The sequence below is a fragment of the Spermophilus citellus genome (genome assembly GCF_964194105.1).
Source record: "Spermophilus citellus genome assembly, chromosome: 19".
Lineage (NCBI taxonomy): Eukaryota > Metazoa > Chordata > Mammalia > Rodentia > Sciuridae > Spermophilus > Spermophilus citellus.
Genome location: NC_138201.1, coordinates 21042730 through 21112447, shown reverse-complemented (window position 1 = coordinate 21112447; position 69718 = coordinate 21042730). Strand labels below are relative to the sequence as shown.

Below are 69718 nucleotides of genomic sequence, written 5' to 3'. Positions count from 1 at the left end.
GCTGGGAACACACACATGTGCTACCACACCCGTCCCCCAAACTTTTTTTTTTTGGAGGGGGAGGGGTGTATATGAGAAAGAGAGATGGTCTTGCTCAATTGCCGAGGCTGGCCTCCAACTTGTGATCCTCCGGCCCCAGCCTCCCCACCCACCCAAAGCGTTGGTTCTGAGTTTACTGATCACAGATTCCACAGTTACCTGAAGGATAAGCAGGAAGTGGGTGGGATTAACCCCAGGTAGAGAGAACACGACAGTCACTTGGCACTGTCAGTCTCTCTGCCCGAGGTCCTCAGCTCCATCCATCCTTGCCCAAAATACCAGCTTTTGCCTGGATGGTCACAACGGGCTCTGGGTCTCTGTCCCACCAACCTTGGGGCTTCAGTGTCGTCAGCCAGAATAGAACCCTAAGCGTGTGTCCCCCAGGCCTGGTCCTCCTGATTCTAAGAGGAAGCTCTGGGGCACTCTGGGCTCCTCTGCTGCCCTCTACCTCATCTTGTGGATTCCCTCAGGTCTGAAAGCCCCAACCTGCCCCAGGGCCTTTGCACCTGCCTGGAGCCCACTATCCTTCCACCTGCATCTCCTATGGGGGTCATCGCTCCGTTAGGGAAACCTTCCCTCCCGACCCAGATGAAGTCTAGTACTTCTTGGACACCTTCCTCACAGGACAGTCACTTTGTGACTGACAACTGTCTCTACGAACCATCCCTGGCTGGGTGCAGTGGTACAGGCCTATAATCCCAGCGACTCTGGAGGCTGAGGCAGGAGGATCCCAAGGTGGAGGCCAGCCTCAGCAATTTGGTGTGTCACTAAGCAACTCAGTGAGACCCTGTCATAAATAAAAATACAAAAAGGGCTGGGGACGGGGCTGGGTGGCAGAGCACTTGCCTGCCACGCGAGGCCCTCACACCCGGGTGCTGGTGGCTGCGAACCCACCCAGCACCAGAACACCACGCCCAACCACCACTGAGAAGGCCTTTTGTTCAAAACACAAACATGTCCGGGGTTTAATAAGATTCTTTTGAAAGTTTAAAAAAAAAGAAAAAGGAGTAATTTCGGGACAGGGACAGGGGACAGCTTCTTGCAGTGCCTGAGGCAGAGCCGGCTTCTCTTCCCTGAAGACCTTTAGCAAATGACAGTTGGCGGCCTCTTCGAGGCCGGTCCTCAGCCTCCCTCCCCAGCCTCCACCCGCCAGGGCTGGGGGCAGCAGGGCTACAGGGCGTCCAGGATGTGGTCGATCTTGGTGACCAGCTCCTGACGCTTCCCTGAGATGAGCTTCTCGTTCTCGATGTAGGTGTCCTTCTTGAGTTTGCCGGCCACCAGCCGCTCGGCCTCCACGGCCGACTTGAGCACCAGCTCCTTCACCTGGGCGTCCAGCTTCTGCATCTCGCTCACCTGGGTGGGGGGGACAGCAGGGCAGGGTCACCCACCAGCTGGTGAGTGCAGCCACTCCCCCCAGGCGGGCCTGCATGTGCAAAGGCCCTGGGGCAGGCTGGGGCTTTCAGACCTGAACAGAGGGGCAGGCTGGGGAGGACGGCGGGCCTCCTTCACCTCCTCACAAAGCCCAGCAAGCACCAGGCGCCGTGGCCACGCCTGTCATCCCAGCAGCCCGGGAGGCCGAGGCAGGAGGATCCCGAGTTGGAGGCCAGCCTCAGCCACTCAGTGAGACCCCGTCTCTAAAAACAATATGCCCCTCGGGGTCCCTGACCACCCAGAACTCTCCCGGGAATCCCAGTCCTGGGATCAGCGTCCTCATGCGCCTGGGACTCTCAGAAACATGAGATCCCATGTTTATCACGTGTCACCCTCACGAGGACACCGCACCTGGCCCTGGGGCCCCCTGACACTGCTGAGTGTCAGCCGAGTGACTCCGCTTTCGACACTTGGCAGGCGATGTCCCCCCAGCCCTTGGTGGTGTCCAGCTGAACTCCTGGACCTCGCTGGGCAAGCAGCAGGGAGGAGGGACACCGAGTGGCCTTCCTCTGTGTGCCAGGGGACCTGCCAGAAGCTTCCACGGGGCTTCACCCTGGGTCCTCAGATGAGGCTTGCTGTGCATTTTGGTTCCTGGGGACGGAACTAGGGACCAGTTCCCCACAGAGCCCCATCCCCAGCCCTTTCTGTATTTAGAGACAGGGTCTCACTAAGTTGTGGAGGCCGGTCTCCAACTTGGGATCCTCCTACCTCGGCCTCCCAAGCGGCTGGGAGTGCCCTGAGCCTGGCTCACCTCTGGGTTCTCGGCCACAAGCACAGACAGCGCTAGAGAGGCCGCAGAGCGCCTCCCAGGCCCGCTCGCCACCCAGACCCGGCTTCCCACAGTCCCCAGCTGCTGCGCCATCACCCCAGATGGACGGTGGAAGGATCCCGAGGGACACTCACTCGGTCGCAGAGGTCGGAGCCCTCGGTCTTCAGGCGGGACTGCAGCAGGGCGATCTCGCTGCTCAGGGCCTTGTGCTCCGTCTCTAGGCCCTTCTTGCCGCTGTTGAGCGTGGACACGTCGCGCGACTGCTTGTACCTGTTGATGGTCTCGTCGAAGTGGCGGTAGAGGCCCAGCCTCTTGTTCACCAGGCTCAGGACCTGCTCCGTGATGCAGGCCACCTTCATCCTGGCCTCCGCAGCCGGGTCCTGCAGCAGGGGACAGGGGCTCCTGACCACCCGGACCCGAGCTCCCAGGGATGCCCACGGCCCCCGCCATTCAGGACAGAGTTGCGCACAGGACACGGACAGGGACGGGCCGGGGCTGAGTGGCAGAGCGCTGGCCTGGCTCGGGGGAGGCCCTGGGTTCCGATCTTAGCATCATGTGACAATAAATAAAAATCAAGGCCTTCAAGTCAAATCTATGACGGTAAAAGAATCTTGTTAAACACACTCAGCCGGGCCTGGTGGCCATGCCTGTGAGCCCAGCTCCTTGGGAGGCTGAGGCAGGAGGATCCCAACTTGGAGGCCAGCCTCAGCCACCAAGGAGCGGCTGGGTACCTTGGTGATGGAGAAGTCGAGGCGCACGTAGATGATGACGGTGAAGAAGAGGACGTAGAAGGCGGCCACCACCAGCAGGGGCTCCTGCAGCATCAGCACCTTGTTGAAGGTGTAGTGCACCTGGGGGGACAGGGCGCAGGGACATGGCTCAGGGCTGCGGCCAGGGGGCCCAGATGCAGGCCCGCCTGGGGGGCAGCGGCCGCACTCACCACGAGGTCCTGGATGTGCTGTTCCACCAGGTTCTTCTTGTGGGCGACGATCACGGGGCGGCCGAAGGTGTCCAGGTAGGTGTAGTGCAGCTCATCCGGGGCCCGGCTGATCTCGTAGGGACTGTCCACCTGGATGTTCCTGGGGGCAGATGGGGACACGACAGAGCCTCACACCAATGGCCCTGAGAGGGCAGGTGGCCGAGAAGTTCAAGGCCAAGGGAGCACTCAAGATCTCTGCATGGAGCCGGGGCGGTGGCCCATGCCAGGATCCCAGCGACTCAGGAGGCTGAGGCAAGAGGATGGCGAGTTGGAGGCCAGCCTCACCAACTCAGTGAGAATCTGTCTCTAAATAAAATCTAAAAAGGGCTGGGGACGGGGCTCAGGGGTGAAGCACCCCTGGGACCAAAGAGAAAGGAAATCACTACCTGTGCCCTCCCGCCCCCTGCCCGCCTTGGGACCGCTGGAAACACCCGCCACTCGGAGATGGCTGATCTGTCACCAGAAGCCTAGTCTGAGGCCACACTCATGCTGGGCCAGCAGAGGACCCTCAAGGGCTCCTGGTACCAGCCCCACCAGGTCACGCGCTCCAGCTCACAGCACATCCACCCACGAGAGCCACTCAGGGACCTGGGGGGCTACTACAGGAACCATGGCGTCTTCTTTTATTTCTTAAAATTCTCCGCAGTTGTACTTGTTTATTTTCACGGGGGGCTGAGGACGGAGCCCAGGGCCTCACCCGTGCCAGGCCAGTGCTCTGCCACCGAGCCCCGTCCCCAGCCCTTTTTATCTTTCATTTAGAGACAGGGTCTTGCTGAGTGGCTGAGGCTGGCCTCCAAATCATGATCCTCCGGCCTCAGCCTCCCAAGTTGCTGGGAGGACAGACGTGGGCCCTGGTGCCCGGCTCTCAGTTCTTGACCCTGGGTTCCCATGCCAGCTGGGTGCCAGGTGACAGTTCTAAGTGGCTGTTTCTTCCTTCGCTATGGTCCTATTCGTCTTGAAGAAACTCCCTCACAGTCAATCCTTCTGATGGTCAGACCTATATGAAGGACGTGCCGAGCTTGTTCGGGATCCCTGCTCCCCGTCAGGGCTGCGGGTGCCCGCTGAGCCCCGGCTGTCTCTCTATTCGTGTCTGTCCCCTCCAGACGCCCTCGCTGCCCGCTCGGGACCTGAACAGAGCGCCCGGCAGGACGTGGCATGCGCGTCACTCAGTCAAAGCTGTTTGATGAGCACCTACTGTGCCCCAGACACGGCCCATGGTTTAGGCACCAGGGGGAGCCGGAAGGAGGCGGGTGTCAGGGGGACAGGGCACTCACTTGGCGCCCTCGGGAAGGATGATCTTCACCGTGAGGGAGTCGATCACCTGCTCGTCAAACACGTGGTCCACGAACCTCATCTTGAGAGCGTACTGGTCGCCTGGGGGACAGAGCCAGCACAGCAGGGCCTGAGCCACAAGAGGGGACAGTGGGGGGCCAGCAGGGGGTGTGGCCGCCCTCCTGCTCCACAGAAGGCAGAGAAGACTGTGTCAAGGTGCGGTGATGCGGAGACACAGGGGGTGAATGAACCCGATACTGAAGCAGGGGTCTGAGACGTGGCCAAGGCCACCCCAAACCAAGCCTCCTGCTGCAAGGAGCAACAGAAAAGGTCCAGGGTGCCACCATCCTGAGAGAAGTTACATGAGGAACACGTTAGCCAGGAGTGGGGGTGCATGTCTGTCATCCCAGTGGCTTGGGAGGCTGAGGCAGGAGGATCGCAAGGTGGAGGCCAGCCTCAGCCACTTAGCAAGGCCCTGAGCAACTCAGCGAGACCCTGTCTCTAAATAAAATGGAAAAAGGGCTGGGGACGGGGCTCAGTGGCAGAGCACTGGCCTAGCATGTGTGAGGCACTGGGTTCGAGTCTCAGCACAATGTATAAATAGATAAAATAAAGGTCCTGTGTCCATCTACATCTAAAAAATAAACAAATAAATAAAAATGTAGAGACACTACAGATCCACACACTAAGTAAGACACTAGAATCTTTCTAGAAGGGCAAAACTTCAAGGCTACGACCTGGGAAGTGAGAAGGGAGGGTCACGGTGCTGGGGACGGTGTGCATACACAGCCAATCCCATCGGTATGCACACCTAGAATGCACCAACGAAAACTGTGGAGAGAAAAAAGAGCTCGACCGAGAGATCTACACTCGGTGATAAAAACAGGAAGAAAAATCAAGAAAGTGATTACCAGCCAGGCACGGTGGTACATGCCTGTAATAACCGCAGTGACTCAAGGAGGCTGAGGCAGGAGGATTGCAAGGTGGAGGCCAGCCTGAGCAAATTAGTGAGGCCCTGAGCCACTCAGCGAGACCCTGTCTCTAAATGAAATAGAAAAAGGGGCTGGGGACGGGGCTCAGGGGTGAAGCACCAATCCCCAACATGAACACTGACCCAAGTTATAGAGGTACTCGTAGCTCGGGAGGTTGTAGCCGACGATGTAATGGGTCTTCCATCCTCCGAAGAGGGGGAAGCGAGGCCGGATCTCCATCTCCACAGAGTCGTCCAAGATGAGGAGGTGGCTGGTGGACACGTTGCCGATCTCATCCCGGTAGTACACGTCCTGGGCGGCAGCGGGGAGGATGGTCTGCAAGGGAGGAGACAGCCCTGCTCAACACTCCAGAGGAGTGCTCTGAACCTCAGGATCGTCTTCGGGACCAAGACCTTCACTAGTACTTAGTTCCACAGCCCCAAGGAGTCTGACTTCACTCCCAAAGCTTCGAAATTTCTAGAAATTGCTTCTACTTCTCAATCTACAATGCTAAATAAACAAATTCTTCTAAGACAGGAAATAAAGCAGATTTGGAGGTGGGTACGGTGGCCCACACCTGTCATCCCAGGGACTCGGGAGGCTGAGGCAGGAGGATCGCAAGGTGGAGGCCAGCCTCAGCCACTTAGCAAGGTCCTCAGCAACCTGGCAAGACTCTGTCTCTAAATAAAATAGAAAAAGGACCAGAGAAGTGGCTCAGTGGGTAAGCACCTCTGGGGTTCAATACCTAGTAGCAAAAAAAAATTAATAATAATTCATAATAATAATCTTACTATAGTTATTTTCCAAAGAGAGAAATTAGACATAAAAGAAATGACCACGAATTACTAGGTGTAAGGTCTTAGAAGGGATTTCTTCTTCTAATATTCTTATTTTATGATGCAAATCTGCAAGTATATTTTAATCATGGGGGAGGGGGAATGTCACACCTTTGTTCTCAGGGTGGGTCCCTGTACAATATTTAAGTTTATAGAAATGTTTTTCAGGGGCTGGGGGTTGTGGCTCTGCGGTAGAGCGCTCGCCTAGCTCCTGCGAGGCCCTGGGTTCGATCCTCAGCACCACATTAAAAATAAGTAAATAAAGATATTGTGTCCAACTAAGAAATAAATAGTAAAAAATAATAATAATAAAAGTATTGTGCCCACAGACAACTAAAACATAAATATATGTGTACATATACACACACACACGTATATTTTGAGAAATAGAAAAAAGAGACACGTAGAACTGTCAGCACAATACTGTCCTTAGAAAACATGGTCATTTGTACAAATGGCTTCTAACACTGTCACTCAGCTACTTGAGCATCAGTCAGTTTCTCTCTCTTTTTATTTTTTGGTACTGGGGATGGAGCCCAGGGGTGCTTCACCACAAAGCCCCGTCCCCAGCCCTTTCCATTTTTAGACAGATCTAAGTGGCTGAGGCTGGCCTCCACCTTGCGATCCTCCTGCCTCAGCCTCCCCAGCCGCTGGGATGACAGGCGTGTGGCACTGTGCCCCCAATTTCGGTGTCTTAGTTTCCAAAAGCCACACGAAGGCGGAGACAATGACGTCAGCCTCTCCCGGCATCCCAGGGGGCCCTCCATACCTTAAAGGAGCGGATGGAGGATATGCCGCTGTCGGGCTGCCTCTGGTAGTCGTAGCGGGAGAAGGGCCCCTTCAGCACGGCGCCCGTGTGTTTCAGGTCCACATTCTCCTCCACGGCAATGTTCCCCCAGTGGGAGACCTCGATGACCCGGGTCATGCTGGTGATGGTCAGGAACGGGTTGTTGTTCTCGTAGTGGACTTTGAAGGGATCCTGGGCAGGAAAGGAACCAGCGGTCAAAGCTCTGGCAGCACCAACACCCAAACAGCACAGATGACTGGGGACCTTCTGGAACACTCTACCACTGAGCACTGTGGCCCTGCCCCTTGAAGACAGGGTCTCGCTAAGTTGCTGAGGGTCTCACTAAATTCCCGAGGCTGGCCTCCAACTTGAGATCCTCCTGCCTCGGCCTCCCAAAATGCTGGGATGACAGGCGCGCACCACAGCATTTAGTGAATTGTGACGTAGGTAATGGATGCGACATTTTAAAATGTTTACTGGGACTTCTTGTTAGAAATAGATGTTCACAATATTGTTACTAATTGGAAAAATGATACCTTAAATCACTTAAGTTCCAATGTAAATATCGTTTGACTTTTTTTTTTTTTTAATTTTGGTCCCAGGGATTGAACCCAGGAGTGCTTAACCCCTGAGCCCCGTCCCCAGCCCTTTTTAGATTTTATTGAGAGACAGGGTCTTGCTGAGTGGCTCAGGGCCTCACTAAGTTGCTGAGGCTGGCCTCCACCTTTCGATCCTCCTGCCTCAGCCTCCGGGGCCCCTGGGACACAATCATGTGCCACCACATGCAACCAAAGGAACTGTTAATATTTAAACCATCCTCGCTTTTGTAGAAATGATGTGGAGGTAAAATGACCTGCAATCACTCCAAATGATACCGCAGATGACCCCCGACGTGTGCTCTAAGATATTCCAGCAAAGAAGTCTTTCCGCACATTTAAAATTTTTCAAAATAACAAGAGCTACTTCAGCCTGACCTGCTTCCTCTTGTCGGAGTCCCAGCCCCAAGGCCTCAGCCACCCCACGAAATTCCCTGTGGCCTCTGTTCCTCCAGTCCTCCTACCCAGAATGCCTCGCTTCCTCGGCCAGCCCCCATTTCCACTCTCCAATGCCACCCCCAGCCTCCATCCACGCCATCAAAAGGAGACACGGACTCTGGCAGGTCACTTCACAGGAAGTTAAAAACTCTGGGGAAGGTCTAAACAGTCATTTCAAATTTCCACCCACCCCCTACGAACAGTCCCTGTGGGAGGGGTCTGCTTCACTGAGCCTTGGGTTCCTGGGGCTGGGCTCAGTGTAGAGGCACTGGGTTCGAGTCTCAGCACCGCATATAAATAAATGATTAATAAACTTCCATCAACAAGTAAAAAAAAAATTTTAAAAAGCACAAATTAAGAGCTGGGAATGGTGGTGCACTCCTGGCGTCCGAACAGCTCTGGAGGCTGAGGCAGGAGGATCTCAAGGTGGAGGCCAGCCTCATAAACTTAGCGAGGCCCTGAGCAACTCAGCGAGACCCTGTCTCTAAAGGAGGCCTGAGGAGGCCCCAGCTCCCAAATCTAACCTTCCCACATCCACACGGGGGCCTCCTCCTGGGGGACACCTCCCCTCCGAGCCTCAGTCTGAGGCGGGCAGGGCAGGGCTGGGCGACCCACCTGACTGTAGGCAGGAATGTTCTGGAAAGGCCCATAGTCCAGAATGTCCTCCGAGCGCGTGGGGTTGCCCAGCTTGGTGTAGCTCTCCACGTTGCGCGAGGCCAGCTTGACGCGCATGGTCTGGGTCTTGGTGGGGTAGGGGGAGTAGAAATAATGGTTGCCCTCGAACACCACCAGCTGCTTCTCCGACTGGGTGATCTGCGTCGGGTAGGGCTGAAGCACGTGGGTGTACACAGTCTCCACCACGAGGGAGAGCTTGGCCCCAGGGTCAAGGGCGATGGGGAGCTTGACCAGGAAGAATCTCCCGCTGGAAGAAAAAAGAAGCCAAAAGATGAAGGTCACCTGGCAGGTGGCCATGCCCAGCAGCTCAGGAGGCTGAGGTAGGAGGATCGCAAGGTGGAGGCCAGCCTCCGCAAAAGTGCAAAAGCCCTCAGCAACTCAGGGAGACCCTGTCTCTAAAGAAAATAGAAAAAGGGGCTGGGGATGAAGCTCAGGGGCTGAGCACCCCTAGGTTCCATCCCCACGAACCTCCCCAAAAAGAAACGGACCTCAAACATTGCGAGCTTACCTTTTGCCCTTAATTTTGGTTTCCCGGACTTCTAGATTGTTCTCTTCCTCCTCTTCTCCCTTTACCTACAACAGAAAAAAAAGGTCATTCTTTCCTGTCTCTTGGTTTTTCAAATTTCAGGCGACAACTAACCAACGACCCCAGAACGTTCATCATGACGGATTCAAACTTTTGAAAGGTTGAAGTTTCGTGTCAGGAGAGGGTTTTTTGGGCTGAGCTGGGGATGGAGCCTGGTGCCTCCCACACCAGCAAGTGTCCTCCCACTGAGCTGCACCCCCAGCCCTTTCTATATTTTATTTACAGACAGGGTCTCGCTGAGTGGCTTAGGGCCTCACTAAGTGGCTGAGGCTGGCCTCCACCTTGCGATCCTCCTGCCTCAGCCTCCCAAGCTGTTGGGATGACAGGTGGGCACCACTGTGTCTAGCAACTACAGGTCTCATATCCCCAAACGGGCCTATCTCACAGCCACCAAGGCAGTCAAAGGTAACCACAGAGGGCCACCAAACTGCATGAACTCTCTGCAGCATTTAAATTTTATTTTTTTTAGTTGTTGATAGACCTTTTTTTTTTTTTAATTTGCTTATTTATATGTGGTGCAAGGAATCGAACCCCGACTGATGAGGGCAAGTGCGCTACCACTGAGCCACAACTCCAGCCCTAACCTGCAGCTTTTTATATACAAATTATATTTTAAACAAAGATTGGGGGCTGGGGGGGCTGGGGTTGGGGCTCAGTATGTTTGAGGCCCTGGGTTGGACCCTGAGCACTACATAAAAAATAGATAAATAAAATAAAGATGTTGTGTCCAACTACAGCTAAAAAAAAATAAATATTTAAAAAAAAAGAAGGCAACCATTAACTTAAAAAAAAAACACATAAATAAAGCTTGCGAGAATACATTTTAAAAGCCAGACATGAATTAAGTAAGCCACCCAGCCTGTCATCACTCTCCAAATGGATGACAGGAGGGCGGGTCTCCCGCTGTGATCTATTGATACTGTGACATCATGAAACCCTGGTTGGCTTTCATTAAAAAGAACGTTTTCTTTTTTTGAATTAAAAAAAAAATGAATAAAAGAATGAGGTTGGACGTTCGAGTCCTTTCACTTGAAGTTTGGAGCCATCTTTGCAGGAGAAACCTCTGAGGCACACTGCGCTGCGGAGACGCACCTGGAGTCCCAGCCAGGTGGGAGGCCGAGACGGGAGGATCGCAAGGTAGAGGCCAGCCTCGACAACTCACGGAAAATCCTGGGCCATGGCACAGAACCCCCCGGGCGCGGGGCTCGCAAGGGGGTGCGATCCCTTGGGTCCCAGGCCCCTGCCATCTCTCCGCTTGTCGCGCCCGAGGACCGGGGAGTACCCAGGCTGGACCCGAAGGGGAGGCTGCGTGGGGTCCACTCGGGCCGCCGCCTCCAGGCCCCCGGTCAGCCTGTGGGGACTCCCAGGTTTACGGTCGTCGCCCTGCGGCGGGGAGGCCACGCGCCGGGCCCCGAGGTCACCCGAGGAGCCGCCCAGGAGGCGCGTGATGACGTGGCCCCGGCGGCGGGGACCCGGGGACCCCGGGGGGGGGGGGACCCCGACGGGCGGGAGCGGCGCGTCCGCTCTCACCTGCACGCCCAGGTGCGCCAGCCGGGCCTCCAGTTCCGGCTCCAGGGCCAGGACGAAAGAGGTGACCCGCGACGAGGAGCCGCCCGCGTGCGCCAGGACCAGCTCGGCCGTCACCTTGGCCAGGTGGCTGCTCAGGTCCACCGTGCGCAGCACTTCCTCGTTCACCAGCGGCTGGGCCTCCGGGGAGGCGCCGCCCGGAGCTGGGGCCCAGGCCCCGAGACACAGGAGCAGAAGCAGGGAGGTGGCGGGCGCCTCCATGACCCGGACGGAGCTGAGCGCCAGGCCACCGCCACCGCGCCCCGCCTCCAGGAGCCTCCCGCCACTACGCAGCTGCTGATTGGGTCCCGGCGGGCGCCACAAGATGGCGGCGCCCGGCTGGGAAGGACCCCGTCTCCCGGGTAACCGGGGCGGAGCCCAGCTGGAAAGGCCCCCCGTCTCCACGGCAACCGGGCTGTCCTGAGGGCGCCTGACTGCAAACCTCCCCGTCTCCAGGGTAACCGGGCTGCCCCCCCCAGGCGCCTGACTGGAAACCTCAGAATTCTGTCTGTGCTTCTTCTCGCACTGCTTTGTTCCTGGTCATCCCTTCACTTTATACCTGCAACGACAGCCCTTGCTTAACTCCCTGCTCTCTGGCATTTTTGCTCCATGATATAATAAAATTGAGCTCAGACTAAGTCAAACTTTGCTTGCTCCCAGGGGAAGCTAAAATTGGTGAACCCAACCTGGGGATGTGGCTCACACAGAGGGAGAGCACTTACCTGGCATAGGAAGCCCTGGGTTGCATCCTCAGCACAGATTTAAAAAAAAAAAAAAAAAAACTTATGCAGAAACAAAGATTGTCTTAAAATTGTCTCAAAGTATCTCCCCACAATGTTTAGAAATTACTAAGGGGTCGGGTGGGAATAGTAAGTTTACACTCACCTGAAGGATCCTGGCTGGCACCACCGTGATTCAAGGTTGACATCACTCCAGGCATCAGATATGGTGACACTTTGTTCCTAATGATATGATTCATTCAGAGAAGGACATCAAGCCGGGCGTGGTGGTGCACACCTGTAATCTCAGCAACTAGGGAGGTTGTGGCAGGAGGATCGCCAAGTGGGAGGCCAGCCTCAGCAACTGAGGAAGGCCATGTTTCAAACTTTAAAAAAAAATGTGTGGGGGGGAGGGATGTAGCTTAGTGGTAAAATGACCAAAGAGAGAGAGAAAGGGACATCACTTCTGATAAGCCATAACTGAGAGAGAGTCCACAAAATAAAAGAATTAATCTCTTTTCATCGTTATTCCTTGTAGATTGCCTGAACACCCTTTTTTTTTTTTTATGAGAAAGAGGTACAGCAAGTGTTGTTTTCTTCCACTGTGTCTGGGGTGTTCTAAGTAATCAGTAAAAGTAGAGAAGAGCAAGTCGGTATAACTCCTACTCTGCACATTAGTGTATCAATGAAACCCCACATTCTCCCCCCCCCCCGCCCCCGATGGAAAGTTAGTGCTCACTGGCACTAAAACAAAATCAAATACTAAGCCCATCTGTGGCCTTTCGAAAAATGTCCACAACAATACTTCGTACTCCAAATGCATATTCTAATCTACTGTAATCCAAGCTCTTTGGGTAGCAAGTAACAGAAAGCCAACTTAAATTAGGCATAGAAATATGTAGTATAAATTGGTATTATAAAAATTTTTTAAAAAATGGGTTAAACAAGAGGAATGTTTCTTTATCATGCAAAAATCTTAGGAACCTTCAACATTTTTTTAGAGTCTTGCTAAATTGCGGAGGACGGCCTCAAACTTGAGATCCTCCTGCCTCAGCCTCCCAAACTGCTGGAGGTATATGTATGCATAAGTCACCACACACAGCTGGATCTGTTTTCCCGTTTTTGGTACCCAGAATTGAACCCAGGGTTCTGAACCACTGAGCCACATTCCCCAGCCCTTTTTTATGTTTTATTTAGAGACAGGGTCTTGCTGAGTTGCTGAGGGCCTCACTAAGTTGCTGAGGCTGGCTTTGAACTTGCGAACTTTCTGTCAGCTCCCCCCCTGGTACTTTCTGAGGCCCAGTTTCCTTCTTTCCACACCCTTCTCTTGCCTCTCCCAGAGGCTTGGATCACCACTGATCTCCAGGAGGCTGCCAAAATAATGATCAGTCCAATTCTTTTCAACCTCCAGAATCCAAATCAGAGAGACAATGTGTAGCAGTTAAGCCCCAAATTGTCCTCCTCCAAAACCCACATTGCACCGTAACCTGAAAACCTATTCAATTCTTGCAGAATAGATATTGCTCTCTCGTGGATAAAGAGGGGCAAGTAGAAAGTCCTTTCTTGTACTTATTTCTTTATTTTTATATACTTGATGATCAAAACAGCAGCCTGTAGCATGCTAGGCAAGCGGTCTCCTACTGAGCAACCCTTGCAGATAGACAATTTTTTAAAAAAATTTTGGTTGTAGGTGGACATAATATTTTTATTTATTTATTTATTTATTTATGTGTGGTGCTGGGGTTTGAATCCAGGGCCTTGTGCATGAGAAGAAAGCACTCTACCAACTGAGCTATATCCCCAGCCTTATTTATCTATTTTTTAATGTTTATTTTTTAGTTGTAGTTGGATACAATACCTTTATTTTATTTATCTATTTTTAATGTGGTGCTGAGGATTGAACCCAGTGCTTCACACATGCTAATCCAGTGCTTTGCCACCGATCAACCCGGTGAAAGACTTCTTAACAAGTTTGGAACCCCAGCTCTGCATCCTTAGGCAAACTAAAAAGTTTCTTCTCAGCAAAAGAAACAATCTGTGAGGTGAATAGAGAGCCTACATCTTGGGAGTGAATTTTTACCCCTCACACATCAGATAGAGCACTAATATCTAGGGTATATACAGAACTCAAAAAGTTAAACACACACACACAAAATAATAATAATAAGCCAATCAACAAATGGGCCAAGAACCTGAGCAGACACTTCTCAGAAGAGGACACACAATCAATCAACAAACATATAAAAAAAGGTTCATCATCTCTAGCAATTAGAGAAATGCAAATCAAAACCACTCTAAGATATCATCTCACTCCAGTCAGAATGGCAGCTGTTTTGAAGACAAACCACAATAAGTGTTGGTGAGGATGTGGGGAAAAGGCACACTCATACACTGCTGGTGGGACTGCAAATTGGTGCAGCCATTATGGAAAGCAGTATGGAGATTCCTTGGAAATCTGGGAATGGAACCACCATTTGACCCAGCTATCCTTCTCTTTGGTCTAAACCCAAAGGACTTAAAAACAGCATACTACAGGGACACAGCCACATCCATGTTTATAGCAGCACCATTCACAATAGCTAAACTGTGGAGCCAACCTAGATGCCCTTCAGTGGATGCATGGATTAAAAATGTGGCATATATACACAATGGAATATTACTCAGCACTAAAAGAGAATAAAATCATGGCATTTGCAGGTAAATGGATGGCGTTGGAGAAGATAATGCTAAGTGGAGTTAGCCAATCTAAAAAACTTAAATGCGGGATGTTTTCTCTGATATAAGGTGACTGACCCATAATGGGGTAGGGAGGGGGAGCATGGGAGGAATAGAGGAACTCTAGATAAATGCAGAGAGGTGGGAGGGGATGGGAGGGGGCAGGGGGTTATTAATGATGGTGGAATGTGATGATCATTATTATCGAAAGTCCAGATAGGAAGACCTGAATTGGTGTGAGCATACTTTATATACAGAGATATGAAAAATTGTGTTCTATATGTTTAATAAGAATTATAATGCACTGCATTTTTATGTATTTTTAAAAGAAAATCATGTATTTTATTTTATTATTTTTTAAAAGTATTTTTTTAGTTGTCAATGGACCTTTATTTTATTTATATTTATGTGGTGCTGAGAATCCAACGAGTGCCTCACACATGCTAGGCAAGAGCTCTACCACTAAGCCCCATCCCCTAAATTATGAATTTTTTAAAAAATAAAATTTATTTAAATTAAATATTATAAAAAAAAAAAAAAAGCTTGGAAGCTCAACTCTAGGCCCACTGGCCCCGCCCTCAGCCAGGCCCCGCCCTCAGCCAGGCCCCGCCCTCAGCCAGGCCCCGCCCCTGCCCAATGCGCAGGTTCAGACCCCAAGCCCTGCAAAAAAACAAACCCTGCTCTGCATCTCTAGGCCCGCTAGCCCCGCCTCAAGCCCCGCCCTCAGCCAGGCCCCGTCTGTGCTCGAATGCGCAAGCTCAGACCTCGCCCCCTGCCCAATGCGCATGTTCAGACCCTCCCCCTGCCCACCGCGCAAGCTCAGACCCCGCCCCAGGCAACTAACCCAACCCCGCCCCTTGGACGGCGTTCACCGCCGACCCGGAAGCAGAAGCCCCACGGGGTCAAAGACAGAGCCATTGCCGCAGCACGGCCGCCAGAGAGCGCTGAAGTCGCTGCGTTGGCTCGTCCCTCCCTGGGGACGTCAGCAGGGGGCTCCGGAAGTGGCGGCGTTCGCCGTCCATCATGGCTGCCTCAGGTCGGGCTGCGCGAGACCCCGAGGGGGACGGGGTCTTCGTTTCTTCGTTTCCGGGAAGCGCGGTGATCCGGGCGCGGCGCGGGTGTCGGGTCCCAGCGCGGCGCCGCGGCGTCCCCGGGCGCTTCCCGGCGGGCGCGCGGCCCACGCGGCAAGATGGCGGCCGCCTGCGGCCGGGGAGGCGGCGCTCGGGGGCTCCGCCCGCGCTGGTGGGGCCGGGCCGCGCCGCGGTGGGTTGGCCTGGGTGGCTCGTCGCGCCCCATCGCGGGGCGTCTGGCGGTGTCCCCTCCCAGCTCCCCAGAGCCGCGGACGGCAGGGGACCTCTGTGGCCGCGGCCTGGCTCCCCGTTCTCCCGCCACGACACCAGGACGCGGGGGACTTTCCCCGGGGACATCTGCGTCTCCCTGCGTTTAAAGCGGGGACGTACCGATGGGGACGTGGAAGATGTCACGCCCCCACGCGGTGTGGCCCCGGGGGAGGAACGAGGGGAGGGCGGTGCGCGGGTCCCCTCCTAGGGACAGGACGGCCCGGGGAGGCCATCGCCATCAGGTGCTGACCACGGACCCCAGCCCCTCGGCCTGGCGCAGTGGGGAGCGCAAAGTGACGGGCTCATTGCTGTCACCTCTCAGTGCCACCTGTCATCGCATAAACTCCCCCCCCTCGGGCCTTGGCTCATTTACCACCAGGAAAATGGGGTCCATCCGAGGCGTCCCTCGTTCCCGAATACAAGCTGTGCTGACCTGTGAGGGTTGTCCCTCGGCGGGTCCCTTGGTGCCCACGGGAACAGCTCCAAGTGGAGGACAGTGTAGCGCAGGGAGCTGGGCACAGAAAATGCTGTCATTTATTTGCTCCTGACCACGGGGCCACCTCCCCAGGCCTCTGTGTTTTTTTTTTTTTTTTTTTTTTGACTTTTGAAACAGGGTCTTGATAAATTGCTGAGGCTGGCCTCCAGCTTGGGATCCTCCTACCTCAGCCTCCCAAGTCGCTGGGATTGGGGCATGCGCCATTGCGCCCTGATTGATCATGTTGTTAAACAGTAAGACCCACATAGGGCTGGGGCTCAGTGGTGGAGCGCTCACCTAGCACTTGTGAGGCACTGGGTTCCATCCTCAGCACCACATAAAGGTATCTCTGAGCTTTGTGTCGCATACTAAGAAGAGGAAAGGGGGATGGGAGGAAATGGTACCAGGGATTGAACTCAGGGACACTCCACCCCTGAGCCCCAGCCCCATCCCTAATTTGTATTTTACTTAGAGACAGCGTCTCCCTGAGTTGCTCAGGGCCTCGCCAATGCTGAGGCTGGCCTCCAACTCACGATCCTCCTGCCTCAGCCTCCCCAGCTTTTTGGATTACAGGCCTGTGCCACTGTACCAGGCTTTCTTCCAAAATATTTGAAAAGATGAAATTCAGTTTGCAAGGATAAAAGTTTCAAGGCCACTCCTATAGTACTTGCTGCAAAGAACTGCAAATTCCTAGCTTGAGCCCTCTTGGAAGCTAGATGGAGTTGTTTGTGGGAAGATAGAGGGTGGGCAAGAGATCGGGCCTTGAAAATATTCAAGATATTTGTTGATCAGAGGAATGCTTTTCTCTAGAAATGCACATGTTGTATCTTAGGCTTTTACGGTTAGTATCATGGGAACAATGGTTGCATTGAATTAAACGATTGAATTAGAGTTTGAGCCAAGTCTTGGCCTTGGAGTCATCCAGAAAGGTGTTTCCAATGCTTAAAAAAAATCAAAGCAGAGCTGAGGTTGTAACTCAGGGCTAGAGCGCTCGCCCAGCAAGTGTGGGGCACTGGGTTCCATCCTCACCACCAAATAAAATATTGTGTCCACCTAAAACTAAAAAATAAATGTATTCTTTAAAAAACCAAAGCAGTTTCAGCATTTATTTTTTTATTTTTATTTTTTGGTACTAGGGATTGAACTCAGGGACGCTTAACCCCTGAGCCCCGTCCCCAGTCCCTTTTATATTTTATTTAGAGACAGGGTCTTGCTGAGTGGCTCAGGGCTTCACTAAGTTGCTGAAGCTGGTCTCCAACTTGCAATCCTCCTGCCTCAGCCTCCCAAGTTGCTGGGATAGCAAGTGAGTGCCACCAAGCCCAGCTCAACATTGATTTTGAGTTGTGGATTTAAATAGGAAACAAGTGTTCAACCTTGTTATGGTTTAGATAATGAAGTGTTCCCCCCAAACAAAAACGGTGGGCCCTTCTGCCATGATATTCTGCCTGACCTCGGGGCCCAGAGCTATGGAGTCAGCCATCTACGGATTGAGACTTCTGAAATCCTGAGCCAAATAGACTTTTCCTTTTCTAGTTGTTTTTTTCAGATCTTTGGGTCACAGTAATGAAAAAGTCACAATAGTTCTCCACAGTGAGTATGGTCAGCCACTGGCCATCCTGAGTTTTCACACTAGTGAAATTAATTTTGACACTAGAGGAATTAATTTTATGTACCACTTTAAGTTTGTAGAGGCCATAAATATGACATACAGCTGACTTTGTGGCGTATACCTGTGATTCTGGCTACTCGGGAGACTGAGGTAGCCGGATCACTAAGTTCAAGGCCAGCCTGGGACACTTACCTAGATCATGTCTCAAATAAGATTTAAAAAAAAAAATGTAATTCTACATCATGTACAACCAGAAGAATGAGAAGTGATACCCCATATATGGGAATAACTTTGGGGTTTATATTTGGTTCCTGGTGAGCAGGAACATCTGTATGATATGTCAAAATACATTCTACCATCATGTATGATTAATAAGAACAAATAAAAGCCAAGCCCGGTGGCGAATGCCTGTCATCCCAACATGTTAGGAGGCTGAGGCAGGAGGATCACAAGTTGGAGGCCAGCCTCAGCAACTTCATGAAACCCTGGCTCAAAAATTTTAGAAATTTGAAAAAGACCAGACTCAACCCGAATGCTCCTGGGTTTACTCCCCAGAACCACCAGTACAAATAAATGCATAGGGTCCCACTATCGGGGCCTGTAGCTCGCCCTACCACTGAGCCACCACCCCAGCCCCCCGGGCCACTGTTCTGATTCGCTCAGGCATCCTCATCCAGGTACTGGTTACCTCCAGAGGACTCTGGCACTTCCTCTATCACATCCAGGTTTCAGACAGGACCAAGGCGGAGTCAAAATGACCAACTACTTTCTGGCTCAGTCAGATCTTCTATTTATGACCCTGCCAGGAAGCCACCCTGAACAACTTCCACTTAGACCTCATGGCCTTAGAACCACGTCACCTGGCCACTTCTCCCTGCAGGGGACTCTGGGCACTTTGCTGTCCTGAATAAATCAGGGTCCTGTTAGGAGAACAAGTCTGAGAACAGATAATGAGCAACAGCATCGCAGTAAAGCGTCATTAAGTAACAGTCACCAAGTCCTTTAACTGCTGGGTTTCCAAAAATTCTAGCATTTAACTGGGTGCGGTGGCCCACGCCCATAATCCCAGCAGCAACGGAGTCTGAGGCAGGAGGATCACAAGTTGGAGGCCAGCCTCAGACACTTAGCCAGGCCCTGAGCCACTCAGCGAGACCCTGTCTCTAAATAAAATATAAAAAGGGCTGGGGCTGGGGCTCAGGGGTTAAACACCCCTGGGATCTAAAATAAATTAATTTAAAAAAAAAAGATTATTGGTGGTAGTTATTTTCAGCCTTTCTTTCTCACAGTCTAGGTTCTTCCTGGACAGAGTCTGTGCATTTTTTTTTTCTTTTTTTGTAGCACGGATTTAACCAAGGGTGCTTATCCACTGAGCCATATCCATAGCCCCCTTTTTAAAATATTTTATTTGGAGATAGAGTCTCACTAAGTAGCTCAGGGCCTCCCTGAGTTGCTGAGGCTGGCCTCCAATTTTCGATCCTCCTGCCTCAGCCTCCCAAGTTCCTGGGCTCACAGGTGTGTGTCATCACAGGCGGCTGCATTTAACATTTTAAAGTATTTCCCTCTCATAGCTCTTCTGTGCCTAGGTGTGTGTGTGTGTGTGTGTGTGTGTGTGTGCGAAAATTGAAGTTCTTATTAAAATGAAAGAGGGAAGAATTTTGCTTCTTTGCTTTCTGTCTTATAGTCTAATTCTTTTGTGTGTTTGCAGCAACAAGCACCATGTTTTTCCATTCCTCTTTCTGGAACCAGACCTATATTGAGGTTAATACAAAAAAGAAGTCTCTTTTTGAGGGCCAGTGGTCGACATTCCTTACAAGTCATAATATATACCCTCTTCTTGGCTCAAGCATGTTGGTTGCAAAGCTCAGAGTTAGGAAATAGACACAGTGCCACGACAGCGGTGACCCATCAAGGTGAAAGTGTCTCTCTCTCAAACATGAAAGTCCAAGCTTTCCCAATCACTCACCTTTTTTTTTTTTTTTTTTTTTGGTACAGATCTCACTAAGTTGCTGAGGCTGGCCTCCACCTTGCAATCCTCCTGTCTCAGCCTCCCAAGCCACTGGGATTAGAGGCGTGCTCCACCACACCAGGCTTAATGGCTGTTTTGAGAAATCCTCACACATTCAAGTATCATCTGTTTTGTCACTTCACCTCTTAGAATAGTTTTAAAATGGATGACCACCACACCCAATACCAGCCATTAGGGAGGGGGGCAGCCCTGTGTTTGCAGTTCAGGAGATCCATCCCGGGGCTGCATGCATGCTTAACAAGCATTCTACCACCGAGCAACATCTGCAGCCTCACAACCCTCATTTTTAAGAGTTTCACCTAGAAGTTGATTCTCCACTGAGCATCCACATGTTCAGATAGAAATTGAGGGTCTTGGGGCTGCGTGGTGGCTCAGTGGCAGAGCACTCGCCTAGCATGTCTGAGGCACTGGGTTCAATCATCAGCACCACATAGAAATACATGAATAAAGTAAAGGTCCATCAACATCTAAAATTTTTTAAATGAATGAACAAAATTAAGTATCGTGTGCATCTACAACTAAAAAAGAAATTCTTTTTTAAAAATTGAAAGGTCTTGCTGGGTGCAGGGGTGCACACCTGTAATTGCAGCAACTCAGGAGTCTGAGGCAGGAGGATTGCAAGTTGGAGGCCAGCCTCATCAACTTAGCGATTCAAAAATAATAAGACCTGGGGATGTGGCTCAGTGGTAAACACTCCTGGTTTCAATCCCTAGTATCAGAAGCAGAAACAGTGGGTTGGGGTCATAGCTTACCTCATGTGCAAGACCCTGGGTTTGATCCTCAGCACCACATAAAAAAATAAATAAAATAAAAGTGCTGTGTCCACCTGCAACTAAAAAAAAAAAAAAAAAAAAACATTTAAAAACATTTTGGGGTGGTCTTTGGCCTGGGATATGAGTATATGCTTAGCATTTTGGAGACCCAGGGTTTTCTACCACCATAGGAAGAAAATTAAAGAATTACAATGAAAGAGGTGAAGAATTTGACTTCTTTGCTTTTTTTGACTAGTATCTTTTGGGGTGGGGGGCACCAGGGATTGAACTCAGGGTCACTCGACCCCTGAGCCCTACCCCCAGCCGTATTTTCTATTTTATTTCGAGACAGGGTCTCGCTGAGTTGCTTAGGGCCTCCTTTTTGCTGAGGCTGGCCTCCAACTCTCGATCCTCCTGCCTCAGCCTCCTGAGCTGCTGGGATGACAGGTGTGCACCACCACGCCCGGGAAATTTTTGTTTATTGTGACACAAGAAAGTGCTCAGAAGAAAACCAAAGCGGAAAAAGAGGATAGAGGTGAAGATGGTCCCGTAGAGATTAGATGGTGAGAGGTCAGGAAGCTACAGAGTGCCCCAGGCAGGGAGTAGGGAGATGGTTCCCTGAGGTGGAATGTGCCTGGCCCGTTTGAGGAGCAGTGTATCAGGATCAGGTTCCTAGAACTGGGTGAAATCAGAGAGTGAGTGTAAACTAGATCACGCAGAGCCCAGTAGGCAAGAGGAGGCTGGAGGCAGGTGTTGAGAGAGAGAGAGGCAGAGGGAGAGAGAGAGATTTATTGACTGATTGACTTTTGGTATCAGGGGTTGAACCCAGAAGCACTTCACCACTGAGCCCCATCCTCAGCCCTTTCTTGTATTTTATTTGGAGACACAGTCTCTCGGAGTTGCTGAGGCTGGCCTCCAACTTGCCATCCTCCTGCCTCAGCCTCCAGAGCTGCTTAGGATTACAGGTGGGCACCTCCACGTATCTAGCTGTGTCAGACCCTCTGTTCAATCCCCAGTTCTGCAACAACATCAGGGACAAGAGTCCAAGTTCAAGGACAGCACAGACCCTCTCTCAAAATAAACAGGATGCAGGATGTGGTGGAACACACCTGTCACCCCAGTGGCTGGGGAGGCTGAGGCAGGAGGATGGTGAGTTGGAGGCCAGCCTCAGCCAAAGTGAGGCCCTGAGCAACTCGGGGAGACCCTGTCTCTAAATAAAATACAAAATAGGGCTGGGGATGGGGCTCAGGGGTGAAGCGCCCTGAGTTCAATCCCCAGTAGGGAAAAAAAAATTAAAGACTTTTGGGCATCAAAGTAAACTCTCGAGAGACTAAAAAAGTCCAGAAAGAGTGACCGCTGAACCCCCAAACAGTCCAGTTTTCTGAAAAACTAACTTGACACCCACCTGATAGGATGCGACCAACCCCAGCTGACAAAATAAGGAGATTCTTTCTGCTGTGACCCTCCAAGGACAGTAACCAGAAGTAACCAAAGTCAACCAATCTCCTTTTTTTGTGGCACTTGGGATTCATCCCCAGGGGTGCTCCGTCTCTAAGCTACATCTCCAGCCCTGTTCTTTACTTTTGTTTTTCATTTTGAGAAAGGGTCTCACGAAGTGGCTGAGGCTGGACTCCAACTTGCAATCCTCCTCCCTTGGCCTCCTGAGTTGCTGGGATGACAGGTGTGTGCCATTGTGCCTGCAACTATTTTCTGCTTTTAGTATTATGCTTTTTTCTTTTTAATATTTACTTTTTGGTGTTAAGTGGACACAGTATCTTTATTTTACATGTATGTGGTGCTGAGGATCGAACCCAGTGCCTCATGCGTGGTAGGCGAGCGCGCTACCACTGAGCCCCAACCCCAGCCCTAAGATTATGCTGTTTTCTTGTTTCTGCTGAGGGCTCCTTACGATACCCAGCAGAGATTCTGTATATTTTGCAGACTACATGCTGCCCAGCTCATGAGTCCCTAAAATGTCAAGCCAATCCCTAAAATGTGTCTAAAACTCCATTCATTGAAATAGTCTTTTTTTATATATATATATACAAGGGATTGAACCCAGGGGTGCTTAACCACTGAGCCCCATCCCCAGCCCTTTATATTTGATTTTGAGACAGGGCTAAATGGCTTAGGGTCTTGCTAAGTTGCTGAGGCTGGCCTCCAACTTGCAATCCTCCTGTCTCTGCCTCCCAGTGGCTGGGATTACGAGTGTGTGCCATTGCACCCAATTCCCCTTTGATCCAGCGCACAGAATGGGAGAAAATGTTGCGAATCACATGTCTGATCAAGAGATTCATATCTGGAATATGTAAAGAGCTCCTAAGACTCAACAACAAGTAAATCTAATTAAGATGGGCAAGAATTGCACAGCAATGTAAGTAGACTCAATGCCTGTGTGGGATGGAATGAGAAAACAGTCACTCAGCAGCCACTTTGAACCCCAGAGGTAAGCGGGTCATTTCTCTGGACACCAATCAATTTGGCACATTCTCTAGAAGGTGTCCTCTAACTCAATTCTCAATTCAGTTTTTTTTTTCTCTCTCTGTCTCTCTATCTCTGGTACTGAGGATTGACCCTACTTTACCACTCAGCTACCTCTCTATCCTCTTTTAAGTTTTATTTTGAGACAGGGTCTCACTAAGTTGCCAAGACTGGCCTCCAACTTGCAATCCTCCTGCCTCAGCCTCCCGAGCCACTGGGATTACAGGCGTGTGCCACCACACTCAGCCTAATTCAATTCAGTCCTGACTCTGATCTACCTGGAGAGAGCATCAGACCTCACAGTGTGTCATCCTTTGGAAAAAAGCAAGACCATGTTCCTGAAAGGCACGTTTCCATTCCCAAGAACCTAGCCAAGTTAAGAGAACAATGAAAGGAGACTTCTACTACACTGTCCAGAAATGTATCCGTATAGTTGGGATCAGTGCCACACGCCTGTCATCCCAGCAGCTTGGGAGGCTGAGGCAGGAGGATCGCAAGTTGGAGGCCAGCCTCAGCCACTTAGGCCCTAAGCAACTCAGGGAGACCCTGTCCCTAAATAAAATAGGAAAAGGGCTGGAGATGGGACTCAGTGGTTGAGGGCCCCTGGTACCCAAAAAAAGGAAGGAAATTCTAACACATGGTTTGACAACTCCAGACACATTATGTGAAACCAGAAGGAAAAATATTGACATTGACAAAATCCCCTGAAGGGACAAGTAAAGGGACACCTATGATCCAACTCCATTTATAGAAGACACCTAGACCAGTAGACTCCAAAGAGACAGAAGTAAAAGTGTGGTCCCCAGGACGGGGACGGTGGGAAAGGGGGTTCATGATTCAGTGAGCACAGATTCCATGTGGAATCCACTTTCTGTGTTTGGTTTGTTCTGTTTGGGGAATTGGCTGCCTGAGACACTGAGGCAGAATTATGAGCTCAGGAGTCATCTTAGCAAGACCTTGTCTCAAAATAATTTTTTTTTCTTTTTCTTTGGTACCAGGGATTGAACCCAGGGGCCCTCAACCCCTGAGCCCCCTCCCCAGCCCTATTTTGTGTTTTATTTAGAGACAGGGTCTCGCTGAGTTGCTGAGGGCCTCGCTTTGGCTGAGGCTGGCCTCCAACTTGTGATCCTCCTGCCTCAGCCTCCTGAGCCACTTGCATGAAAGGCGTGGGCCACTGCCCCCTGACTGTGAAGAGGAGGTTAGAGACATAGCTCAGTGGTAGAGCCCTCCTAGATTCAGTCTCCAAGATGACAAACTCTCAGTGACTAGGAGAGCAGAGACAGAAGGACCCCAAGTTCAAGGACGGCCTGGGACCCTAAGGGAGACCCTTTCTCAAAATAAAATATAAAAAATAAAAGGGGCTGGGGCTCATTGGCCAGGCACCCCTGGGTTCTATCCCTGGTCCCTAGACATCCATCCAACCAGAAAACAGGAGTTGTTTAGTGGGCGTAAGGGCAGTGGGCTCTGGCCACCCCAGAAGACCCCTTCTTGCCTGCTACTTGGCCCCAGACCACCCCCAAGCCATGGGCCAGGACAGTGTGCACATCTGTGTCCCAACAGGAACAGTGATGGTCACTAGATGCTCAGGAAGGGACATTTGGACTTTGAGGGCTAAGTTCCCTTTGCTGATTTACCAACCTCTGGCCCTTGTTGGGCCACAAGAGCCGCTGACTTTTAAACGTGTGTATTTTTTTTTTAAGTTGTTGATGGACCTTTATTTTATAAAATATATTTTTAGTTGTTAATGGACTTTTCTTTCTTTATATGTGGTGCTGACAATCGAACCCGGGGCCTCCCACATGCTAGGCGAGTCTCAACCACTGACGCCTGAGGAGGAACGAATCTCTTGTCCGCCTGGGGTCCACTCAGACACTAGGCAAGGAAACGTCACAGACCAGACAGGCTTCTCTCTCCTCTCGCCCTGGAACCCGACGGTGGAGGCTCCATCCAGCCCACAGCCCAGAGCAGGCGTCCGGGTGGCACACACCTGTCATCCCAGCAGCTCCGGAGGCTGAGGCAGGAGGATCGCAAGGTGGAGGCCAGCCCGGAAGACCCCAGAAGATCTGAGATCTCTCTGCACAAGACCAGCCCCATCAAAGGGGAACCAGGACCCCATGGACAACCCTAACCACCAAGAGGAAATGGACAGAGAGGGTTTCACTTCTTCAAAGATATCCTGGTTTTTTTGTTTGTTTGTTTTTGTTTTTTGATACCAGGGTTTGAACACAGGGGCCCTTGACCCCAGAGCCCCATCCCCAGCCCTTTTTCTATTTTATTTAGAGACAGGGTCTCCCTGAGTTGCTGAGGACCTTGCTAAGTGGCTGAGGCTGGCCTCCACCTTGCGATCCTCCTGCCTCAGCCTCCAGAGCCACTGGGATAACTGGGGTGCACCACCATGCCTGGCTGTGTTGGGTATCTGAAGTCATGTAGAGGTGTCTTAAGGAACATGAGGAGAATGTGTGCAGGTTAGAGGCAAATACTATGCCTTTTTTATTTTAATATTTTTTATTTGTTCCTTATAGCCCTCTGTGACAACAGTGAACATCCTGCCATGTCCCACCTACACGGGGTGTGACGTCCCACTCCTGTGGCTGGACCTGCTGTGGGGTGTCCCTGGTCGTGGGTTCCTCTGTGAACATGGGAAAGGGACGTCCATCCATTCCCCTGTCTCTCCCAGTCCCTCCCCTCCCTTCCCTCCACTCCCCTGCGTCTCATCCAGTGAACTGCTGTTCTTCCTCCCCCCCTTTATTGTGGGTCAGCGCCTGCATGTCAGAGAGAACATTAGGCCTTTGGTGTTTGGGGATTGTATGCCCTTTTTTTAAAAGTGAATTGAACATCTGTAGATTTGGGTATCTTCAGGGGTCAGCCCACACCAGATACTTGGAGACAACTAATTGCATTGAGGAAAGCAGACAGATTTCCAGACGTGGAAAGAATCTAAGTTGCTTCTTTGCCATTTTGGTTGAGTTAGAATGAGCATGTTGCTGTCTTTTGAAACAGGAAGTCCTAGGCTGTTCCAATTTCAGCCCCTGATCCCATCCATCTTGGGAGCTCAAGAAAAGACTTCCTAGAGCCAGACCCAGTGGTGCATGCCTACCATCCCAGCGGCTCGGGAGGCTGAGGCAGGAGGATCGCAAGGTGGAGGCCAGCCTCAGCCACTTAGGGAGGCCCTCAGCAACTCAGCGAGACCCTGTCTCTCAATAAAATAGAAAAAGGGGCTGGGGACGGGGCTCAGTGGGTAAGCAACCCTGGGTTCCATCCCTGGTACTCCTGCAAAAAATGTCCCCAGAACAAAATAGAATGGCCCACTGGGAAGCTGCAGCCTCTACCACAGTCAGGAACTTGGGAACCCAGAGGCTGAAAGCGACTGACACCAAGATACGGACACCTTTTTTTTTTTTTTTTTTTTGCTACTATCACAATTCTCTTGGCCTCTTTTTTTTTTTTTTTTTTAAGCAAGACTGGTACAGGAGATTGAACCCAGGATTCAATATATATATGGAGCATATATATGTATTCAAACATATATATTTTTTTATATAGAGATTCATATTTATATATACATGCAGTAGGAGCCAACTCAGTTGTACTGCAAACCTGAACTATTAATAAATAAATAAAAAACCTGATGCACAAGTATTTTGAACACCTTCATGAAATTACGAAATGATACGGTCAGGACTATTATCTTACAAGTATAATCCTGTTTCAAAAAAGAGCATGAAAATCATCCACGCGGAGCCTCTTTTGTGAATGTGAGTCAGAGGCCCGTGTTCTTTTAGGATCCCTATAAGAGGTACTAACCTCAGCCCCAGAGCAGGCACTTACTATATAAAGGGATTAATGATCTGGGAAGTCATGCATATTTTATATTCCGTCTCAACTGTCCTCTTGGCAGGTGGCCTGCTCCCAGCTCTAAAGGAGCCCCAGCAAGACCCAGAAAGTTCATTATCCAGCAGGGCACAGTGGCGCATGCCTGTCATCCCAGTCGCTGTGGAGGCTGAGGCAGGAGGATCGCAAGGTGGAGGCCAGCCTCAGCAACATAGTGAGGCCCTGAGCCACTCAGCGAGACCCTGTCTCTAAATAAAAAAATAAAAAGGGCTGGGGATGGGGCTCTGGCACCAAAAACAAAGAAAGGTCATTACACGTCTAGGTTCATCCCTGTGAGACCCTGGAAATAATTTAACAGTAATTCCACATGGTGGAGGCCAAAGTCATGATTCATTCATTCAAAGGAAAAGCGCAGTCATTAAAATAATGATAATTACGTGTCCATGTACAATAAGCTTTGAAGTGATACTGAATTAGAAAAACTGTCATGTGGCACTCAGATTAGGAATGCAGCCAGGTCAGGAGACACGTACATAAAAAGAATGAAACGTTCTGGTCACCCACTAGGTGTCGGGCCTTCTGTTGAGTCATATAAATACATCATTCAATAAAATATCATTTTAAAATATATTTTTAAAATTTTGTTATGGAGAATCGAGCCCAGGGGCACATAACCACAGAGCCACATCCCCAGCCCTTTTAATTTTTTTTTTCTTTTGAGACAGAGTCTCCCTGATTTGCTTAGGGCCTTGCTAAGTGGCTGAGGCTGGCCTCCAATTTGCGATCCTCCTTCCTCAGCCTCCCGAGCTGCTGGGATGACAGGTGTGCCCCACCGTCCCTGCCTCTTAATATGTAATCTAAATGTGTTCTCCGTCCCTCGGATTTCTCCTGGAAGCCCCCCCAGTAGCTGTGGAAGTTGGGTCTGTTGGTAGCAAGTGGGAGGAATACTCCAGTATCTAGGGTGTAAACATGTCCACGAGGCTGATTTCAAGCTGCTAATTAAATCTCATTGAACTCAGAGTTGGGAGGAGACGTACAAGTAGCTCTCAGGAATCATGTGAGCTGGTCAGAACACATTTCTAGAACCTTCCACCACCTACTGTCTGACATTCCAGAGGCGCTTGTTAAATAAACAATGATTGGTTCATAGGACGGGATGCTAATCAGTCATGGGAAGATCATACACTAACTTAATTTTTTCCTCCTCCCCCCTTTAGGATCTCCCTGAGTCGCCCAGGCTGGCCTGGGACTTGTGACCCTCCTGTGTCAGTCTCAGAGCTGAAATTTCGGGCGTTCCCCCCCAGGGTTGGCTTAGGGTTCTACATAAGAACAACTAGTCAGATTTGAAAGAGTTCAGAGCTTGTTTTCAAGTTTAAAAAGCCATGAGGTAAGGAAGGTCATTGAAAAGGGCAGAATAAAGATTCCAAAAATTACCTTCTCTGTAACATCAACAAACACCTGGCAAAAATGATCAGCATCCACATTTGGAGAGCTGTGGAAATCAGTCCATGGCTTGGAACCTGGAAGACATAATTCAAGGAGACTGAATCTCCACGACAAGAAGGAGATTTGTGATATCTTAACATACCTTACACCCCTGCCCCAGGTCTGTAACAGCCTTTAAAAATGAGAGCTAGAGCTGGGCACAGTGGCACACACCTGTAATCCTGCAGCAGCTTAGGAGGCTGAGGCAGGAGGATCGAAAGTGGAGGCCAGCCTCAGCCACTTTAACCGGGCCCTAAGCAACCTAGCGAGACCCTGTGTCTGTACGGAGCTGGAGAGATTTCAGACCTGTTCCCAGGTCACAGAACAGTCATTTTCTGACCTGTGTAGAGGCCCACAGAAGACCTCGGTTTCGAGGCTGCGTGTCCTTGGCCCATCCTGGCCCTCATCCTATGTGAACACGCCTCTCCAAATTTGTTTTTGTTTGGGGAGTTTTTTTTGATACGGGGGACTGAGCCCCATCCCCAGTGTTTTATTTATTTATTTGTTTATTTAGAGACAGAGTCTCACTGAGTTGCTTAGGGCCTTGCTAAGTCGCTGAGGCTGGCCTCTAACTTGCGATCCTCCTGCCTCAGCCTCCCCAGCTTTTGGGATGACAGGCGTGTGCCACTGTGCCCAGCCCTAGAGAACATTTAAAAAAAAAAAAAAATTCAGACAAGTGTTTTTAAATTTCTGACAGCCTGAGGCAGAGGATGACCCATTCATCAAACAATACATAATAAATAAATAAATAGGAAAAGGTTCTAGAATGATCCATGAGGACATTGGAGAGGGTCTCAGGAACCCCGGAGGCCGAGGGCCTCGTGGGTCATGGGGCCTGCGCATGCTCAGAAAAAGATCCCGAGGCCCTCAGTTGACCTCTGCTGAGTTTAAAGCACAGCATGAGCAGGAAGTCGGGCCGGAGGTGGCGCTTCGGACTGTCCTCCTGCCAACTGAGACGTGTCCCAACACACACTCAGCCCCGTGGCCCGGAGTGAGGGGTTGAGCTCCAGGTGTTTAAAACCGCACCCCAACATACAGCGCCTTGGCAACGGGGTACTTTGAACTGAGGATGATTTCAAAGATCCTCAGAGGCCAAATCTCTTCTTGACCTTTTGGACTCCCTCCTGCAGCCTCTCCTCCTCCAACGCAGGTCATAAAGACTCGAATTCCTCTTCTGGATGTGGATCATAGAAACTAGAAGCTGTCTTCCTCAAAGTCAGCCATAAAATCTGAATTGATTGCTGGACCATTGTTTGGCTTTCTGGGTAAGAGCTGGCCCTGGAGAGAGTCTCTGACCTATCTTGTCTGACAGCAGGTCAGAAGACCCTCCTTCCAGAAGGGTCCTGCCCCATAGCCCGGAGGCTGAGGGAGGAGGATCATAAGGTGGATCCAGGGAGGCCAGGAAAATCCAATAGCACCTGCTGGGTTTCCGCTCTCTGTCTGTGTCTAATAATATCTGCACATGGCTGTCCATCCTTTATGGGATTTAAGCATAAAAATAGACAGTTTCAGGTTGGGGCTGTGGCTCCGTGGTAGAGCATTCGCCCACCATGAGGCCCTGGGTTCCATTCTCAGCACCACATAGAAATAAATAAAATAAAAGTCCATTGACAACTAAAAAGCATGTATTAAAAAATAGTTTCACTGAGTAGAGTGGAGCATGCATGTAATCCCAGTGAGTAGGGAGGCTGAGGCAGGAGGATCGCAAGGTGGAGGCCAGCCTCAGCAACTTCCTGAGGCCCTGAGCAACTCAGTGAGACCCTGTCTCTAAATAAAATAGAAAAAAAGGGCTGGGGATGGGGCTCAGGGGTCGAGTGACTCTGGGTTCAATCCCTGGTACAATAAAAAAAAATTACAAAAGCATACATAAGCAAAACCCATAAATAATATATGCCACCTATTACTGATTATCTGTAAATTGTGTGATTATTGGTTATCATTCATAAATTCCTGATTTTTCCAAAATGTTCAATAATAAACATATTTTTCCCAAATTCTTTTTTGATAGTAGAGTGCATCCTGCCATATCACACCTACACGGGGTGTGCCTTCCCACTCCTGTGGCTGGACCTGCTGTGGGGTGTCCCTGGTCGTGGGTTCCTATGTGAACATGGGAAAGGGACGTCCATTCATTCCCCTGTCTCTCCCAGTCCCTCCCCTCCCTTCCCTCCACTCCCCTGCGTCTCATCCAATGAACTGCCATCCCCCCCCATTGTGGGTCAGCGTCCCCATATCAGAGAGGACACTCAGCCTTTGGTTTTTGGGGACTGGCTGATTTCACTCAGCGTGATCATCTCCAGCTCCATCCATTGATCAGCAAATGCCGTCATTTCATTCTTCTTGATGGCTGAGTAATATTCCTCATCCTTCTTGACGGCTGAGTAATATTCCACTGTGTATACGAACCACATTTTCTTTATCCGTCCACCTGCTGAAGGGCACCTAGGCTGGTTCCATAGCTCAGCTATTGTGAATTGAGCTTCTATAAACATTGATGTGGCTGTGTCCCTGTCGTGTGCTGCTTTTAAATCCTTTGGGTATAAACTGAGGAGTGAGACAGCCGGGTCCCATGGTGGCTCCATTCCCAGTTTTCTGAGGACTCTCCATCCTGCTCTCCAGAGTGGCTGCACCAATCTGCAGTCCTCCAGCCATGGATCTATTAATAGTGAACATGTTTCTGACATGATGAGGGAGAATGTGAAAGTGATATTCATTTTTTAGACGTTTAGATACTATTGGGTAACATAACAACTGCATTTAATCTGACAATAGGTGAAAACCAGTATAAAAATTGTATGTAGGCCATTATTGTCATTCCATAAAAATTCCACCTGCAGGACTGGGGCTGTGGCTCAGTGGTAGAGAGTTTGTCTAGCACGTGTGAGGCCCTGGGTTCAATCCCCAGCACCACTTAAAAATAAATAAATAAAATAAAAGTATTGTATCCATCTCCAACTAAGAAATAAATATTTTTAAAAAACTGTATCATACACAGACAAAAGTATTTCCATCCTCATGGGGCGGTACAACCTGATACAGTTCCAACTAAATATATGTAAGAATGTATTCATGTAATTCTGGCCAATATTCTATCAGGATTTTTTTCCCCTTGGGTACCAGGGATTGAACCCAGGGACACTCAACCCCTGAGCCCCGTCCCCAGCCCTTTTAAGATTTTATTCAGAGACAGGGTCTCCCTGAGTTGCTCAGGGCCTCACTAAATGGCTGAGGCTGGCCTCCAACTTGCAATCCTCCTACTTCAGCCTCCTGAGCTGCTAGGATTACAGGAGAGCGCCACAGCGCCTAGCCAAAAGTCTCTAAATTGCCTTTTTTGTTTGTTTCTTCCACTTTCCGGTGGATGTCAGCATCCCGTAGCTTGTTCTCACACCAATCTTAAATTCCACCTCACATGGATTTCTCTGTGGGACTCCACTGTGCCTCTTATAAGAATACTTGTTATTGGTTGTAGATTTCACTTAAATCATCCATGATGATGTCACCTTGAGATTTTTACATCTTCAAAGACCCCGTTTCCCAATCAGATCATTTATATGGTGTACATGGACACGATATCTTTCTTTTATTTATTTATTTTTATGTGGTGCTGAGGATCAAACCCAGGGCCTCACACTTGCTAGGCAACCGCTCTACCACTGAGCCACAATCCCAGTCCTGGAATATATTATCTTGGAGGTCATTATAGGAGTTCAGAATGATTTACAGGTTTTGGGATAGAACAACCAAAAGAATGGAGTTTCAGTGTTCAAAAAACAGGAAAAGACTATGAGAAGAGCCTGTTGCTGAAGGTGCCTGGCGCGGTGGCGCACGCCTGTCATCCCAGCAGCTCGGGAGGCTGAGGCAGGAGGATCGCAAGGTGGAGGCCAGCCTCAACCACTTAGTGTGGCCCTGAGCAGCTCAGTGAGACCCTGTCTCTAAATCAAATAGAAAAAAGGGCTGGGGCTGGGACTCAGGGGTGAGTGCCCCTGAGTTCAACCCCAATACCTAAAATAATAATAATAATAATAATAATCCAGATGTGAAAAAAAATAATCCAGATGTGGCTGGTGCTGGGGGGGTGCTTCAACTTTTATGAGCTTGACCAAGATTTTCCTGGGCTATGTCTAACCCATCTCTGGGCCTCTATTGCCAGCTACACACGGTGCGGACAGTTTTCACTCGGCTACAAAGAGCACACCCAGGCACCCGACAGGCAGGCGGGTTCCCATTCCCGCCCTTCCCTTTAATGTGGGAGCTGGGTCCTTCTTGTGAGTTCCTTATTTGTGACATGGTGATGATCATGTTCTGTAGGGGGTTAAAATCAGGCTACAAGGAGCCGATCCAAGCGTATAGTATAGGTGCACCGTAAAGATGACGGCTCTTCTCGCTTCTGCAAATCTCTCAAATCATCTGTGCGCTCTAGAGATTTCTCCTTGGTAAAGTCCTTTCCTGCAGCAAGCTTTGTAATTCCTCCGTACAGCGAGCTTTGGTGATGCTTGCAAACCTCAGGACACTCCATTGGCTGATGGGTTCCTTTGCAATAGGGACACTACTGCTCGGGGCCGGTTGACCCTCGCAATTTTCGCTCTGGCATTCTTTATTGTGGAGGAACGTGGGGATGGAGGGCTGAGGAATCGGTCTGCGGGTCCAACATGGCGCCGCCCTGCTCCTGGTACGGCTCTCCAAGATGGCGGCGCCCGTGCAGGGGGCAGACATGTTTGTACCACGTGACCCCGGCCCAGCCCCTACGCGGCCGGAACGTGACGCCAGGTGGAGGCGGGGCTCTTCCCACGCACCCCCGGCGTCAAGCGTCTCGTGACAGGTACTTCCTCTCGGGGCGGCGGCGGTGGCGGAAGTGGGAGCGGGGCCGGAGTCTTGGCCATAAAGCCAGAGGCGGCGGCAGCGGCGGCGTTGGCGGCTGAGCGACAGCGCAGAGGAGTCCCCAGGAGCCGGGCTTTGGACTTCTCCGCCCCCCCTGTCCTCCGTCGCGTCTCCTCCTCGGCGGGAGCCCTCCTCGGCGACGCGCCCCGGCCCCCGGAGCCCCCAGCGCAGCGGCCGCGGTAAGCAGCGGCCCGGCCTGGCCCGAGGCCCGGCCCCCTCCCCCGCCGCGGCCTCGGGTCGCCCGCGCCTCGCGGCCTCCGCCCCGGACGGGCCCCGCGGGGGATCCTCGGCGTCGCCTTCGCCCCGGCGTCAGACCCGGGCCGCACCCGGCCGCGGACGGGTCAGAGGTCGCCGGGCGTGACCTCGGCCCCCGGGGGTGCGGGTCGCCGGCTGCAGGTCGACGGGTGGCATCGCGCTGGGGGGCCCCGCCGAGGGCCTTCCCGACGGGCGGCGGCGCTGCGCCGCGGCGGGACCCGCGCGGGGGCCTGGGAGAGGCGACGGCGACCCCGCCCGCCGCCGGCCCGGGCCGCCCTGGGGACGGGCGCCGTGTCCCCCTCCGCCGTCTCGGGGCCCCGTCGGTGGTGGAGGCTCCCCGGGGGGCCACCCGAGTCCGAGCCGGGAGTCGGGTCACGTGGCGCGGGGCTGGCCGCGGACACTGGTGTCCATGTGAGACGGCTCGGGCTCCGGGAGACAGGGAGCTTTTTGTCACCAGCAGCACGTCGCGGTAAATCCTGCAGCAAGTTTTGCAAAGTTCCTGGGGGACGGGCGGAGGGAGTTGGTGCCCGACCGTGGAGCTGCGATGCCTTGCGACATTTTGGGGACCTCAGGCGGGCCACCTAGCGATTCGTGGAGTGGCAGCGCTGAGACCGATGGTTGCAGCAGAGATTTGGGCGTTCGTGGTGCGCTTGGCAGCCAAGTCTGTTGACGATGTGCTCACTGATTGATAGACACGGAACAGAGAGGTTGAGTCACTTGCTCAAGGTCACACAGCGCCCAAGTCCTAGAGCAGAGATTCAAGCCCAGGTAGCAGACTGGGCCCGGCCTGCGGGTTGTGTGGCTTTCAAGTGCCCTAAGGCTTGTGATTTACTTTTTGCCACCTGGTACCTGGCCTCCGCCACCTTCCTTGCCCTTCCTTAGTGATGTCATATGAGAGCCGCTCTGCTGGCCATACCTTGAAACCCTATCTCGCTTGCAGTTGCGACTTGTGATGCATATTTGTGGGGTGTGCGATCCCCAAACTTGAAGCTCTTGAATTCTGGCAAGATACTTCATGGGTTAGAAACGTTCCCTACCTTAGTCTTCAGCTGGATCTGCAAATATGGAAACCTTGTTCTCACCCATAATTCCTGGCTGTCCAACTAGTTGGTTCTTCCCCATTGGAAATACTGCCTCTGTGGATTCTGAAAGAACAAGCCCTTGTCTCCTCCATGTGACTTCCACAGCTGATTAGCCGCATGACTTCTCATCTATGGTTTAATAAAGTCTCCTGGGAGTGTGTTTCTCTCTTCAAACTTGGGAGGATTTGTTCAGGTTTGAGTCTAAGAACTGGAAAGTAGTTAAAGTTGATTTTTTGGAGGGGGTGGGGGGACTGGGGATTGAACCCAAGGGTGCTTCACCACAGAGCCACATCTCCAACCCTATTTTGCTTTTTATTTACAGACAGGGTCTCACTGAATTGCTTAGGGCCTCGCTGAGTTGTTGAGGCTGGCCTCCAACTTGCGATCCTCCTGCCTCAGCCTCCTGGGCCGCTGGGATGACAGGTGTGCACCACCACACCCAGCCTGGAAAGTAGTTATAAATACTTCTGTTGAAGATACTGTCCACTCTAAAGCTTGGTGTCCATGATCCTGTTGTGTTCTATGTCCGGTTTTTATTGTTTTATTTACTTTGCTACCCAGGCTGAGCACATTTAAGTGACTAATGCATGCTGGAGGCTTGTATCATGTTCGAGTACCGAGGAGAGTAACGATGAGCACTTTTTCATTCATTCATGAAATGTTTTGAGTATCTGCCACGTATGTATTGGGCGTTGCTGGAGATTGACTCAGGGACCAGAAGTGGTGCCTGTCCTCAAGGAATTGTAAAATGGTGAGCGATCGCAGCCATGAACTCCGGTGGAATGAGTTGGCAGGAGAACTTGAGGCCATGATTGGGGTACTTGGGATTGAACTCAAGGGCACTCGACCCCTGAGCCACCTCCCCAGCCCTTTTTCTATTTTATTTAGAGACAGGGTCTCACTGAGTTGCTTGGGGCCTCATTTTTTGCTGAGGCTGGCCTCCACCTTGCGATCCTCCTGCCTCAGCCTCCTGAGCTGCTGAGAGGACTTGAGGCTTTTGGGAAAAGGAATCATTTCTCATCTCTGCAAGTGAATTGTGTCATCCAGATAGTCTGGTGTTCTGGCGACCTGTACTGTGCTTTCTAATTGATCCTATCTTTTGAAGAATAACCTTCCAGCAGGATACGTGTTTCTCTTTCTGCTCTGGTGGCAATTTTGGTTCACTGGAGAGGGAGACCATGTCCCTGTCATTACATCGCACTGCAGTGTCTTTGAACAGAGGCACATTTGGCTTGCTGGATTTTTTTTTTTTTTTCCTAAAGCTGACAAGAAAGCTTGGTGTGGCCTCAGTCGTAGGATCAACACCATTAGATGACCGCCCTTGCCACCTTGTCTCCCTGACGTTTATGATCCACTGCATGAGCAAACAAACAGGACCCTGGGATGCAGAAGGCACTCTAAAAATAGTTTTATTAGTGTGTCCTTGCAGGTGATTGTTGGCAACCACTTGGAGCAATAGTTTTCTTTTTTCTTTCTTAACTGCCCCTCTACTCCCCTTTTCTGGACCAACTGTGATTTGATTTGATTTATTTACTTATTTATTTTTGGTCCCAGGGATTGAACCCAGGGGCACTCCACCCCTGAGCCCCATCCCCAGCCCTTTTTCTATTTTATTTAGAGACAGGGTCTCCCTGAGTTGCTCAGGGCCTTGCTAAGTGGCTGAGGCTGGCCTCCAACTTACGATCCTCCTGCCTCAGCCTCCAGACGGATGACAATCATGCACAACCCCTGCTCTCAACTGATGTCATCTTTGAAGGGTTCTCAAGCAGGAGACATAAACCATTCCCCTGTCCCGCCACTTTTTGGCTACTGGCTTTCTGCTCCTGTATAAGATTGTCATTGTGTTATGCAAACACTTATGTGTTAGTGTCCTCTAGTGGGTCTCCACAGTGTCCTGTGTGTAGCTGCTGCATAGACACGTTGCAGTGTGTTCATTGCTATTGTTATTGGTTCCCACATGTTCTCTGTATTGACTTTCCCTCATTTGTACATACAGCATTAAAGACTGAAAAACACTTTGCATTTATACTTAGAACATTTGTGTGTGTGTGTGTGTGTGCGCGCGCGCGTGTGCGAGCTAGGGATTGACCCAGGGCCTTGTGCATGCAAGGCAAGCACTCTACCAGCTGAGCTCCATCCCCAGCCCCTACACTTTACTACATTTTAAAAAAGAAATTTTGGGGGGGTGGGGGGTACTGGGCATTGAACCCAGGGTCTCTCGACCCTGAGCCCCATCCCCAGCCCTATTTTGTATTTTATTGAGAGACAGGGTCTCCCTGAGTTGCTTAGAGCCTCACTGTTGCGGAGTCTGGCCTCTACCTTGTGATCCTCCTGCCTCAGCCTCAGCCATGCAGCTGCAGTGTCAGGTGGGGGCCGCCTGGCCCTGCTTATTTTTATCTGAATGGTGATTGTGGACAGTGATTTGCAGATCAAAGGTCCAAGTGTTAGGCTGAGTGAAATGGGAACAGGGCTTTTGGAAGTCTGTGGCTAGTTTCACTTTTAGTCTTGCAGACTGTGACTCCAAAAACAAGTTTTTAAGAATAGCCATTTGGGCTGGGCTGGGGCTGGGAGGCAGAGCCCGCCTAGCAGGAGTGAGGCCCAGACTCCACCCTCAGCTCCAGGAACACAAATATGAAAAGGGACCAAGGGATCCTGTCCACCTCCAACCAAAGATATATTTAAAAAAAAGAAGAAGAAGAAGAAGAAGAAGAAGAATAGCTGTTTGCAGGATGTCTCCTCGGGAGGAAGGAAGCCTCCTTGGGTCGCTTCCAGGGTGACCCGCAGCGCTGGCCTCCTGCTCCGGGGCTCTGTTTTGGTGACGTCATGCTTGCCTTGGCGATCTGTCAGCCTGATTCTGTTGTCTATTTTCCTGTTGCCCGGGACTGCCCGCCTGCCACCAGCCATGGCAGGTCCCAGGAAAAGGACTTCAAAGAAGCCTGAGGACCTGGGTCAGCCGCGTCAGGGGACCTGCAGCTGCATGCGTTCCCCCCTCTCCCCCGCACGGGTGGCCTTGATTCTGTGACTTTCGCCAGACAGATAGAAGGTGGCCCTCCGTGCTCCCTGAGGCTTATGAGTCAAGATGGCTTGCTTCTCCTGGTGGCCTTCTGAGGCTGCCCTGTCTCAGGGTGGAGGCCTGCGTGGGTTTGTTTTTTCCAGTATTGGGAATGTCCCCCTGGCCTAGGTCATAACCCCCCACTATTTTTTTTTTCTACCAGGGATTGAACCCAGGGGCCCTCGACTGCTCCGCCCCATCCCCAGCCCTTTTCATATTTTATTAGAGACAGGGTGTTGCTGAGTTGGCTGAGGCTGGCCTCCACCTTGTGATCCTCCTGCCTCAGCCTCCAAAGCTGCTGTGGCTGGGTATTAACTGGCTGCTTTCTTACTCTGAACGTCCACTGGAATATATTTTCCTTTCAGGGAAATGGCATGCTTCCCTCCTGCCAAGATGGTGGGAGCGTTCAACTGTCCCCGTTCTTGGGCCCTTTGAACTGTGCCACCTGTCCTGGGAGACACTCACGACAGGAGGCTGGGGACCGTGTGCGGAGCTGTGTTTCTTTTTCAAATGTTTCATGGCAGCAGGTGAAGAACCTGAGCTGTTGAGCGCTGGGATAAGATCTCTGCCAAGTGCCACCACAGTGGCCCTTCTGGTTTTTAAGTCAATTGCCGTTTCTGCATTTTAATAAAGGGCACCCACACAGAAAAATGCATGAATAATTGAAGGACTTGGAGAATTCTCATGAACTCAGAAACCCCCTGTGCTTCCCTCAACTGTGCCAGCCCCCTGCCCCGGGAGGTCACTATGCTGCTTCCGCCAACCTTTTATTTTTTATTTTTTGTTGTCGATACACACAGTACCTTTATTTTTTTGTATTTTTAACTTTTTGGTCTTGGGGATTGAGCCTTGGGCAGTCAACCCCTGAGCCCCACCCCCAGCCCTTTTTCTATTTTATTTAGAGACAGGTTCTCGCTGAGTTGCTCAGGGCCTTGTCAAGTTGCTGAGGCTGGCCTCCACCTTGCAATCCTCCTGCCTCAGCCTCCCAGAGCCTCTGGGATGACAGGTGTGTGCCCTAGAGCCCGGCTTGTTTATTTTTTATTTATTTATGTATTTTTCCTTAGTTGTAGTTGGACACAATACCTTTATTTTGTTTGTTTATTTTTATGTGGTGCTGAGGAACTCTGCCGCCCAGCCTCAGCCCCAACCCCTTCCTTCCTTTTTTTTTAAGTGCTGCTGGGTCATAATCTCCCACGTGTTAGGCAAGCGTCCTACCCGTGAGCTACCTCCCCAGCCCCAGTGGGCTAACTTCTCACACTGTGGACTCGTTTTGCTTGATTTGAATTATGGGTAAATAATAAACAACACCGTGTGTGTTCTTCTGCATCTGTGTCCTTTAACTCGGTGTTGTCTGTGAGACCTTGTGTTAACAATCAAACTCGTACTGATTTTATTGTTGTTGTTTTATTTTGGTACCAGGAATTGAACCCAGGGGCGCTCAACCCCTGAGCCCCGTCCCCAGCCCTATTTTGTAACTTTATTTAGAGACAGGGTCTCCATAAGTTGCTGAGGGCCTCCCTAAGTTACTGAAGCTGGCCTCCACCTTGCGATCCTCCTGCCTCAGCCTCCCAAGTCACTGGGGTCACAGGCGTGGGCCACCGCGCCCACATTATTTGCAGTCTTAATTCCATTTTCATTGCTCAGTACTATTCCAGGATGTGGTGTATCATAATGTATTTACGGTCGTTAGTGCCAGGTGCTGTGGCGCTCACCTGTTGTCCCAGCTGTGTGGGAGGCTGAGGCAGGAAGGATTGTTTGAGGCCAGGAGCTCAAGACCAGCCTGGGCAACTTAGACCCCATCTCAAAAGAATAAATAAAGCAGAAAGGCTGAGTCCTGGTGCCTGTGTTGCTCACACTGCGCTCACAGCTGGGAGGCTCAGAGGACACCCGGCTGCTCACAGTCCCAGAGGTAGGAGCCTGCCGTGAGGTAGAGGCCCAATTAGGTTCTTCTGAAGCCTCTGTCCTTGGTGGCCTGACATCCACGTGATCTTGCTTCTCTGTGGGTCAGTGACGAGCCCTCTTGTGTATGACACCAGTCATATGGAACCCGGGCCCACCCTCATGACCTCATTGAACCCTAATGACCTCTTTTAAAGCTCCTGTCTGCAAATAAGTCACGTTCCAAGGCACTGGGGTCAGATTTCAATGGATGAAGTTGGGGGTGGGGGCATCTCTTTCTATTCTGCTTTAGTGAGTAGGTCCAGTTTTCAAGTTATAGCAGTTGACAGTTTTTAAAAAATATATATATTTATTTTTTAGTTGTAGTTGGACACAATACCTCTATTTTATTTATTTATTTTTATGTGGTGCTGAGGATCAAATCCAGGGCCTCACACTTGCTAGGCGAGCGCTCTACGGCTGAGCCACAACCTCAGTCCTCAGTTGACACTTTTTAAATTTTTGTCCCAGGGATTGAACCCAGGGGTGCTTAACCCTGAGCCCCATCCCCAGCCCTTTTTAGATTTTGTTTAGAGACAGGATCTCGATGAGTTGCTTAGGCCTGGCTAAGAGTCTGAGGCTGGCCTCCAACCTGAGATCCTCCTTCCACAGCCTCCGGAGCCACTATGATGACAGGTGTGCGTCACCATTCCTGTCCAGTTTACACTCTTATTGGCAATGCATGGGGGTTCTAGATATTTCACGTCTTTGCTCTCACTTACTTTTTCCTTTTAGCAACTCTGTTAGAAGTCCGTTCCCCATGGTACAGTCCGTTTCTCTCCCAGTGTTAAGAAACCTTGAGGGACTTGGGAGAGTTGGTTCCCATAGCAGAATGTGTCATAGGCTGAGCCTATTTGAACGAGTTGAGAGAGAAGCAGAATAGCGCCGGGCACACCTGTCACCCCAGCAGCTCAGGAGGCTGAGGCAGGAGGATCGCAAGGTGGAGGCCAGCCTCAGCAGTTTACAGAAACCCTAAACAACTCAGCGAGACCCTGTCTCTAAACAGAATCTAAAAAGGGCTGGGGATGGGGCTTGGTGGGTAAGCACCCCTGGGTTCAATCCCTGGGACCAAAACATAAAAAGAAAAAAGAATCCATCATCCAGGGCGATGGTGTCCTGTTTACAGAAGTGGCTTCCAGGGAACTTGCTTCTTGGTAAAAGCTGCCTGGGTTTCTTCTCTCCCCCATGGGAAGGTGACACCTGGAACAAAGTGTTATTTTTGTTAAATTTTTTATTCTAGTTTCTTTTAGACGACAGCAGCATGCAGTACACTTCATCCCATACAGAGAGCACGGTTTTTCACATCTCTCGCTTGTGCACAAAGTGACAGTCATCTTTCTTTATTTTTTATGCTGAGGATGCAACCCAGGGCCTCGTGCATGAGTCCCCAGCCCCTGCTCTGGGACAAAGGGTTCAGCACCGCCTGGGTGGAGCTCTACGGGTTCAAACCAAGTGGCACTTAGTGTGAAGTTGCCGTGGCACCCAGCAGCTCTGGAGGCTGAGGCAGGAGGATCGCAAATTAGAGGCCAGCCTCAGCCACTTAGCAAAGCCCTAACTAAACAACTCTCAGATGAGGAACTGACTGCAGGGACTTGCGGAGGATCATGGAGCCTCTGAGGACTGGGGCTGAGACCAGTCCCCGTGTTCCAAGTCCTCCGGGTGGTTCTGTGACCTTGATAAGGGGAAGGAGAAGAAGAATAGCGTCTTTGGGGGAAGAACAAACCACCCTTGGGAATTTGGGGGGGCCCCACAACCATATTCCCAGTGACTCAGGAGGCTGAGGCATGAGGATCGCAAGGTTGAGGCCAGCTTCAGCCGTCCAGAGACCCTGCCTCAAAATTTTAAAAATTCCAAGGACTGAGAAGGTCGGGCAGTGGTAGAGGGCCCTGGGTTCCTTTCCTAGCACCACTGAAAAGAAAAACAAAAGTGAGAGAGAGAGAAAGAGAGAGAGAGAGAGGGAGAGGTCCTTGGCTCTCAGCTTCCTGGTGGCGAATTCTCAACCAGTGCCAGACTCCTCTCCTCTCCTTGTTCAGCAGGGATTTCCCCCCCCCCCCCCTCTCTCTCTGTCTCTCTGTCTCTCTGTCTCTCTCGTGCCAGGCATTGAACCCAGGGGTGCTTAACCCCTTTTTAGATCTTATTTAGAGACAGGGCCTCGCTGAGTTGCTTCACACCTTGCTAAGGGCTGAGGCTGGCCTCCAACTTGCAATCCTCCTGCCTCAGCCTCCTGAGCCGCTGGGTTTGGAGAGAGGGTTTGGAGAGATGGTTTTGTAGGATTCGGGTTTGTTTTTCTTTTCCCCTGTGTGGGGCTGGAACCCAGTGCCTGGGGCTGAGTGAGCAGCCACACCCCAGCCACACCCCAGCCGGGCTGGGCTCCCTCTTCCTGCCGGGAGTGTGGAATGTGCTGGTTTGTGTTGGCAAAGGAGCAGGAACTACCGGAGGCTCTCTGAGCCCACAGTTAATTGTTCCCTGTCCCTTCTGCTTGCAAATCCTTTGCCACAGTGAGTCACCCCACACAAGGAATCAAGAGCCGTGATCGTACCATGCACCCGGGAGGCTCAGAGCTGGAAATATTTGGGCAGCGTTGGCTTGTAGTAGGTACTGGTGGGGAAAGAAGTGCTCCCTGGTGGTTTCTTACCGTGGTCACCTTGCTGTTCAAATTCTAGAAGAGGCTTAGTTGGCTGGGCATGGTGGGTGATGCATGCCCGTCATCCCAGCGACTTGGGAGGCTGAGGCAGGAGGATCTCGAGGTGGAGGCCAGCCTCCACCATCTAGCAAGTCTCTAAGCAACTCAGCGAGACCCTATCTCTAAAGAAAAATAGAAAAAGGGCTGGGGACGGGGCTCAGGGGTGGAGGGCCCCTGGGTTCAATCCCTGGCACCAGAAAAATAAGTTTAAAAATAATAATGAAATAAATAATACAAAAATAAATAATAAAATAAAAAAATGGCCTCTCTTCATGGAGCTCGGGGTCAGTGTGGGGACGCTAACCCTCTGAGTCCTCTCAGACACCTGCCTGCACCCCATGGTGCCTTCTTGCCCTGTACCATCCCTGGTACCAGGTGCGGGGGCCTTGGGTTCTGGACTCCTCTGTAGAGGCCCAGGTTTCCCACTGCCCTTGGCCATGGCCTCCCTGTGCCCCCCTGGCCTCACCCTCCCGCACACACCCCGCGGCCTCCCTTAGCTCTGTCCTGCGCCCACCTGTGGGCATCCTGCCTGAGTCAAAGTTGGTGTCACCTTTTTGGGGGGGGGGCGGGGGAGTTACCAAGTTCAATCTGGGCCACCTAACCCCTGAGCCCCATCCCCGGCCCTTTATGTTTTTAAATTTGAGGCAGCATCTCCCTGACTTGCTCATATCACAGCCTTGCTAAGTGGCTGAGGCTGGCCTCTAACTCGCGATCCTCCTGCCTCAGCCTCCCGAGTCGCTGGGATGACCGAGGCGCACTGCTGCGCCTGCTCTGTTGTCACCTTTTACTGACACCTTGTGACTTTGTCACAGTGATATTGTGACTAGATTTCGTCTGTGTGTCTTGCCAGCCCTGGGAACGTGGGTCTGAAGTCTAGGTCCCAGGCTCATCTACCTGTTCTTCCTCCAAAGATTGAGCATTGTGTCAAAGAACCCTCCCCAGATGGCCTTCAGTGGAGACATGGCCGGGCCACCTGCTGTGACATGTGACAGGGGAAGAGAATGAATGTTTGTCAATCCTTCCTGTCGCCTGAAATCACCATGTCAGAAGCTACAGGCGTGTGGCGGAGTCTCAGCCTTCCCTGTGTCTGTGGCTTTCACAATATCCTAACTGGCAAGATGACACGACCAGAAATTTAAAGGACCCAGGAGCTGTTTTGAAAGCCACCTACATGGAGCCAGGAGCATTGACTTCTTCATGAGAGGGAAGAATGGATTCTTTTTCTTTTTTGGTCCCAGGGATTGAACCCAGGGGTGCTTAACCCCTGAGCCCCGTCCCCAGCCCTTTTTCTATTTTATTTAGAGACAGGGTCTCGCTGAGCTGCTCAGGGCCTTGCTAAGTGGCTGAGGCTGGCCTCCACCTGGCGATCCTCCTGCCTCGGCCTCCCCAGCTGCTGGGATGACGCGCGTAGCCACCAGGCCTGGTGAGGGTGTGTTTTTGTGGTATAGAAACTTGTCTGTCACATGGTTTTGTTTTCTGGGTCTTACGTGACACTCAGCCCTCCCCATCCCCAGGAAGGTAAAAGCCGTGCTTTCTCTAGTATGCAGCCCATCTGGGGTTTTTCAGTATGAAGTCAGGGTCCTTCCGGTTGCTTGGTTGTCCCCCGTATTTTATTGTGAGTCCTTTCCTCACTTGACTAGAAATTTTCTGATCACACACCAGTTCCCCACCCACATGCGTCTTTGTTTAACTCTTCTGCTGCACTGTCTCCTGTTTGCGTCTCTGCCTGGTGTCTTTTGCTCAATTTGCTCCTTATTAAATTGTTGCTCTTTCTATCCTTTGACCTGATCCTTCATTGGACAGGCACAGGAAGCCCTTCCCTGAGGTGCCTCAGCTAAAAATTTTCCCTTCCCCATGTGCCCATTGTAGCTACTGTGCAATTGTGTGGCTGGCGCGTTTTAGTGAACACCTACTATGTCCCAGGCCTGTGTGCTGAGTAGCTGTACAAATGGCAGAAAACCTGATTCCTAACCCTGAGGGAGCCCTGGGGGAACTTGGTGGGGGGAAAATACATATCTTCTTTTTAAACATATTTTTCTTAGTTATTGGTGGACTTTATTGATTTGTTTTTTGAATATGTGGTGCTGAGACTCGAACCCAGGGCCTCACACAGGCTAGGCAAGGGGTCTACCATGGAGCCCGAAAACTCCCTATCTTCTAATCTTTGTATTCCTGCTGCCTCGTGGATTAAAAATTCAGAACCTCGAAAACCCAAGGACTAGATGGTTTTTCATTTGCTCTTGGTTCTTAGCTCTCCAGGAAAGCCGAGTGCATCTGGCCATGTCACCTACACGGGGTGTGACATCCCTGTGGCTGGACCTGCTGTGGGGTGTCCCTGGTCGTGGGTTCCTATGTGAACATGGGAAAGGGACGTCCATTCGCTCCCCTGTCTCTCCCAGTCCCCTCCCCTCCCCTCGTCCCATCCAGTGACCTGCAGTCCCCCCTCTCCTCCTGCAGGTATCAGATTGTATTTCTGCTCCTGGCTTCCTGCCCTCTCTGGGTTAGACACAGTCCCTTCATGATCTGCGGTCTGTTTCCTCTTGACTGTTGTCTAACTTTGACAAATCAGATTTCTTTGTCACTCCTGCTGGAGACTTATTCATGGCAGCTTCTATAGGACTGTCCCAGGTTTGCACTGCAAAGAAAAATATTTTTTTCCTGTTTTATTTATTAATTTTGACAAATAAAAGGGGGTTGATCATTTTTCACCAATAGACCAGACCATTGGGCCAGTTTTTGTTTGGAGGGTTTTTGAAAGAATATTAGTTGTTTGAGCTGGGAAATACGATTGTCTTTTATTTTTTATTTATAATTTACTTTTTCTTTTTGGGCCAGGGATTGAACTCAGGGGCACTTGACCCCTGAGCCCCGTCCCCAGCCCTATTTTGTATTTTATTTAGAGACAGGGTCTCCCTGAGTTGCTCAGAACCTTACTAAGTGGCTGAGGCTGGCCTCCAACTTGCGATCCTCCTATCTCAGCCTCCTGAGCCGCTGGGATTATGTGGTGCTGAGGATGGAACCCGTGCCTCACACGCACCAGGCAAGTGCTCTGCCACCGAGCCACAACCCAGCCCCCAGCCCCAGCCCTTTTTATGTTTCATTTAGAGGCCACTGTTTTGAGTGGCCTCCTGCCTGAGTTGCTCAAGGCCTCGCTTAGTTACTGAGGCTGGCCTCCAATTTGCGATCCTCCTGCCTCAGCCTCCAGGGCTACTGGGATCACAGGCATGTACCCCCACGCCCGGCAACAGAGGCCCTGTAGATGGAGAGAGCAGGAGTGCCCCAGGTCAGCCAGGTCTGCCCTCTGCTCTCTTGTTCTCTCTGAAAGGTCGCTGGCGCTGGCTGGCCTGGCGTGTGGCGGTAGTGAATGACTTCAGCTGTTAAGACCGTGCTTGCTTCTCAGAACCTGAGAGTCTAGTTGGCTCTTCTGCTGCCATAGAGAACACCAAGTCCTAACCCTGGTGCTGGGGGGGGACGTGTCCTCCTCTGCTGCAAGCATTGTGGGTGCTGGGTGCTGAGTTCTGGGTGCTGGGTGCTGGGTGTTGCTTGGAAAATGCCAGGGCTTTGCCGGCTTTGCCCTGGAGAGAGTTTTCTCTTGGCTATTTGACCCATGAAGAGCCACCTACAGGAGAAGGGTGGGCAGTTGGTTGGATGATAGAAGTTTGGTAGCAGACTTTAGGACCCCTTGAGTCTTGTGTGTGTGTGTGAGACAGTAGGTGAGGATATGTTGATAGAACAAAGGCACATCTTAAAAACAAATCTTTGTCCCGTCTCAGCCGGTGACAGTGTCGAGCCCTGTGAAATTCCTAGGGTTTTTATTTATTTCTGTATTTGTTTGTTTATTTATTTATTTTTGCGGGGCGGGGTGGGGGTGTTGACATACAAAAATGACAGGTGTTTGTTTGTTTGTTTGTTTGTTTATACCAGGGATTGAACTCAGGGGCACTTGACCCCTGAGCCCCATCCCCAGCCCATTTTCTATTTTATTTAGAGACAGGGTCTCCCTGAGCTGCTGAGGGCCTTGCTCAGTGGCTGAGGCTGGCCTCCACCTTGCGATCCTCCTGCCTCAGCCTCCCGAGCTGCTGGGATGACAGGCCTGGGCCTCTGCAGGTCTTCATTTCCTTCTGCTGCATCTCACACCCTTTGCTGAGGTCATCTTCTCTTCTCTGGGGGGTGGGGTAAGGAAGACACTCCATCAGTGACTTGTCACTGTTTCTCTCAGCCAGAGGACAGATCACATGTGTGTGTCCTGCAGGTATAGGTGTGCGTTTGCTGCTGAGACAACTAACAGCATTTCAAGAATCGATTGAATCTGGTTAATGTCTAAAGATCAGAATGGGGCACTGATATTTAAATTAAATGACACCAACACACGGAGACCAGTGCTCAGCAAGGGACAATGCAAGGTTGATCCCTCCACCCCGTTAAGCTAGAATCTTGTCTCTAAATAAAATACAGAAAAGGGCTGGGGATGGGGCTCAGTGGCTAAGCACCCCTGGGTTCAATCCCTGGGACCAAAAAAATATTTAAAAAGATTATTCAGAAAGAGAGGAATTATGTCTAAAGAACCCAAAGGCAATCCTGCAGCAGAGAAATACAGTACAGTAACTGTCCCCTGATCTCCAGGGGACACCTTTTGGGACCCAAGTGCATGCCTAAAACCTAGGACCCCTTCACCACGTGATGCGTCATGACGTCTTGGTCAGCAACGAGCTGCGTTGATGATACTGAGCCCCAACAGTTACGGTACCTGGTGGCCTTGGAGCCGTCTGAGCCGGGTAAACACCCGGGGTGTTTGCACAAGGATCAAATCACTGCAAAGTACATTTCTCAAAACTCTGTCTCATCGTGGAGGAAGTGAAAGACAGAAAGGGGGAAATACAGGGGAGTGATCTTGGCCAGATGATATTGTTGTGTTGCGTGCCTGTGCGATTATGTGACTGTGACGTGTCACCAGTATGTCCAGCTCTAACGCACCAGGACAAAAAGAAGGGGTGGGGGAGAGCTATATGTTCCCAGAATAACACCAAAGGAAAAAATAAGTAAAAGAAACTCAAAAGCCAGGTGCAGTGGCACACACCGGTCATCCCAGTGGGGTTTTGGAGGCTGAGGCAGGAGGATCACAAGTTGGAGGCCAGCCTCAGCAGCTTAGGTCCTAAGCAAACTCCTGAAGACCCTGTCTCTAAATAAAATATGAAAAGGGCTGGGGAGGGGGCTCAGGGGTTGAGCAGCCCTGGGTTCAATCCCCAAGACCAAGAAAAACAGAAAAAAGAGAGCCACCCTACATCATCAGCTGATCCACAGACAGGCCTCTCCTCCTGAAATGTGGTTTCGCATGACATTGAAGCGCTGTCCCAGAGCAAGAAGGCGAGCTAAACCGTGTCTCAGCCCCTCGAAGTACATCCAGGACTTCAGCTTTCCCGTGGGCGGGGCTTGCAGCACCCAGGTTGACAGGCAAGGTGACAGGCCCCACCCAGCCCCCAGAGACTGTGTGCCCCCAACAGCTCCTCGCTGTCTCTGGGCTGGGCTAGAACTTGAGAGGGACCAAGAAAGGGCGCTGCCTGGCTCGGGGCCTTCTCAAACCCGTGGATTCCCACTGGGAGTTCCCCAAAGCGGCCTTCCCTGCCTAATGGCTTCAGTATGTATTACTCAGGTGACACATGGCCCAGTTCTCATGTGAGTCACGGATGGCTTCAGGCACGGGATCCTTTGGGGGAGGGTACTGAGGATTGCACTCAGGGGCACTTAACCCCTCAGCCCCATCCGCAGCCCTATTTAGAGACAGGGGCTCACTGAGTTGCTCAGGGCCTTGCTAAGTGGCTGAGGCTGGCCTCCACCTTGCGATCCTCCTGCCTCAGCCCCCAGAGCTGCTGGGATGACAGGTGTGCACCACTACGCCCAGCCTGGGGGTCTCGCGAAGTGGGCGAACCTTTCTCTGGCTGAGTTATGGCAGGCACAGATTGAGGATGACTTTTTTAAGTGGTGGAACTTTCAAAATAGAAGCAAAGTGTTATAAAACCTGGGATGCCCTGGTTAGCATTTCCTCCTTCACTGAAGAGCTTGGCTTGTGCTGGAGAGTCGCACGGCCCTCGTTCCCCCGAAACCTCAAGTGGGCAGGCCCGGTTAGGGTATTTAGAGACAGGGTCTCACTGAGTTGCTTAGGGCCTCGCTTTGGTTGAGGCTGGCCTTTTTTTTTTTTTTAAATTTTTTTACTTGTAGATGGACACAATACCTTTATTTTATTTATTCATTTTTGTGTGCTGCTGAGGATCGAACCCAGGGCCTCCCACATAGGAGGCAAGCGCTCTGCCACTGAGCCACAACCCCAGCCTCGTGATCCTCCTGCCTCAGCCTCCCAAGCTGCTGGGATTATAGGCATGTGCCATCGAACCCAGCAAGGGGATACTTTTTTGTCTTAAAAGCTTTAGAAAAGCCCGGTGCAGTGGCCAAGTTCAAGGAAACAGCTTCACAGAGATACTCAGCTTCTAGATTATACTGAGATATGGCATGTGGGACTGGTGTCCTTATCCTGGAAGACCATCTCTGTGCCCAGCTTAGAGATTCAGCCTCCTATTTTGGAAAGCTCTCTGTAAACCTCCATCTGAGGTCTAGGCTAGATTCCTGATCAGTCCCAGACCTTATTATGTGTTGAGAGTTTCTTCTGATGACAATTGTTTGTTGTTTTGGACCTTCAACTACAGCAACTAACATACACATACACATTTTAAAGTTGGGGTTCGCTAAACTCAACCACATCCCACCCCTGAAGCGGACACAGTGGCACACACCTCTAATCCCAGCAGCTCAGGAGGCCGAGGCAGGAGGATCGCAAGGTGGAGGCCAGCCTCAGCCACTTAGCAAGGCCCTAAGCAACTCAGCGAGACCCTGTCTCTAAATAAAATAGAAAAAGGGCTGGGGACGGGGCTCAGGGGTTAAGTGTCCCAGGATTCAATCTCTGGGACCAAAAGAAAAGAAGCCTTGACTGTGTTCCTGCAACATCACAGATACGCCATTGTCCCCTGTTTGCTTACACAGCATCTCATTAAACCAGGCTCAAAGCAGGGAGAACCCCTAAGTCATGTTCATATCTCAGGCACTTGGCCCCGTGCAGGCACTTGGGAAATGAACCCCTGCTGATTGTAAGGTCACCCATCTCTGAGGAGTCCTTGCACGTTAAGACTTGCCTCCTGGCCGGCCTGACGTCTGAGCTCACAGTCCTTTTTTTAGATCTTCAGGACGTGGTTCTGCACAGCCGACTCTTCTCCAGAAATGAGGCCATCTAGTGGCACACGCCTGTCATCCCAGCAGCTCTGGAGGCTGAGGCAGGAGGATCGCAAGGTGGAGGCCAGCCTCAGCCACTCAGTGAGGCCCTGAGCAACTCAGGGAGACCCTGTCTCTAAATAAAATACAAAACAGGGCTGGGGATGGGTTCAGGGGTCTAGGGCCCCTGGGTTCAATCCTTAAGGCCAAAAGGGGGGGGTAGCTGAATTACAGGGTCAGGACCCGGATGTACAGAACTCAGTGTACTGAATGGATCAGGGGGTCCTCGGCACCCTGGAGAGGCACTGGGCCTCATGTTGTCATGTGGCCTTGCCACCCACCTGGGACAGCCTTCCCCCAGCATTGAGCTCCTCTGTGCTACAGGACGGAGGGAGCCTTTCTCTTGGCTCTTTCTTTCCCCTGAACTTGGCCGCAGGTCTCACCCCATCTTGCCAGTTACCTTAAAGTGAGCTTCTTTGTTTTAATCTGTTGTAAAATAAAAATAAATTTTGTGGGATTCAGTGCAGCAAAATTGCATTGTGGGAAGGGTGGCTTGGATGTCTTCCCCCTGCAAGTTATATAAGGTCTACCACATAGATCATCACGAAGGGTGCTTTTTATAACTTTATGCTAATAAATTCAAAACTCCTGGCGGCACTGAAACAAAAAAGGATTGGTTGGGCCTGTTGAAGTGGTGCGCACCTGTCATCCCAGAGGCTCTGGAGGCTGAGGCAGGAGGATCGCAAGTTGGAGGCCCTAAGCAACTCAGGGAGACCCTGTCTCTAAATAAAATACAGAATAGGGCTGGGGATGGGGCTCAAGGATTGAGTGTCCCTGAGTTCGACCCTCCCAAAAAAAATTCCCCTGAGTTCAGTCTCTCCCTGAAGACAGGGCACAGCCTTCAATGCCAGCTACTCTGGAGGCTGAGGCATGAGGATCATTAAGTTCAAGGGCAGCCAGCATTGGCCCTTAGACCCTGTCTCAGGAAAGAGGATGTGGGGCTGAGAGATGCACAACACTTGCCTAGTTTTAAAAGTGGTGAGTTGATTTGGTGAGTTTTTTTGGGGGGGAGTGGGGGGAGTGTCCTCAGGGCTGGGGACAGGAGTTTCTTTCTGTACTAGAGATTGGGCCCAGGTCCTCGTGCATGTCACACACACACAGCCCCCCTTTTTAATTTTTTTAAAATATTTTTTTTCAGTTGTAGTTGGACACAACACCTTTATTTTATTTATTTTTACGTGGTGCTGAGGATCAAACCCAGGGCCTCACACATGCTAGGTGAGTGCTCTACCACTGAGCCACAACCACAGACCCCCCTTTTTAAATTTTGAGACAGTATCTCAGCAAGTTTCTGAGGCTGGCCTTCGACTTTTGATCCTCCTGCCTCAGCCTCCCAAGCAGGTGGGATTACAGGGTGCATCATAGTGTATATGTACGTACGTATACAGTAGGTATGTGCCTGGTAGTGTGTATGTTTGTGACAGTACTTCAAAGGTGCCTTACAGTGCCTGTTCCACGATTAATAACAGTGAGTGATAGGGTTAACCATGGTTATTAAGGTCGTCACGGCCTACTTAAAGACAGGGCCTCGCCGAGTGGCTGAGGCTGGCCTCCAACTTGCGATCCTCCTGCCTCAGCCTCCAGAGCAGCTGGTATGACAGGCGGGCGCCACTGCGCCCACTGAGTACCATCTTTCGTGAAATAGTCTTGTTCATCCGAATTTGTGTCCCCCACCCAAGAAAAAGGACGAGTTTCTGCCTCAGTGGTGCAGAGTCGTCTTGGATCTCCTGGGAAATCACGGGCAGCTCTTGGCTTTTGATTTCCAGATGTTCTTGGGAGGTAATTTTAAAATCAGGAAGCCAGAGGGGTCGCACATGGCCCATGTGGCCCTGTCCCTCCCGCCATGTGTGCTAGGGACCCGTCCTGTGCTCCCAACAGTATTCACACAGGACCTCTTGGGCTGTCTGACGTTGTCGCAGCGTCGCGCACTGTCCTGGCTTGCTGTCCAGCAGAAGGGTTGGTGGCACAGAGTCACCTGTGTCCGATGGAGTGGACCAGGGTGACGTGGTTTTGCCCTTGTTCCTGTCTAGGTAGAGGGTCCCCTGTGGTGTGATTGATTGGAACCTAGGACCCATGGTCAGTATTAAGGTGGGGTCTTTTAGAAAATGAGGTCAGAAGTGGAATTCGTGCCCTCAGGGAAGAATCAAAGGAAGCCACTCTACCCCTTCTGCCACATGGGACACCTAGAAGGCACCATCCATCCGTGAGGGGTGATACTCACCATGTGCCACACTCGTTAGCACCTTGATCTTTGACTTCTGTGCCTCCGGAACTGTGAGCAGCCAGTCTGTGTGACACCTGCCCAGCCTGAGGGGTCATCACAGCAGCCCAGAGGATGAGGACTGGGACCAACTAAAACCTCAGGGGAGCCGGGCGCAGTGGCGCACACCCGTCATCCCAGCAGCTCGGGAGGCTGAGGCAGGAGGATCAAAAGGTGGAGGCCAGCCTCAGCAACTTAGCCAGGCCCTGAGCAACTCAGTGAGCCCCTGTCTCTAAATAAAGCACAAAATAGGGCTGTGGAGGGGGGTCTTCATTTTTAGGAGATGTCATATACTCGGGGTGACCTGGGCTAGGAAGGGTGAGTGCTTGTGAGATGCACAGACGGTGAGCAAGGGCTGGGGTGTTATTCCAGTGAAGCACAGGGTCACTGAGCAGCAGAGGTGGAGAAGCCCAGCTTCCTGGCCAGGTGTAGTTAAGATGTCATATCAAAACACTCCAGTTGGGCACAGAGGCCCATACCTGTCCTCCCAGCGGTTCGGGAGGCTGAGGCAGGAGGATCGCAAGGTGGAGGCCAGCCTCAGCAACTTTGCAAGTCCCTGAACAACTCCGCGAGACCCTGTCTCTAAATCAAATATTAACACAGGGCTGGAGTGATGAAGTACCCCGGGTTCAATTCCCAGTACCTCCACCCACCCACCCCCACAAAAGAGCAGAAGTTCTTAATTTTGATGGCATCCAGTTTGGCAGCCCTTTTTAGGGATTGTGCTCTTGGTGTGAGAGCTGAGAAATGTTTGCCCAAGGTCCTAACAATATTTTGAAATAGGACTGGATTTAAACCACGTTGTCCACTGGGCACAGTGACTCACGTCTGTAATCCCAGCTACTGAGGAAGCTGAGGCAGGAGGATGGCGAATTTGGGGCTACCCTGGGCCACTGGGTGAGATCCTGTCTCAAATCAAAATAGAACAGGCTGGGGACAGAGCCCCCCAGTTGGCATGACAGGTGCAAAGCCAAGGTTCAGTGCCCAGGCCTGCCAGACAGACAAGACACTGTCCACAGACCCGCGGGCGACCCTCCTGCCTCAGCCTCCCGAGCCACTGGGATAATGCGCATGCGCCCACGCCCAACTTAAAAATCTTTATTTGAATAAAAGAATCTAGCGTCCCTCCACCTCAGGTGGGCCTAGGGGACGACCCTCAACAGGGCAGGCACCTGAGGGTGTGTATGTATACCACAAAAAGCCCATCTGGTCTCCGCCACATGGGCAGTGGTGTCCAGGAAGACAGGCCTCGGGGTGCCTGGACATGGGGACTCCCAGGGGAGCCAGGCCTGCCTGAGGTCAGTCAGAGGGGCAGGACGCTCACCTGGACCAGGCATTTGGCGCTGGATGGCAGCATCTTCTGAAGAAAACTTGCAAAGCCAGACTGTCCCCTGCCAGGTGGCTGCTCTCCTGCACCCGCCTAGGCCCTGGCTTGGGTGGCCCCACGTTCTGGGTCCTGCGCTGCTTCCCAGTTGTCTCCTTGGCCAGGCCCCAGGGAACTCCGCCCAGCCCCTGGTCCCCAGCTGCTCGGTGGACACCCCCCACGGTCCCCCGTCTCTTTCCAGTCCCCTGACAGTTCCCACCGCGCCTTCTCTGAAGCTTGTCAGGGATTAACAGCAAGTAAAATGTCACAGCCAAGGATTGTTGACAGTCCCCAGGAGGACCGTTCCTTCTCAGGCACTGCATGTACCTGGGTTCGGTCTTGCTGTTGGAAGCCATTAGGAATCTCTGTGGGTGGCACTGTGGGCCGTGACAGCGTCATCTGGCCTACCAGACACTAGACACCTGCAGAGGTCAGCTCCTCCCATCTGTCACCTGTTTTGAAAGTATTTTATTTAGAGACAGAGTCTCGCTGAGTCACTTAGAGCCTCACTAAGTTGGTGAGGCTGGCCTCCACCTTGCGAACCTCCTGCCTCAGCCTCCCAAGCCTCTGGAATGACAGGGCATGCACCGTTGCGCCCGGCTGTTTGTATCTCTGTTCCCTTTGCTCATCAAGCAAAGCTGTGTTCTGCAGCCAGCCCCACTTCCTTCCCCTCCTGGCTTGTAGGTCCTGTTTGGGTTGCTTTTGATTTCACTTTGGCATTTGATGGTGGTCTCTGGAAAGAGGTCCCCAGCCTTCTGCTTCTTCAAACCCCATAGCTGTGCCCACTTGGTCACTGGAGTTGAATTATCTAGAAGCTGTTGTTTGTTGACCGACTGCTCATTCCAATTTAAGCTCCTCTGGGGCAGGAGGCTGAGGCAGGAGGATTGCAAGTTCGAGGCCAGCCTCAGCAACTCTGCGAGACCCTCTCTCTAAATGAAATGAAGTGTGGCTCAGTGGTAAGTGCTCCTGGGTTCAGTTCCCGGTACCCACCCACGCCACCCCCAAAATAATAGAGTCAGTCTATAACCAGACCCGCTCTTCAACTTCTTGACCAGAGTCATGGTAGTATGTGACTTCAGATGCCTCTCCAAGACCTTTCTCAAAACCTAATGAGCAATATTGCTTACCTACCTTGCTGTGAGCCTTGACGTCTGCTGGTTTTGAAGGCAGAGTGATTTGGATTTTTTTTCATGGTCAGGTACAGAGCACAGTCTTGGATAATGTACCAGGCCAGGTGTGGTGGCAGTGCCTATAATCCTAGCTACTTGGGAGGCCGAGGCAGGAGGATCAATAGTTGGAGGCCAGGCTGGGTAGTTTGTCTCAAAAAATAAAAAGGGCTGCGGATATAGCTCTGTGGTAAAGTGCCCTTGGTTTCAGTTCCCAGTTTAAAACGCACACACACACACAATATCACTGGAGAGAGACATTTCTCAGTGTTTGGAGCTGGTTCAAGTTCAAGTTGGTACCTTTGAAGCCTACACTTCTAAGTTGGGCACAGCACCCACTATCTTCCTGTAGTCCCAGCTGCTCCGGAGGCTGAGGCAGGAGGATCGCAAGTTGGAGGCCAGCCTTGGAAACTTAATGAGACACCGCCTCAAAATAAAAAATGGCTGGGATTGTAGCTTAGTGGTAGAGTGCCCCTGGGTTCAGTCCCCAGTACCTAAAAATGAAAATTTAAAAAAAAAATCATAATTCGGTAGGTAATTGGGCAAAGACCATCAGTAAAACTGCTGCTGAGACCCGCAGGGATCAGGGTTCAGATATGGCAGAGGGTGGGAACCAAGTTGCTCTGAGGCGGAGCGGGGACTCAGTGGCCGATCGCTTGCCTCCCACATGTGAGGCCCTGGGTTCCATCCTCAGCACCTCATAAAAATAAATTAAAAAATTAGAAAAAAAGCTGTTCTGGAGAAAACAAGTTGTCATTCTATTTCAAGGGCCTTTAAAATATTCATATGAGTTAACAAACCTCCCTTAGCAAGGGAAGAATTGAGATCATCCCTATGCAATATGCGACCTTAATGCTAATGACAGTATTTAATGGGGGGAGGGCCTAGCGCACGCCTGTCATCCCAGCAGATCGGGAGGCCGAGGCAGGAGGATCGCGAGTTGGAGGCCAGCCTCAGCCACTTAGCGAGGCTCTGAGCAACTGCGACACCCTGACTCTAAATAAAATAGAAAAAGGGGCTCCTAGGTTAAGCGCCCCTGAGTTCAGACCACAAGTCGGAGAAGTGGGGAGCGCTGGGCCATTGAGTCGCAGGGGTCGCCTGTCTGAGGAAGTGGCCCTTCAGCAGAGGTGTGAGTGATGGAGGGCTGAGCTCTGCGGCGAGAGTGGATCACTAGTCCCGGAAACCAAGGATGCCACCTGGGGGGTTGAGGACACCCTGTCCCCCCAGCCGGGCTCTTGGGTCCAGAATTCTCCTGACCGGCTCTGCTCATGGTTCCTTCTCCTTTCCTCCCGCAGTGTGAAGCATGACCTCGAGGAAGAAAGTGCTGCTCAAGGTGATCATCCTGGGAGACTCGGGGTGAGTGTTCCCCAGCATGCCCAGCTGCCCTGTTGGCTGGGAGTCCCGCTCTCCCCACGCCCTCCCCAGACCACGCCCTCCCCAGACCACGCCCTCCCCAGACCACGCCCTCCCCAGACCACGCCCTCCCCAGACCACGCCCTCCCCAGACCACGCCCTCCCCAGACCACGCCCTCCCCAGACCACGCCCTCCCCAGACCACGCCCTCCCCAGACCACGCCCTCCCCAGACCACGCCCTCCCCAGACCACGCCCTCCCCAGACCACGCCCTCCCCAGACCACGCCCTCCCCAGACCACGCCCTCCCCAGACCACGCCCTCCCCAGACCACGCCCTCCCCAGACCACGCCCTCCCCAGACCACGCCCTCCCCAGACCACGCCCTCCCCAGACCACGCCCTCCCCCGACCACGCCCTCCCCCGACCACGCCCTCCCCGACCACGCCCTCCCCGACCACGCCCTCCCCGACCACGCCCTCCCCCGTGATGGCTTGGAGGCCTGCCTGTTTTCAAAACTAACACTGAAAATTAGCCAGATGCGGTGGTGCATGCCTGTCACATCCCAGTGACGTGGGAGGCTGAGGCAGGAGGATCTCGAGTTTAAAGCCAGCCCCAGCAACTTAGTGAGGCCCTAAGCAATTCAGCAGGACCCTGTCTCTAAATAAAATAAAAAATAGAGCTGGGGACAGGGCTCAATGGTCGAGTGCCCCTGGGTTCAATCCCTAGGACCAAAAACAAAAGCCAAGGCGGGTGGTTTTGCTCTTGGCTGGCTTACTGGAATTTTTGGAGGAGCCTTGAATAAGCTCGTATTTGGCTAGCCCCAGACCAGCGGGGTGGGCTCTCCGTCCCCTGCTTCTGCAAGCCCTGTGCTGTCAGGACTCTGCTCTGGGGCCTGTGTTTCCTAGACTTGACTAAAAAGGATCCCCGGGCCTTGTTCCCTCGCAGCCCCCCGTCCCTGCCTCCCCTGGAAGGTCTGGTGCAGGTGGTCTGGGTCGGAGAGCACGGCCTGGGGCTAGGTATGCTTTCAGGTCCTCTGCACATGAGTGCGAACTTGTCCCTTTGTGGGAAAGCAAGGTGGTACTATTGGTCATGAGGAAGGCTTTTCTGTTATCTTGAGCCTGCTGTAACCGGGTCACCAAAAAGATCACACATGGTCTCCTGCTGAAAAAAGTCCTTGGAGAAGCTTGCTTTGAGGTAGATTCTGGTCTGGTTACATATTGGTAATAATCTCTGCCTCGGGCCAGGTGCGGTGGTGCGCACCTGTCATCCCAGCAGCTCGGGAGGCTGAGGCAGGAGGATCGCAAGGTGGAGGCCAGCCTCAGCAAAGGCCAGATGCTAAGCAACTCAGTGAGACCCTGTCTCTAAATAAAATAGAAAAAGGTCTGAGGATGGGGCTCAGGGGTTGGGTGCCACTGAGATCAATCCCTTCTACCCTCCCTCCCCCCAAATAAATAATCTCTGCTTCAGATTTTAAACTTGGCGTGTGTCATTAGGTGTCTGTTCAAAGCCAGCGGCTGCCTCCTGGTATGACTTCATTAAGCCAAATAACAACCACTAAGTAGAGAAGCAACCAAGACTACTGTGGTATTTTTAGAATCGTGGACTGATCTTACTCCTGGAGCTTATTTTAGAAGGAGCGTATTTACTGAGGTCCTTCTGGGAGGCAAAGGAATAATGCCCAGTTCTGTCGCCAGAGTTGCCTGAACCAGAACTTACCAGTAGCTTTTCAGCATCTGGTGCACATCTGTGTCCGGCTTTTGTTTGTTTATGTCTGTTGCTGAGCTGGGGATGGCACCCGGGCTTCATGCGTGCCAGGCAGCAGCTCGCCCCTGAGCCCCACCCCCAGCCCCATCCTGGATCTTTAGCCCAGCAGAAATCGACATTTTCCAGTGTGTCATGAAGGGATGTTTGGGAACAGGGGCCTTGGTTCCTTGCTCTTGTGAAGCTGCAAATATCGGTGGCCCATGCGTGTCATCTCAGTTTGGGAGGCTGAGGCAGGAGGATCGCAAGGTAGAGGCTAGCCTCAGCAAATTAGGGAGGCCCTGAGCCACTCAGCGAGACCCTGTCTGCAAATAAAATATAAATAAAAAGGGCTGGGGACGGGACTCAGGGGTTAAGCACCCCTGGGTTCAAGCCCTGTTACCAAAAAAAGAAGCTACAGGTGCCACCGTCAGTCTCTGTCCCTCCTGTGTGACTGAGACTCGTGCTTTTTCTCCCTCAGCGTTGGGAAGACGTCACTCATGAACCAGTATGTGAACAAGAAATTCAGTAACCAGTACAAAGCCACGATAGGAGCCGACTTCCTGACCAAGGAGGTGATGGTGGACGACAGACTAGTCACCATGCAGGTGAGCCGCTGCCCCGCCTCGCCCGCCCTGCCCGGCTCCCTGTGTGTCTTCAGGCCAGGCCGGCACCGTCCCTGTTGGCCACACCCCGTGGATCATGGGCCACAGCTCCTGTCCCTGGGGGAAATGCCAGGTGGCAGTTTAAATTCAGTTTTCTGGGAGTGTGGGGACAGGTCCAGGCCTGAACCTGAGGACCCTGCCGTCTCTTAGGGAGCTGCCCTGCGGCCCTCAGTGTGAATTTCACACTGCAAAATAAGACACCATGAAACTGCTCGTAGTTGTTTGGAAATTCACATTTAACTGGGTGGATTTTTGTTTGTTCTGAGTCTCTGCACTGGCTGCCTTCCCAGGCCCTGCCTGTGTTTCAGCATGTCTCCAACTCAGCTCTTTTCTGGTCCCAGAGATTGAACCCAGGGTGCTTAAGTAGCTGCTGCCAGTGTACAAGCACTGACCTCCATGCCCGGCTCTAACTGGTCTCTTCCCATCCTTAATAAGCTTAGGTCAGAAATCTTTGGGTTTCTGCCAGGCTCAGTGGTGCACCCGTGTCATCCCGGCAGCTCGGGAGGCTGAGGCAGGAGGATCGCAAGGTGGAGGCCAGCCTCAGCCACTTACAAGGCCCTAAGCAACTCAGAGACCCTGTCTCTAAATAAAAATTAAAAAGATCTGGGGACGGGGCTCAATGGGTCAGCACCCCTGGGTTCCATCCCTGGTATGAAAACAAAATGAGTATTTTGGGCTAGAGGTGCAGCTCAGGGGCAGAACGCTTGCCTCGCATGCACAAGGCCATGGGTTCCGTGCCCAGCGTCACACACACACACACACATACACACAAAAACAAGAAGTCCTCACGTGTGCCGGCCTCAACCTGTGGATGTCAGTGACACTTCATTGTCCCACTCCTGGGACAGAGCTGGGTGGCTCTCACCCACCCCCACCCACCTACACAGACACTTGAGAGCTTCAAAATGGAACTAAATGTTAAAGAAGTCAAATGTGGGGTAAAAAGGAAATTTCCAGATGACTGGCGCGAACATGAAGCTGGAGCCAGTCAAGGGCCCGGGCTCCTCCGGGCGATGAGACAGGACCGAGCTGCCTCGGTCACACAGGGCCAGGACACGTGGGGTCGCTGGAGCGTGTGTCCAGGCCCCAGGAGGACGTGGGGACAGCACTGGGGGGTGGGGAGCATGAGTTGAGGGCTTTGTCCCCTTGGTGAGGTGTCTTGTCCCAGTGCCTGGTTGTGTGTGGATCCTGAGTTTATCGTCTACAGGGAACAGAAATCCGTGTCTAGGGTTTAACCTGAACCCCTGTCACCTCTGGTACCAGCAAAAGATGAGCGTATTCTGGAACTGTCCGGATGAGGAACTGGGAACTGGTGCAGCCCAGGCAGGTTCCCAGTGACGAGGGGTTCTTACAGGAAGGAATCGAAACCCTCATGGAAGAGGGCAGTGTGGACAAATGGGGATATGGGAGACTCGGAGCTTCGAGAAGAAAAAACATGTGGCTGAAATCAACAAAAAGAAAAATGGAAAAGTTGCAGAGCGCTCACCTGTCACCCCAGCAGCTCGGGAGGCTGTGGCAGGAGGATCAGGGGTTGGAGGCCAGCCTCAACCAGTTAGCATGGCTGGGGATGGGGCTCAGTTGGTAGAGCGCTTCCCTTGCATGCACAAGGCCCTGGGTGCCACATAAAATAAACAAATAAAACAAAGGTATCGTGTCCAACTACAACTAAAAAATAAATATTTTTTTCAAAAAGCATAAATCATCAAAGGTCTGCTGTTGACAGTGGATCATAGTGAACACCTAAATAGCAAGATTGCCACCCAGCAGAACCCGCGGGTCAGGACCGCATCGCGACAGGGGTGCCGGTCTCCAAATGGCAGGCTTTTGGAATAAGCAGGCAAAGACGTGAACTCCCAGAAGAAAACCTTAACTGCCAATGGCCTGATGGTTGGTGAGGCTGGCCTCCCACTTTCCATCCTCCGGCCTCAGACTCCACAGTTACTAGATGGCAGGCACGTGCCACCACCCTCGGCTCAGAATGGCACATTTAAACAGCTAATGAGTTTGGGGGAGCATGGAGGGAGGACATGGTCAATTGATGGTGGGGACAAACCAGTGCCGTCCCAGGCTGCAGGGTGGAAGGTGCCCTTACCCCGCAGTCCAGTGGTTCCAGGCCTCTGTCTGTGGCCCAGGAGACTCACCTCCAGGCACACGAGGAGCAGGTAGCATGCAGACGCAGTGGAGGTGCTGTGTAGCCACTGACCTTGGCAGATGGGGACGGGACACAGGTGGCACCAAGACAGTAGGGTGACTCTGTTTGCCTAAGGTATTTACTTCAGAGAAAGAAATGCCATTTTTTTTTCTTTTAATAAAATGCTACTGTTTGTCACATCAGGGCTGCAGGTGTAGAGTGTGTGCTTCACACGTGTAGAGTCCTGGGTCCCGTGCCCAGCACCGCAAAAATAAATGGCTTTTGTCACAGTGTGTGGGGAGGTGAACTTGTGCGTATGATACTGAATGTAGAGTAGTCCCAGCAGCTCAGGAGGCTGAGGCAGGAGGATCGCAAAGTGGAGGCCAGCCTCAGCAATTCACTGAGACCCTGTCTCTAAATAAAATAGAAAAAGATCTGGGGACGGGGCTCAGGGGTTAAGTGACCCTGTGTTCAATCCCAAGTACCCTCAAAAAAAAAATGCAGGCAGAAATGTACAATTCAGTGAGTTTATTGGTTTTCGTCACCCCGAGACTACACAGGTCTGAAGCCTATGGCTTGCATTTGACACCGTTCTATCCACGTATGTAACCAACAGAGTCCCCAAGCATCAGACTCAGTGTCCCCTCCTTGGTAGACCCAGTTTTCAGGGTCATTTTGGACACCGCGGTGTGAAATTCTGCTTCCTGAACCCCAAGTTCGCGGATGGTGGTGGGTGGCCCCCATCGGGTCCCTGTCCCCCGGCGCCTGCTCTTGGTGCTCAGCCCCTGTGTTCTCTGCAGATCTGGGACACGGCCGGGCAGGAGCGCTTCCAGTCCCTCGGCGTGGCCTTCTACAGGGGCGCCGACTGCTGCGTCCTGGTCTTCGACGTGACGGCCCCCAACACCTTCAAAACCCTCGATAGCTGGAGAGACGAGTTCCTCATCCAGGCCAGCCCCCGGGACCCCGAAAACTTCCCCTTCGTTGTGCTGGGGAACAAGATCGACCTCGAAAACAGACAAGTGAGTGCTGGGGACGGCGGGTGTCCCCACCGAGGCTCCCTGGGGACCGCGAGGGTCTCGGAGGTCCTTGGCTGAGGCCAGAAGGGTTTTGGCAGGTGCTGGCAGAGGGTTCAGAGACAGGGTCTCTCTGAGGCGCTCAGGGCCTCACTAAGTGGTCGAGGCTGGCCTCCACCTTGCGGTCCTCCTGCCTCAGCCTCCAGAGCCACTGGGGATGACCGACCCTGAATCAGAATCCCGTAGTAGCTGGCTTCATCTAAGATGTCCTGACCCCTTCAGTGTTCACGGGGGCCGGAGTGAAGACGTGAGGGGCGGGACTGCAGGGTTCCGTGGCCCAGGGGACACCACGTCAGGACAGGCGGCTCGGGAGGCCCTGAGAGAAGCCCCTTGTCCCCCTCCTCATCCCCGGGCTGGCTTGTTGCTCCTCTCACAAGTGACTTGAGTGGACCCAGGTCACCAACTACCCACGGGCACCGCGACTGGCTGAGGTGGAGGGGCCGCCCTCCTTCCCGGGCGGGCCGAGCGCTGTGTGAGGTGCACTGCTGTCCCGCAGGTGGCCACGAAGCGCGCCCAGGCCTGGTGCTACAGCAAGAACAACATCCCCTACTTCGAGACCAGTGCCAAGGAGGCCATCAACGTCGAGCAGGCCTTCCAGACGATCGCAAGGAACGCGCTGAAGCAGGTAGGGCGCCCCCGCCCCGGCGCTGGCTCAGCCCGGCCTCCCGGCAGCCTCTCTTGGGGATGGCCGGGGACCCCACGTGTGCGCCTGGGGAAGTGTCATCGATGTGCTCCGCTTGAGCCGCCAGATTCCACTGTTTTGTGGATCATCTAAAACCTGCCAAAAACCTGGAGCAGTGGTGCCCACCTGTCATCCCAGAAGCTCTGGAGGCTGAGGCAGGAGGATCCCAGTTGGAGGCCAGCCTCAGTACTTTATCAAAGCCCTAAGCAACTCAGCGAGACCCTGTCTCTAAATAAAGTCTAAAAAGGGCTGGGGATGGGGCTCAGGGGTGCAGTGCCCTCTGTGGCTCTGTTCACTGTGCCAGTCTTCGGGTGGTCTGTGGCCACTTACACAGCCACTGGACCCGTTGAGCCCCTCACCCCCTTTTTATTCATTTGTTTATTTTTTTATTTAGGGGCCAGGGATTGAACTCAGGGGCACTTACCCACTGGGCCCCATCCCGGCCCTTTTTTTATATCACATTTACAGACAGGGTCTCACTGAGCTGCCACAGTCTCACCTTTGCTGAGTGGCTGAGGCTGGCCTCCAACTTGCAATCCTCCTGCCTCAGCCTCCCAAGTAGCAAGAATGATAGGCATGTGCCACCGCACCTGGAAAGGTGGGGATTGAAGGGGGTTGGGGGACTGAGAGGGCAGGGAGCCTTCTGGCCAAAGTGGCCTAGTCTCTGTATGCTGTGTGTGCCACTGCCACCTGGTGCCCTGAGGGGACCCCAGAGCCGCGGGCCCTTGGAGCGCGCCCCTGCGTCACCAGCGCTCTCCCCTGCCCAGGAGACGGAGGTGGAGCTGTACAACGAATTCCCGGAGCCCATCAAGCTGGACAAGAACGACCGGGCCAAGCCCTCGGCTGAGACCTGCAGCTGCTGAGGGGGGTGGCAGGCGCCAGCACAGAGCCCTCACCCCAGGAGACACAGGCCTTCACCCCTGAACAGCAGGGCCCTCTCCCCCGCTGCCACCAGAGCCCACCCCGTCACCCCAACACACACACACACACACCAGCCCACCTCGGTGCGGCTCCTGGGGGGGCCAGCGGCCTCCTGTGAGCCCTTGCGGCAGCAGGACAGGCCAGCCCCCACTCCGCCCTGGCCAGCACCGCCCGGGAGGCTCCTCCGACCTCGTCCACTCGAGAGAGGACTGTTTACAGTTGATCTGTGTCTCATGAGTCACCTGATTTTTTTAAAGGTCGTGTGGTCCCCCCCCACCCCACAGGCTCCCCGGGTAGGCTGGTGCCACCGCGTCCCCTGGCCCCCCACCCCGGCCAGCCGGCCAGGCCACCTTTTATACGCTGCCTTGGCCTCTGTTCCTTGAACTAATGAGCTCTTTCTACAGTGCCCACTATTATGTCAGGCTTCCCAGGAGAGGACCCCAGAGTGACATTGATCTATGCCACCGCTTAGACACAAGCGCCAATCAGTGGAACCCGAGCCCGGATGACGTGTCCAGGTCCCCGAAGGCCGAGGGTCGGGCCCCCCTCCCATCTGGATGGCAGAGCGCTAGAGGCTCCGAATCCGGGAACCCCCGCTTAGCGACAGTGTTGTGTACAGCGACCACGACAAGGGTGACGGACGCCTTTTCTTGTCAAAGACTCGAGCCAAAACCAGATAAGCTCATCTCTCCAGAGGGAAAGCTGGTCTCGATCCTTCTGTGTCGAAATTCTTTCTCCCCCCACCCCGAAAGGTTGATTCGCCCCCGCAGTGTGCAATGGATCAACGGCTGTTACCGCAAACGACAAGTGTCGCTTTCCTTCTCTTTCTTCTTCTTCTTCTTCTTCTTTTTCCTTTGGCTCTTCCGCTCCACACTTGAGACCCCCGCTCTGTCCCTCCCCCGTAGATCAGCATCATCCGGCTCGTCAGAGGGAAGCAGAACCCCCCAGATCTGCCCTCCTAGCCATTCTACCTTTGTTCTAGAAGGCACTCCTTTCAGGGTTGTGGTCTCCTCAGACCGGCAGATCTTCTTCTCCCCTTTCTTTTCCCCTCCGTCTCCCTTCACGGGCGCCCTCTATGAGCCCACCCGTCCCCTTGGTCCCTTGGTTGGAACCCGGCAGTTCTGCCCCTTCCCAGGACCCGCCCCGCGTCGTCGTAGCCTGCTTTACCAGAGAGCATCTCCCCTCCAGAGGTGACATCTTAGGTGTGGGCCGAGTTCTGTAAAGAGATGAACGTGATGCCAATAAACTTACCAAGAACAAACGACCGTGCCTCTGCCCTGTCTTCTTTCCTCGCTCCAGATCCTGGCCCCGTGGAGACCGCCATCCAGAGCTGGGCACATGCTGGTGCTTGGGGACAGACAGGCCTCCTGTGCCCACTCGTGTCCCGGGCGCAGTGCTGCAGACCTGTCATCCCAGCAGCTTGGGAGGCTGAGGCAGGAGGATCGCAGGTTGGAGGCCAGCCTCAGCAACTCAGCGAGACCCTGTCTCTAAATAAAATACAGAAAGGGCTGGGGACGGGGCTCAGGGATTCCGCATCCTGGGTTCAGTCCCTGGGACCAGAAAAAGGTTCAGGTTGGGGGGGATAGGAAAAGGGACACTCAGGGGACAGAGAGGTTCCTCTCAGGAGACAGAGTGGTTCCTCAGGAGAGTGGCTTGTCCCTCCTTGCCCTCCTGCTTTACTGGGGGAGGAGGGTCCCAGGGAAGGTTCCAGAGAGTTCCATCCAGTTCGACTTGACTGACAGCAGGTCTGCGTCAGTCCCCACCGTCTTGTCACCTGGAAGGGAGGTTTTGCTGTGAGGACAGGTGAAACTCTGGGTCACTTTGGCCCCCGCTGTCGGGTTCTAATCAGTACTTGTTCTTCCGGGTTTTGTGGTTGGGGGACTTGGCTCCCAATTATCATCGACTCTCCCTGAGTCCTAGAAGCCGGTGACTGTGAACGTCACGGAAGCCCCCGCCCTTCAGGATAACTTGTGACCTCACCGACACTCAGGCCTGCATTTCTCCTGCAAATGACACGCTGTTTGTTGAGGAATGTGACATCCTGTTGACTTGAGCCAGGAAGGGCTGGGGGTAAATTGCTTTTTAAAAGAAAGCATGCGGAGCAGGTTGCGGTGGCACACAACTGTCATCCCAGCTGCACCGGAGGCTGAGGCAGGAGGATAGGGAGGCTGAGGCAGGAGGATCGCAAGTTCGCACCAGCCTCAGCATCAGTGAGGCCCTGAGCAACTCAGGGAGACGCTGTCTGTAAACAAAATACAAAATAGGGTTAGGGATGGGGCTCAGGGGTTAAGCAACCCTGGGTTCCATCCCCGGTGTCCCCAAAACACTTTTTAAAAGGAAGCATGTGGGGTGCCCACAGTAGGCCTCTACCTCCTGTTCCTGCCGCCCCTGTCTGTCATCTGTCTAGGCTCGGAGCCTCCGCAGGGTTTGCTCTGGGTCTGGGACAGAAAATTAAAGGGAGCTAGCGCCCCCTGGTGGCCAGACTGGTGATAGAGCGACATAGTGGGGAAGCGGTCCCGAGCCTGCTGTTCCCCTGTGAGCCACAGCCTCTTCCTGACGCAGGAGGATCCCAAGTTCAAGCTCAGCCTGGGCAACTCAGCGAGACCCTGCTCAAAAGGAAAAATACAAAGGGACACCCTATCTCCAGTTCACAGCAAAAAATAACAGCTCACTGACAGCCAGCTCTCCTAGTGGCCTCAGATGCATACATGCGGTGGCAGCTTTCACTGAGCCAGGGCACCCTGGAGCACAGTAGTCCGCGGTTGGCCCTCCTACCGCTCTTACTATAAACCATTGTGGGGTTTTGTTTTCTGGTGCCAGAGTTTGAACCCAGGGGCACTTAACCCCTGAACCCCAGCCCTTTTTCTATGTTATTTACAGACAGGGTCTCGCTGAGTTGCTTAGGGCCTCGATAAATGGCAGAGGCTGGCCTCCAACTCGAGGTCCTCCCGTCTCAGCCTCCCGAGCTGCTGGGATGACAGACACCACCGCGTCCATTCACCTTTGGATCTTCTATTGGAACTCTGGGCACTAGAAATCTCTGCAGGGTCTTTGGCGGGAGGGAACCCCAGGTGGTGTGGAATGTTCTTTCCGCCTCCTGGACGAAGATCAGAGTGTTTTCACTGTGTTTCTGTGAGGGCCTGGTGTGACCTGTGGGAGGGAGGCAGTCCCCAAAGCAGGAGTGCCCTCCCACGGGCTTCTATCCTGGGAAGGGTGGATTTCCAACCTTCCAGGCTCAGAGCTCTGCACTGAGCCCTGGGGAACATGCCCAAGGCAAAGCACCCCACCCACCCCAGGGAAACAGAAAGCTCGCCTCTCGGAGGACCCAACTCCCAGAGACTTGGCTCAGTTCTGATCCCTTTGTTTCGGTTTTGGGGATCAAACCCGGGGCCCTACGCATACTAGAACCACTGAACCCCATCCTTAACCCCGTCCTCCTGGCTAAAATAGAACATTCCCGCTCCCCTCTCCGGCCTCAAAGCCGCTGGAGAAGGGGCCCGAGCCAGACACGGTGGCGCACGCCTGTCATCCCAGCGACTGGGGAGGCTGAGGCAAGAGGATCGCAAGGTGGAGGCCAGCGTCAGCAAAAGCAAGGTGTTGAGCAAGTCGACGAGACCCTGTCTCTAAATAAAATAGAAAAAGGGCTGGGGTTGAGTGCCCCTGGGTTCAATCCCTGCTAGAAAAAAAGAGTAGGGGCCCGCGAAGCGACATGGTGACTTTGTGATTAGCGAGTGTGCGAAGCAGTAAGTCGCTGGGTGTGGAAAGGGTGCGCTCTGGTGGTCCGGGGCGCTGCCCTGGCGCAGCCGCGGAGCGCTCGGCTGGGAGGGAAGGTTGGGTCTCCATGGAAACCAGGGGCCTGGCGGGGCGGGGCCGAGTCCTGGTGAGCGGGGGTGTGGGCGGGGCCTAGTCGACGGGGGCGGGGCGGGGCCGAGTCTTGAGAGAGGGGGTGTGTGGGCGGGGCAGAGTCGACGAGGGCGGGGCGAGGCCTAGTCGGTGGGAGTGTGGGCGGGGCGGGGAGCGTGTGTGGGCGGGGCCGAGTGGGCGGGATGCAGTAGGCGGGGGCGAGGCGGGGCCGAGTTGGCGGGGTTGTGGGCGGGGCCTAGTAGGCGGGGGCGGGGCGGGGCGCGTTCCCGACGTTTAACTGCCGCACCCGCCGCCCGCGGACCTCAGTTATCGCTGGAGCAGCCACCGCGCGCTCTCCGGTTGGGGCCGATGCGGGGACTTGCCCTCTCCCCTCCGGGGTGGCTTAGGGGGCCAGGAATGGCCACCGCTGCTTCCCCCTAAAACAGAGACAGCGCCGTCCTTGGCCGGGGCCCCGGGGTCAGCCCCCCAACGTCTTTCAGATGACTTTTCCGGGTTGTCCCCAAGGACCTCAAAACTATTCCTTTGGAAGGCTCAGGGCGCTTCTGGCCGCACCTCTGCGGCCGTGTCGTGGGTCGTTTGGAAACTACCCTCCCCCCAAAAAGGGGCTCCCCCCGCAGACCCAAAGTGGCCTCCCGATCACAGCAAACTTGGGTGGCCCGCGGGGTCACACCCGCTCCAGGCCACCTTCGGGCACCCAGCAAGGGCAGGGCGGGGGGGGGGGCCCACTTGACCTCCAGCCACCAAGGTGCCCGGCACCTCTGGCATCTGAAGAGCAGGAGGGTCACGAAGGTGACCTGTGGCTAGAGCCTGCTGTCTCTGTCCCTGTCCCCACGCAGAAAAGACCAGGCCCCTGTGGGACCTGCGAATTTCATTTATTCAAACAAATGTTTATTGAGCATCTACTGTGTGCCAGGTACAGAGGACCTCCTGGGTGACCCACCAACAAGCTGACCTTCTGGTGGGGCCAGAGAGAGTGGCCTATAAATGGGGCGGGGGGGATAGGGACTCCAAAGAGTGATAAGTGCTATGAAGGACAAACATGGAAAAGTGATAAGATTGGGGAAGGGTCACCCTACTTCAGATGGGGTGTTTAGGGAGGGCTTCTTGGAGGAGGTGACATTAACTAAAGGAATGAGGCTTGTGAAAGTCTTCGAAGAGAGAGAACAGCAGAGCACGAGCCCTGCCCTGGGGGCTGGCTGCAATGTCGAGGGCCGCTGTCGAGGGGACAGAAATAAAGCCACCAAGGTGGCAGTCCAAGACCAGACTCCCCCCAGCCATCTCCAAGTTGGGGGGGGCATGGGATTATATTGTAAATGGGATGCGAAGGAAGTCCTGGTTGAGAGTGTGAGGGGCCAGGGCCACACCCACAGAAGGTTCCAGAAAGCCCTTGGGCTTTGAGGCTCTGACAACAGAAGACCCACCCAGAGACATTCCCAAACCCCGGGGGCTGTTTCCAAGTGAGAAAGGGTACTGAGGTCCCTGGTGGTTGTCCCAGGCTGAGTGTGCCACACCCCCTACCCTATGTCCCCCAAAGTGGCTTTTGCTGCCTCCCACCTTGTGACCTCCTGGGACAGGGGCAAGATCACTGGACTGGGAATTAGACTTGGAGTATAATCCCCCCCAAACCCGGGCAGGCCCCAACTCTTCTCTGGACCTCAACCTCTTCATGTAAAGTGGGGACACAAGGGGACCCTAGGGACTCTAAACCATTTCTCAAGGGCCACCTCCAGAAAGGAGCCACCTTGTTTCAAGGTGGAAGAAATGAACAGATTTGGGAGGGTCCCGTGGGGCAGCGTCTAGGATGGGCTGTGGGTTGGGGACTTCACCAAGGGCCCTGGACATTTGAGGGTCACTTCTAGATTCTCGTCACTTTATGTTAACACAAGACAGGCAAGGTCTCTGGGGAAGGGGGGACAGCCACGTCCCTGGGGGTGGAGGGTATCTAATGAAACAGAAAGGACACTGCGGAGGGCGGGGGACAGGCAAAGATAAAGTCGAAGAGGTCAGCAGGGACCCCGGAAAAGGGGACTTGGGGTGCCAGGTGGCTGTGGGGGTTGGGCAGGAGAGCGGGGGACCCCAGTTGTGTCGCCCGTCCCACCCCCTAGTCGTCTGGCCGCCTCTTTGTGGAGAAGACTTTAGTGAACTAAGCATGGAGAAAGGGGCAGTTGGGGACAGAGGGTGGGCGACAAGAGATGGGGATAGGGCAGGGGCGGGGGCTGACTTCAGGTGGCCAGGGACACCCCCCGGGTGGCTTTTAAGTGGTCCCCTAGATGGCCAGGTCCCAGGAAGCTCTTAGGTCTTCAGACGAGGTGCCACCCAAGGAAGGGCCAGGTGGCCTGGGGGACCCAGTGAGCAAGCACTTGGAGTTGGGTCCCTGGGGGACCCGCTGGCCTGAGGGGGGTGGACCAAGGCACCTAGGTCTGTCCCCTGACCTTGAACCCCATCTCATTCATTCAACAAATATTTATTGAGGGCCTACTACGTGCCAGGCATGTGCAGCGGTGGGAGGGACTAGTCCCCGCTCAGTGGCTTTAAGGAGCGGGTGCGGGGCTGTGGGAGGGGACACTGTTTGAAATCAGGTCACCACTCCTGGTCGGGTGGCCCAGGGGACAGTACCCAATCTCTCTCAAGCCTCAGTTTTCTCACCTGGACAGTGGAGCTAGGACCCGAGGCTCTGTCCCTGCTGCCAACTCTACTCTCTGGGGTACCCCTAGAGGACGTGCCCTGGGGTGTCCCCTCCTCCTTGTCCCCTGATAACACAGGGAGACAAACCAGCCCCGATGGCCCAGCCTGAGTCAGGCCTCGGGGACACTTTCATTGAAAAGAAGCTGGTTTCTCTTTGTCAGGTTCTGTCCTGGTGCTGGGCCCTTCCCAAGGTCCCCCCAGTCCCCTCCCGGGTCCCCTGGGAAGATGTCC

The 69718-nt window shown here is 52.7% G+C and overlaps 2 protein-coding genes across 2 annotated transcripts; one reads left to right on the top strand and one right to left on the bottom strand.

Annotated features, from left to right (window-relative positions):
- Nucleotides 1-982: 982 nt before the first annotated feature.
- Nucleotides 983-11236, bottom strand: RPN1 (ribophorin I). The gene is made up of 10 exons (XM_081276101.1): nucleotides 10910-11236; nucleotides 9302-9366; nucleotides 8734-9040; nucleotides 7067-7276; nucleotides 5605-5797; nucleotides 4493-4592; nucleotides 3180-3318; nucleotides 2971-3090; nucleotides 2374-2619; nucleotides 983-1392 (listed from the first exon to the last, which is right to left on the bottom strand). Exons 1-10 carry the CDS (start codon nucleotides 11165-11167, stop codon nucleotides 1210-1212), a joined length of 1821 nt encoding a protein of 606 aa, XP_081132227.1. The 5' UTR covers nucleotides 11168-11236; the 3' UTR covers nucleotides 983-1209.
- A 21960-nt stretch (nucleotides 11237-33196) lies between these two features.
- On the top strand, nucleotides 33197-64200 carry RAB7A (RAB7A, member RAS oncogene family). Its single transcript, XM_081276127.1, has 6 exons — nucleotides 33197-33435; nucleotides 55668-55728; nucleotides 57948-58074; nucleotides 61063-61281; nucleotides 61832-61960; nucleotides 62785-64200. The coding sequence occupies exons 2-6, from the start codon at nucleotides 55676-55678 to the stop codon at nucleotides 62878-62880; spliced, it is 624 nt and encodes a 207-aa protein (XP_081132253.1). The 5' UTR covers nucleotides 33197-33435; nucleotides 55668-55675; the 3' UTR covers nucleotides 62881-64200.
- The last annotated feature ends 5518 nt before the right edge of the window (nucleotides 64201-69718 follow it).

Coding starts and splice junctions, on each gene's coding strand:
- RPN1 (XM_081276101.1), bottom strand. CDS start 11,167: ATGGAGGCGCCCGCCACCTCCCTGCTTCTGCTCCTGTGTCTCGGGGCC. Junction 9,367..10,909: donor TGGCGCACCTGGGCGTGCAG/GTGAGAGCGGAC, acceptor TTTCTGTTGTAG/GTAAAGGGAGAAGAGGAGGA. Junction 7,277..8,733: donor ACATTCCTGCCTACAGTCAG/GTGGGTCGCCCA, acceptor TTTCCTGCCCAG/GATCCCTTCAAAGTCCACTA.
- RAB7A (XM_081276127.1), top strand. CDS start 55,676: ATGACCTCGAGGAAGAAAGTGCTGCTCAAGGTGATCATCCTGGGAGAC. Junction 55,729..57,947: donor ATCATCCTGGGAGACTCGGG/GTGAGTGTTCCC, acceptor TTTCTCCCTCAG/CGTTGGGAAGACGTCACTCA. Junction 61,282..61,831: donor TCGACCTCGAAAACAGACAA/GTGAGTGCTGGG, acceptor GCTGTCCCGCAG/GTGGCCACGAAGCGCGCCCA.